The sequence below is a fragment of the Mercenaria mercenaria genome, chromosome 19, assembly GCF_021730395.1.
Source record: "Mercenaria mercenaria strain notata chromosome 19, MADL_Memer_1, whole genome shotgun sequence".
Taxonomy (NCBI): domain Eukaryota; kingdom Metazoa; phylum Mollusca; class Bivalvia; order Venerida; family Veneridae; genus Mercenaria; species Mercenaria mercenaria.
Window position 1 is genome coordinate 13,729,870 of NC_069379.1, and position 61,714 is coordinate 13,791,583.

The 61,714-nt window shown below is 36.0% G+C and overlaps 2 protein-coding genes across 3 annotated transcripts in view; one reads left to right on the forward strand and one right to left on the reverse strand.

The window, feature by feature from the left end:
- The window catches only part of LOC123541852 (uncharacterized), a 5,685-nt gene extending 2,570 nt beyond the window's left edge, over positions 1-3,115 (reverse strand). The window contains exons 1-3 of the mRNA XM_053531180.1: positions 3,100-3,115; positions 1,683-1,953; positions 442-560 (exon numbers count right to left, since the gene is read on the reverse strand). Coding sequence (XP_053387155.1) covers positions 442-560; positions 1,683-1,953; positions 3,100-3,115 — 406 coding nt within the window. The remainder of the gene's footprint in view (positions 1-441; positions 561-1,682; positions 1,954-3,099) is intronic.
- A 9,919-nt stretch (positions 3,116-13,034) lies between these two features.
- On the forward strand, positions 13,035-55,312 carry LOC123541853 (uncharacterized). Of its 2 annotated transcripts, XM_053531885.1 has the most exons (33): positions 13,035-13,081; positions 14,610-15,065; positions 15,751-15,931; positions 16,380-16,514; positions 17,793-17,893; positions 18,925-19,107; positions 22,399-22,472; positions 23,235-23,338; positions 23,838-23,953; positions 24,403-24,506; positions 24,822-24,941; positions 26,099-26,240; positions 28,821-28,949; positions 29,951-30,076; positions 30,687-30,778; positions 31,228-31,306; positions 31,807-31,961; positions 32,446-32,586; positions 33,305-33,427; positions 33,901-34,090; positions 34,551-34,763; positions 36,232-36,484; positions 36,902-37,033; positions 37,704-37,827; positions 38,389-38,514; positions 39,835-39,955; positions 40,233-40,511; positions 41,151-41,260; positions 41,974-42,111; positions 44,424-44,508; positions 45,441-45,560; positions 52,100-52,204; positions 52,767-55,312. In XM_053531885.1, the coding sequence occupies exons 2-33, from the start codon at positions 14,835-14,837 to the stop codon at positions 52,857-52,859; spliced, it is 4,425 nt and encodes a 1,474-aa protein (XP_053387860.1). In that variant the 5' UTR covers positions 13,035-13,081; positions 14,610-14,834; the 3' UTR covers positions 52,860-55,312. The 2 variants fall into 2 exon arrangements, with proteins under 2 accessions (XP_053387860.1, XP_053387861.1); XM_053531886.1 differs by lacking the exon at positions 13,035-13,081 and having other exon boundaries at positions 14,604-15,065.
- The last annotated feature ends 6,402 nt before the right edge of the window (positions 55,313-61,714 follow it).

Genomic DNA, 61,714 nt, shown 5'->3' on the forward strand with positions numbered 1-61,714 from the left:
ATATGTTGCTCAAGTGATTGACCGTCTTTAAACAACAGCGGTTACCTAGATAGAAAATAATGACCTTCAATCTGAGCTTAACAGCTATTTTAGTTTAGACATATTTTCTCCGTTAGAAACAATTGTTAGTAAACAGTACAAATCTTGAATTAAAACTTTTTACCAAACAGGGTTAGGAATATCTTAACATTTTGAAAGTGATCAAAATTATCCTGTTTTCATCATTATAGTTTTGTACGGTTTGTTTTTACACGTGTTTTCATATTTTATGTTTATCTTTTATATTCAATGTTAATTCCGTCTATTTGGTTTCATATCTTTGTATAAACCATGTAAATATAAATCGTGTAAATGGAAAGGAATGAACAAATTCAGTAATCATGATAATGTCAAATGGAGCTGCCATAATGATTGCACCTTTTAAGGAACATTATTTCTCACCTTCCTGTACAATCCACCACTTATTCATATCAGCATTGTCAATTACTGTATCAACTCTTTCACTGTTTCTTCCACGAACTTGATTTCCTATTTGTAGACATAAGTTTACGGATAATTTTCTATCGAAAATAAAAGTATATACATTGTACATTCGTCTTTTCAAGGCAAAATTTTAATATACATCTCAAGTTTAAAAAAAAACTTTTGTCGCACAACTTGATTACACATCTCAAGTTAAAAACCCTTTTGTCATATAAGAAGACCTTTTAGACGCTCAGAAAGCAAGTAAGCAAACTATAGACTGGGTTTGACTGAGACTATACATATAAGAGGTAATGACATGTGCAATGCCGTTCGCACCCTCTTAAGCGGTATGCTATATTATAGCAATTCAGTTTCAATGGAATCCATGCATAATTATCCAAAAAGACTAGGAAAAATTACAACTTGACACTAAGTACAGGGAGACGTTTTACGCCTTCGCATTGTATTTAAAGACTGCTGTTGTGATATTTGATAAATTATGAAAGACGGTCTTTCAGATTCATAGATTCCTTGAGTCTGTGAAATTGGTAAACACTTCTAGCACTGGTTTTCTGTTATAAAAAATGAGTGGACACCTTTATCCAAACAGGCCAGAAAAAATAACAACACTGAATCTAAGTCCTTGGAAACATGACACTTAGATGCTGCAGTTGTGATAGTTACTAAATCCTTTAAGAAGATCCTTTAGAGCATACCAAGCAAACTAATAGCAGAAGAAGTAATAAAATGTGCATCATCGCACCTGACATGCCACGACTATGCTTCAGCGGAATTCTTTTATAGCACAAATGAATGGATACCACGATTCCAAAAGAATAACAACACTGAATTCAAGTTTAAGAATTTGTACAACCACCCAAAAACTTCTGGACATTTGAATGTATTCTTGCGAATTTTCTAGACTAGGCTGAAGTAATGATATGAGTAAATTTATACGGCGTCATTTTTGATGTGTCATACCGTAGTCTTATTATCTAAAAAGATACTGATTAAAATGTATGAGCATTACATTTCAAGAAAGTACTTTTAGTAATTTTAATGATATTGGCAAAATAACAAACGGCAGATTAGCGGTTTTCGCCAATAAATTGTGCATATAAATATACGGATAACCAAATTTCTGGCATACAATTGTAATGAATAAAAATGAAGAAGCCAGCAATAATAGAAATAGAATCATTATATCAGCAAAAAACAAGTCTACATTTCTCTGGGTACAAATATCAAATATTTTCTCACCTAAATAATTAGCATCATCACCACCATCATCATCATCATCATTATCATCCTCATCCCTATCATCACCATCATCATCATCATGTCCTGATGCATCTCTCTCTCCTTTAACAATAAGTAAGGATTTGGCTTCCAAGTGATCTAGATATTCTTCGTCCACTTCTATTTCTTCATCTTCACCAGACGCAAACAGTAACGTTTCATTATTACCCAGGTCAAACTTTGCTCTACCTTAAATTAATTATAGTTAAACAGGGGTATTTTCTTATACATACAAAATGTATAACGACCATAAAAGAACGGCTGCCATTGAAAAAAAAAAACAATTACTCAAGTAATGGTGACATTGTTCTACGTTCTCAATAAAACAAATTTGATGTATGCAATTAATTGGAATTATTCAGCCATGCAAGTGTTACGTAATATAACGTTCATGTATCAAAGCAGAAATTTGTTGTGCATTAGAATGACGATCTTATTTATTTTGAACATACATTTATTTAGTACTTACATTTTTCTGTAAATGATTCGAAGGAAATGTATGGCAGAAGTACTGTCCGAGTCCTTTTCTTGTCTCTGACTTTAAAGAATTTGGTAGGTTTTGCGTTTTGCTGATATAATCGTAAAAAGTACAGTCATAAACCAGGCCACAGGCAAGCAGGAGCTTGAAGATGAATTCTACAATGTAAGGATTTACAAGATGGCAAAACTCAATAATTTTATATAAATATAGCCGGTGTATTTATGGAAAATCATGTCTGATATTGTAAGTGTGCACGTTTTATTTAAATTACATGAACTAAGAAATATATATCATGCCAATGCAATTCTTATTCTTAGTGGTGGTGGGGAGGCGAACGGAGATTTGCACATTCTATTACCTCTCAAGATCAGACTCAATTAGAGCGAGTCTGCTATGACTCCGCTTAGTCGCACTCTATGCGTATACATTTCTTAAATGTACTTAAACGAGTATTGTGTATTAGTAAATTCAGTAAATGCACATGATCAGATCGAAGGCAGGAGTCATGCAAGAACGATATTACATAAAGCGTTACATTGTCGTTACATTAATATGTTATAGAAATAATTGTCATAATTAAATTGATAAATGTTATTTTTCTGCATGTATCCAATGTAAATCAATGCCATTTGTTTCTTGAATCGATCCAGCTGCTACGAATAAAGGTTTGTCGTTAACATCCTTGTTTATTATACCACTTGCGCTAATGCCGCCGTGGTTCAATTCCTGCTAATATAAACTCTGAACCACATAAATCAGAAAATAAAGTAAATGTATTTGTTTTTTGACAAATATATTAATGAATTTAGTGCGTCCTTGACGCTACAACGATATAACAAAACATATTACTTTACCTAACAACATATACATCCTTGAAATCTCGGCTGGGTGTCAGTCGCTGTGACTATGGCGTTTTAATGGACATCAGCTACGCATAAAAATTTTCAGTTTCTATGATGACAATCAAAAATTGGTAAATACTGTCTGATAATACAAAAAAAAAAACAGCCATGTTGCTTCTTAAAACGAAGATTAATTATTTATGACGTTTGCTTTCTGCACTTTCTTGTTTTGTAATCAATAAATGTTTAATTTTTGTTAATTTCCTTTTAGCAGTTCCAAAGTTATTCCACATGGAATATCAGAAAACTAATGAAATATATCGATAAACGTATATAACAAATACGGATTAGAAAGGAAAACGTACCAGTCTGAAGACTGCTATTCCTGAATTTAAATAACGCATATTTATGAAAAGTCATTGTAAACCTTGCAGTACTACAGCTAATCGTTTTCATTGGACTTGTATAACTACAGAGTAATGCTAATGATTGACACGCTTTGATATGAGGCGGAACTTATTTGCAATGAACCCCTCCTATCACATGTAAAAAAGAAAAAGAATATGTCTGTCATTCACTACTGATTATAAGAGCTTAACAAATGTTAAACACAGCCAGGTAGGTAAACTACAAACACAAATAAGACATTCTTCAAAATAGGATACATGTGAATATACAATAAATTAACGTCGTTATGTGTAAATGATTGTTATGACCCGATCCAAAAATACATATTAACATATTTTATTAATCGAGCGAATAATATATTGCATTGCATGATATGTTTATCGCAAGACTTCTCAGAAACGTGCAGGTTACCAAATTGTTACTGAAGATAGCTTGGCACAGAAACTAATAATATTAAAAAGAACAACTCAAGGCAGTTGTATGAATACATTACTTTTACTATTAACAATTTTACTATAGCAAGCAATTAATATTTAATTTCGTTTTAATTAATGATTGGCAGAAATTGGTAACAGCTTCACATAAATGTCAGTATACAAAAATACGTATGATATAAAGTGCATGTTTACAATGCAGATGTGAAGGTTCTGGGAACAGAAGCCTAATACAGTATACTTGAAACAAACAAACGTCTTATTACACAACGTTAAGATATACTGGTGGAGGCTGACCTAACCGCCGAACATGGGATCAGAATTCAACGGAGATCAGGTATACAAAAAATAGACATACAGAATCAGTGACTACGTTAACCGATTATGTATGTCACATACATATTTCACAGTTCTGGAAAACAAACACTGTCATGTCCATATATCAAAATGTGAAAATTGCCAATATTCCATGTGAAAAACTGTAACGACTGAGGGCAAGGAAGGTGTAGGCTGAACTTGAACACATAAGATGTACATGAAAATATAAAGAAAAAGGAGAACACAAGCAAAATAAGGGGAGTGGAGGGTGGGATATTAAACATCAGTAAGTATAAACAATCGAGGATTCCTTCGATTAGAAGCAAAATCAACCCTGGCATCTATTCGCAAACGACCTTCTTCTTCCATGTGCAGAACTGAAAGGACCCAAAAGGAGATTTAATCGCAACAGCTAAAACGGGTCCTTACAACAGGATAAGAGCTCCTTCAGTAACCGGTTTTGAATGGTAATCATTAAAAACACATTATTATATTGATATTTGTTCTGGAATTGAAATTGGAAGTCACTCGTTTATAAATTTATTACAGTTATTTGAAATTTTAAAATGTTTTTAGCGACAAAGATTTTGAAAATTTTTGACCAATTGAAACGTTCAATGCGATTTTCAAGATATTTATAGGTTATTAGCTTTGTATCGGGAAATATGCACGAGTTCTTCAGCGGAAATATTGCGCAATTTTAGGAGCGCAATATTCTTCCGCTGAAGAACGAGTGCATATTTCCCGATGCAAAGATAATAATCTTTTTATTACATACACATCCACACGTATAGATATATAATGTATATATCATAAATTTGTTCAATAGCCTGAATAGGATCGACAATACTGAAATTCAGACGTCAGTGTATGGAAAAATATTGACGTTTCCGGTACCAGTGTAACTTAACGGGGAATAGAAACGTGTATGTAATAATAATGAAATATCAAGCACCGTGTCAGAAATAGAGGTAAAGATTTATATTGCAGCAGCATAGCAAAAGTTAATAATACCAGCCTGGTTATTTCTTTCCCAAGGTCGTATCATTATTATTAAAAAGTACACTAACGTTTCTTTACATATGATCAGAATGATCGATCCATTTAGATTATTCTTGTTCATCTTGGTATTCCGGTCTTAATAAGAAATTGAAATCAAAACTACAAACTTCACAAAACAGAATAACTAGATTTGTTTTAAACTTACCTACTAGAACCAGTATTAATTATGATGTTTTAGAAAATATCAATATCCTCAAAGTATGTGACAGAGCAAAGCAACTACGTCTGAATCATGCCTTCAATATTTTTCACGATAAATGTCCAAACTATTTGAAACAAAACTTTATTAAAGTATCTGAGATACATACAAAGACAAGATTTAGTAAAAACAATTTTGTAGTTCCGAAGATCTCATCCTTTGAGTCAAGGACATTCTTTTGTCAGGCAATTTCAGATTGGAATGCTCTGCCAAGCAGCATAAAAGATATAAAAAATAAGTCACGTTTTAAATCTGCTTTAAAAGCACATCTGTTTAAAGAAGGGAAATTACTTGAGGAAAGCCAAGTTATAAGATATTAATATTTAGTTTTTAAATCCAATTGTTATTTAAACTTTAGTTGTTATTACTGAGGTACTCACTAAAATAATTCTCTTTAGTACTTCCTTTTTATTTTATTCTTCTTTCGCGTATTAGTTTTTCACTGATGATTTTTTTTCTTTTTACTTAACATATAACTAAATCGGTGCCGTAATGAGTCGAGGACCCCATTGGAAATAAGTGCTCTTCAAGCTACTTTCATGGGTTATCCTTGTATAAGATCAGCGGAGAATAATTTAGGAAGCACGACTAAACTTGAATTAACTTTTTTATGATTTTTATTAGTATTAAATCATTGTCTTTTTATAACTTTTATCAAACTATCTATTTGTATTCTTTATCTATGTTTAAGCATGTGAATGTAAGTCACATGTTAGTTTTAGAATTTGTTCGCTTAGTTTTAAATATCTTACAAAACTTGTCTTACTTAATGCGATATTTGTAATTTTAGATTGTATATATGATCTTATACCTGAATAAATCTATCTATCTATCGATCCCAACTATGAAGGCCATATTATTTTGCATATCAAACAGTTATTTGTAATAAAATAGTGTGTTATTTATTGTAAGGCTATGCTTCTAATCTGGATATTAATCTTCACTGCTATTTATTACGAGTTTTAGCAATTTTGTGTGTGTTTTCTTTTTATTTGGCCAAAAGCCATATCTTATGAATATTAACATAAATAGTAGTGATGATACGACAATAATTTTAAGTATTTCGCACAAATGCGACGTCAGGGGATGTCGAGCCAAGTCTACTACATTGTTCGCAACCAGCGATGTTCGCAACCAATAAGGCTATCTGACATATACTTAAAGGGTGCTTGAATATCAATTATTTGACATAACATCGTCAAAGTTTTTCTTAGTTGAACTGTTCAGTTTGTCTGTCGTTTACACTGTTTCTCCCATTCTTCAATAATATACATTACTGGTTAATTATTTTCAGGTTCTTTGAACAGGTACAAAATATGAAAAAGAAATGCAGTGGTGGGAGAAAACTTGAATACACAGACAACAAGAGCACCGCCTTGCGGGTGCTGACGCTCATCTGATTTTTTTGTATAATAGAAATATTGTCCTATCCATGATTTTCTAAGTCTAGAAAGGGCCATCATTCTTGCAAAAAGCAGGATAGAGTTATGTTTCTTGATGTACAGAGTCCGCTTATGATGGTGAAAAACTGTTGCAAGTTGCAATAGCTTTGATAGTTTATGAGAAAAGTTGACTTAAACATAATAAAATGATTTTCTAAGTCCAAAAGGGGCAATAATTATTGCAAAAAGCAGGATGGAGTTATGTTGCTTGCTGTACAGGGTCAACTTATGATGGTGAACAAGTGTTGCAAGTTTCAAAGCTATAGCTTTGATAGTTTAAGAGAAAAAGTTGACCTAAACATAAAACTTAACCAAGAAATCTGATATTTTCTAAGTCCAAAAGGGGCAATAATTCTTGCAAAAAGCAGGATGGAGTTATGTTTCTTAATGTACAGGGTCAGCTTATGATGGTGAACAAGTGTTGCAAGTTTTAAAGCAATAGCTTTGATAGTTTAGGAGAAAAGCTGACCTAAACATAAAACTTAACCAAGAAAACTGATATTTTCTAAGTACAAAAGGGGCCATAAATCTTGCAAAAAGCAGGGTGAAGTTATGTTTCTTGCTATACAGGGTCAGCTTATGATGGTGAACAAGTATTCCAAGTTTCAAAGCAATAGCTTTGATAGTTTAGGAGAAAAGCTGACCTAAACATAAAACTTAACCAGGCAACGCCGACGCCGACGCCGACGCCGACACCGCTCAAGTGATGACAATAACTCATCATTTTTTTTTTTCAAAAAATCAGATGAGCTAAAAATGATTTACCAATAAATTCAGCATTTTAACATATATCACTGCCTTCTTTTTCTTCAGACTAATCTTAATTATTATATTACAATACCAGATTTATATAGCGCCCCTTTCTTGATAAACACGTCAAATGTGCTTTACACAGCGCAAAGGCAGCAACTCAGGGCATCAGATTCATCCTAAGCTAGTACATGTACATGGTGATCTCACCAGTTGGACAGAGGGAGACAAAGCCCCCGGAACATAGAGATAAATCGTATTAGATACAGACCTGTCCGGCTACTTAAGCCTAGCTCTTAACGTGTCCGGTATATAAAGCTAATAAAGCCGTATTTCCCGGATTCGAACGCCAGACCTCTGGACTGACATTCAAGCGTGTTGCCACCATTATCATAATAATAATGAATAATGGTGAATTATTTGATCAATGTCCTTGTAATTTCTTTAAACTTGTGAAAGACAGACCCGAGATAATACTGATTAAGTGAACTCTCGGTAAAATAATCAGATAAAATACTTGCAAACACTGGATTCCAAAATATATGTATATATGATTGGCGCCAACAATTCAAAAAGTTTGTACATGCAACAATTTCTCATTTTCAAGTTTTACAATTAGCTTTCTTCCATGGTTATCATCATCCTTCGCCCACATAAAGCAGATTATTATTAATATCAATCATAAAATGGCAAAGCTTGAAGTAATTATGGTAACAGTATGATATAGTATGATTGTGACAATGCTAAATCAGGATGACCGGCATCAAGGTCTTCATTCATTCAAGAGAAAGTCAGGATTTCTTTTAAACCACTTTCTTTGTTATTTCAAAGTATTTTGATCATAAACGTTACAATAATTAATTAGATTCTAAGCCATGTACTTAGATTACATTTAAAAGCATATAAAACACATTAATAAACATATCTTAACTTATAACTCATATATTCTTCACGCATTCAGTGTTCTAAGAAATTGCACAGCAATCAATTTCCACAGTCATGAATGTAACTTAAATCAAATACACAAATACTGGGATTTCTTTTACTTAAATAGAGAAAGTTCTAGTCTACAACTGATTCAGTTTTAAGTAAAATTCACATAAATCCCTACATATTCTATGAGAAATAAAATCTAACATCAAAAGTTATAGATCATTTCTTACACAACGTTCCTTAAATTAAAGTTTCTAAATAATTTCCAGTCCAAAAGATCGTGTTAGATGCAACGTGAAAAGTAACAGAAATATTGTTGATTTTGTTATACATTTGCACTCAAATTGTTGAGTGGTCTGCCCCACCCTGAGACCATCATAACTGGCATGGTCCCTAATTTACAATATACAATATGTCTGTAATACTTTGTGTTTGACAGCATGGAGAGATCTGGAACTGTCATGAGCTCAAAACAGCTTTGCAAATGGACTTATATTTCGTTTCAAAATGTTGGTTATTTAACGGTTGTCAATTAGTCAATGTGCTATATGGTGATAAAGATCCTGCCTTGTTTAAGTCTTGTGTGCCGTGCTAGTATGATGTTTATACTATGAAAGTGAATTTTTGACGTTTAGTTTAAAGATGTCTAAATTATATGTCATCTTTTGCATATCGATTGCTTATATTTATTATGTTGTACTGGTAACATCCCAACAATTTTCAGATATCATATAAAAGCAACAATATACAGCATTAGCAAAATACATACATATTTGTTAAAAAGACATGCCCTCTTACATATATTGATCGGAGCAGTCTGTTTTAATGTATATAATGGCTCCGGTCGAGTTGAATTTTCTTTTTTTTTCTTTGTTTGCCTTTCAGTACTCAAACACATAGTAAGCAAATATAAAATTTAACTCAAAGATAGTTTTAGTTTGTCTGTGCTTCTTACTTGGTTTACTGGCAATACATTTTAGTGTCCTCCTTACACTCAGTTCCAAAAGAAAGTGTGCACTTAGTTTTCTGTTATTTTTTCTCGGTTATTTTCATGAAAACTTATAATGTTTGGTACCAAAATTTAAATCAGTTCGTAAACAAATTGGTGTGCATTTTAGATTTTGAGTTATACCTGAGAGTTAGTGTATGAAAAAAATGAAACAAAATCGTCGGGGAATTTTTTGAAATATTTAAACTTAAAAAGTGCACACTTTCTTTTGGAACTGAGTATATGTATCATAGTCACCTTATATTGAGATTAACATGTACCTCTGTTTCACTCCTGTGGAAAATCGCATGACGAAGCAACTGAATAAGAGAGCCCGATACATCTACTCAATAAATTCACCATCTTCTCACAAACAATACAATACATCAACGACAAGCTTATCTGGTTCTCGTCAGTGTTACACTCGTATCATTTAAACCGTAGCGACAGGAACGAGATCGAGTACTTATGACAGAACATTTAGGTCTTGTCCACAAGAGAAACAGTTCAGTGGCAAGAGTTCTGCCGGAGCTTGTTGCAAATAATAAGATAAATAAATAATAGAAAATTTGGTTCTTGTTACATAGAGAATGGAAAACAATTCCTTGTCCTGCACCGGATTCAATTAGATCGCGGCTCTCGTGCTCAATCTGCGACGTCGCTATTTTTAGTTAAAACTGAATTGCACTGAAAAATATTAACATGATTTTTTCAATTCAGTACGGATGTTTATATTTTGCATTTTCTAGTACGTAGATATTAGGATCTGTTGATCCTTATGATTTTCGATGGAACAACGAAAAACGAAAAATATGTCATACACCAATGGGTGCAAAAGCTTGGAAATAGCCCCACTTTTGTCTCTACTTTCATTGTTTCCTTAGCATTCGGAAGAGAAGCCTTCACTTCCCAAATATTTAGCTACTCTCTGCTGTCAAAAGTGAGCATTATATACGTCGTATATTTTGTTTGTTTGTTTTGGGGCTAACGCCGTTTTTCAACAGTATTTCAGTTATGTAACAGCGGGTAGTTAACCTAACCAGTGTTCCTGGATTCTGTACCAGTACAAACCTATTCTTCGCAAGTAACTGCCAACTTCCCCAAATGAATCAGAGGTGAAGGACTAATGATTTCAGACAAAATGTCGTTTATCAAATAGTCACGGAGAACATACGCCCCGCCCGAGGATCGAACTAACGACCCCGCGATCCGTAGACCAACGCTCTTACCTGCTGAGCTAAGCTGGCGGGTATACGTCGTATATAGTAACACGATATCAAAGGCTTCGAGATAAAAGAAATTCGACTTAAAATGTTATTTTGCGCAAGTGTTTTCGGGGCGGAACTTGAAAATATGTTCGTAATAACCGAAATTTCGAGATATGGAATTCCAGATGCATTTTTTTTAAAAGCCTCGTTAAGATAACTAGTTAACTGAAATAGTTTCACGTCCTTATTTTGAATTGAAAAGTTGTATAAACTTTATTACTGGTGGATAACTATTATAATATAGCATTAAATATTTCTTTTATATTTGTGTAACATCTACAGAATGCTAATAAAACAAAATATTTAAGGTGGTACTGAGACATCTTCAATGTCCAAACTATCACATCGCATGCAGCATGTTTCCTGAAGGGCAAACATATCTCGCAACATGTCACAGTTTTCTTATTGAAAAGACCGTTCATATCTAAAACGTCTTGAATTAGCAGTATATCCAAATAACGTTTGTATTATATAGAAGTCGTCCCTACTTTATACGACGTATACCCGCCCGCTTAGCTCAGCAGGTAAGAGCGTTGACATTGTGTCTGAAATCATTAGTCCTCCACCTCTGATTCATGTGGGTGAAGTTGGCAGTTACTTGCGGAGAACAGGTTTGTACTGGTACAGAATCCAGGAACACTGGTTAGGCTAACTGCCCGCCGTTACATGTATAAGTGACATACTGTTGAAAAACGGCGTTAACCCCAAAACAAACAAACAAACAAACAAAATAAACGAAGTATATAATGCTCACTTTTGACAGCAGGGTGGTTAAATATTTGGGAAGAAGCTGGGCTTCTCCTCCGAATGTTAAGGAAATAATGAATGTAGAGATAAAAGTGGGGCTATTTCCAAGCTTTTGCACCCTTTGGTGTATGCTATATTTTTCGTTGTTCCATCGAAATTCATAAGGATATTAGATCCTAATATCTACGTACCTAATTACGTTACTGGATAATTGTTAGATTAGTTTTCAAAAGAAATTATTGAATCTGATGTGTTAAATGGAATATTTTCATACTTTTATTCTCAACCGAACGGTAACTTTTTAGAAGATAATGCAAAATATAAACATACGTACTGAAATGAAAACAAAATCATGTAAATATAATTCAGTGCAATTCAGTTTTAGTAATTACTAAAATATAGCGACGCCACAGATTGAACCGCGATCTAATTGAATCCGAAGAAATTCGGTGCAGGACAAGGTGAAGACACTGATAGACATGACGATGGATATATAGGCAGAAGAACGGACAGACAGACATAGATTGACAGGCAGTCAAAACAGACCACAAGACTGACGGGTAACAAAAAGCCAATACCTTGTCCATGTAATCAAGTCTTACTTAATTAAATGATTGGGATCACGGGCGTCCGATTTTTTGGGTGTCGCGCCCGCATGCACCGCTTCGAACCATGTCATGCACTGTAACTCAGCGTACTTATATAAAAGCTGAAAAGTCCAGACATACAAATGTATCTCGTTTGAAAAATACCAAAGTTTCTTCTTTCACTTAACAAATATATATATTCGTTTCTTGGTAGTTTGAGGTACGAAATCTATATCGTACCTCAAAATACCAATATGCTGGCGCGAACTCTGTGGTAACCCAGCCCCTTCTGGGAAAATAAACTAGGCCTACATTATTCCATATTCATACTGGCTGATTTTCCTACGGTTATCATGTGGGCCAGGCAAGGGACAGTGAATTTGAAAATTCCACAAATGTGTGAACTGATACCAGCCCGAAAAAAACCCCCATAAAAATCCAGGGCAGTGCAGAGCGGATGTATTGCATACACTTGGCACTTGATCATGTGACATTTTCGGTTTGCCGATTTCATTGTAACTATGTTAAAAAACGAGTAAAACTCCGGTTTCAGGATAGTATACCATGATGTCAATTTTTTGTATTCGGTTTTATTTTAGTCGTTGTTTACATTGGATATTTTATTAATGCGCGCTAAGAAATAAAATGAAATTTTGTCACCAACTAGGATCATAATAAAAATATGTTTTAATGTAAAATTTTAAATGTTACCCGAAAACGATGTCTAAAATTTCGTTGTTATGATGTTTGTTCCTTTTATACAGGTTCAGTTTTGCACTATTTTTTATGAACGCATGTAGCATAGTTTGTTGTTCAGAGGCATAATTGTGTAAAAACCTGAGCGATATTTTATAAACGGTAATTTTTATTGTATTTATATTAAAACAATATTATTTCATTATTAAACTTTATATTTGCAGTCATGCTTTTGTCTTTATTCACAGTTTTCTATTGTTAGAACCACATTTTATGTGGTAGATTGACTATTTCCTTTAACATCCGAAATTGATATAGCCGAAAAATGGGATTTTGGACAAAATTTAACCTTAGATAACTGAAAATCAGGGCCAAATGTATGAAATTCATAATAATTCAAAGAAAAACTACCTTGTCAGTGTTGTTATATGAAATAATAAACACATATATTAATATAGTAACACCTGTCCAGGGCCAGACACTAACCATTTTGGGCCACTGGTCCGAAGAGCAGTTTCCCCTACATTTTTAAATGAAACAGTTACTGGTCCTCCCAATATTTCACTGGTCCTTGTTGCTTTTCACTGGCCTCGGACCAGCGGACCAGTGTTAGTGTCGAGCCCTGCTGTCTACTGTACTGTAGTTGTTGTAGAGGCTGACACTTGCACACTTAATTTTTGTATATCATCTTTAGGGGAATATGTAGCATAAGAAACTTCAGCGCACACGGTTTATTAGCTGGAGCCGCATCTATGAAAAAAAAATATGAAAAAGCGGCATTTAGAGTTTTGGAAGCCACGGAAGCCATGACTTAGGGAAATTATTTTGTTTGTAGGCCAAAACCCATAACTCTTACCAATAACTCTGTTGTGCATTTTGTCAAAATTTTTGCCTGTTTTGTACTGAGAAAATTTAAGTTTCTCCGTTAAAATTTTTGTTCTTATGCAGAAGTTATGCTCTCAGTTGTGGTGAATGTGAGTAGTAGTAAAAAAAATAGGAAGTTTCGGGACAGCAAGCACACTGTGGTAACTTTTGACTGTCACTGTCTCCGTCACATCCAAACTTAATCTGCATATTTCTGTTAGGAAATCCCCAATTAAAATCTATTGTTAACATTTTCTGGTACATGTATATAGTATTTGTAATGATTACATCTCTGATAATGAATTTATGTTGGCATTAAAGCTTAAACTTGCCTCGCTGACATTTTATGAATGTATATTTTGTGTATAATTTCTGTAGTTTAGTCATAGTGTCATATCTGATGTCTGCTGTTACTGAAACCAGTGTCAGTAGATATCTCCTCGCACCAGGTGTTACATCATATTTTCAAAGATTTAAGTCTCTTATTTAAAATTATGAAACCCATATGAAGTTTCTTCATAAATACTAAGTAAATGTTTGATTTATTAAAACAAGTAAGTCTGACCAGTATATTATGACTTTTTGGATTTTTTTAAAGTCTTCGTTTTCCTAACAGCAAAATGCAGATACGTGGTAATTAAGCTAGGCTTAGAGGGATGTCAACTATAAAATATCAGATCATAAAATAAGTCATCCCGATAAGCCAAATGAGTATGGCTGCTGTGAGTAGCGGTGAGTCGGTGACCCTTCATGCTGTTTCAATTTCTTAATTTAAGAGCTAGCAGCTATGTTCAAAAACTGTTGTTAATGCATTTATATTTTACAGGACTGCAAATCAACAAATAGGATATTGAGAAGGCAACATGGAGAATAAAACTTTGTTTGTCTGTCTGTCTCATACAATTAACTAGTAACCAGAATGTGTTGACTGTCAGCTTGCAGTTACATACTTAAAATACTAATAGTAAGTAAAGATGAGTTCACAAGATTCCTTGACTATCAGATAGACTGACTAGTACCATAATTATGAATTATGGGCTGACAATTCAAAATGAGTGAGAAGCATTCTGGCAACCAGTTGTTGTCTTCTACCACCACTGATTTAAAGACAGAAGTCATTGGGAAGCCAGATGGAAAACCAAGTCCTGTGAATCATCCAAACTTCATTCCAGATGCCAGCACAAAATTTACAGATCAGAAGTCGAAACCGAAAGCTTTCCTAACTGAAAGCAAGCCTCCTTCTGGACCGGCAGATTCAAATGGAAATAAATCTAAACCTCAGGTACTAGTAACTGTATATGTAGTAGGAAAAGAATATATTTGGGTCAGCTATTTACAGCCTTTTATAGCAATGTAGTAGAGGAGTGTCTGCTTTAGGCATGAGATTAGTCCCAAGACAGTCATGATGTGTGCTGGAATATTTTCATTCTGTTGAATTGGTGCTCAGTGTAATATCCCAGTTTGTTAGTAAGACTTTGCACAGTATCTAGAGTTTAAGTGCCCGAAAAACACTAATATGATATTTTTTTATCAAAATGTTAAAACTTGACACAAATGTTCACCACATTGAGACGATGCACAGAGCTTTTGTTTTTGATGGCTCGCTTCAAGGTCACACTTGGGGGTGAAAGGTCATATCACTTTGTTTTGTATCCACTCCGTAATTCTTGAACTGCTTGAAGGATTTAAAAAAAACTTGGAACAAGTATTCACCACATCAAGACGACATGCAGGGTGCATGTTTCAGATGGCTTTCTTCAAGTTCAAAGTCACACTTAGTGGTCAAAGGTCATACCTTTGGGCTTATATTGCTCTGCATTGCATTGCTCTTGTTTTTGGTTTGAATTGCCGGAAATCTGACATGGGTATTTCGAGCATTTTGCATATCTCCTTGTGACATTATGTCACATTAAGCTTAGATTCGTGACAGTTTCATTGTATGATACTTTGATTCATATTTTCAACAGGTTCACAGAAGTGTTTCACATGAACATGGTCATCATCGGAGCGAATCACATGACTACAACAAGAATCGGGGATCGGTCGTGTCATTTGGGTCAAATGACAGCAAGACGTTCGACGAACAGGAAGTGGTTATATCGTATCAGGATGAGGCAGTAGATATTGAAGAGACTGGAGCGGGCTCCGGTAACAAAGTCATTTTTGTGATTTGTCATGTAATTTACAACAGTTCGCTGTATTTAAATATTGAGCATCTGAGCTCTGAACCTTTGTAAATCAGGCGATAAATCACTGGTAATCATTGATTGTTTGACATCACTCTGTATCACTGACAGTGCTGAGAGTGTAGTAAATTTTGTACAATGTAATCTGACCTCTCCCATCTTGAGGCCAGCATGGAAGACTGGGAAATTGAATGGGTAAGCCTCGTTGAATAAAGACGTTACTTGCTAATTTACTTCTTGAACTTTATAAATACATTATTATCTACATGATCCATGTTAATGCATGCCATTAATAATCTCCCTTTCAAGAAAAATCACTACATTTTATCTACCTTTCAGGAAATGGAAAGTAAAACGATATTTATCTCCCTTACATGGAAAGTAAAATCAGAATTTGTCTCCCCTTTCAGGTAAAGAGGTTTCTGGTAGACTAGTGCTGATTTCTAGCAAGATGAGAAACACAGCGGCAATATTACGTGCATTACAGACGAATGTTGTTCTCGTGCAATATAAATACTATAACTCAACATTGGAAAGCATTTTAGGTATGAGATATTTTATTTTTAGCTTGACTATTTGAAGAATAGGGGAGCTATCCTACTAGCATCGGCGTGAGCATGAGCGTCACACAAATGTTAAAGTTTGCATACCACCCCAAATATTTTCAAAGTCCATTGAGATATTGCTTTCATATTTTGCATACTTGTTTACCAGCATAACCCCAGTCTGTAAAAAGGAGGAGGCAACTCTGTCGAGAATTTTGGCTGAATTATGGCCCCTTTTCGACTTAGAATATGCTTATTGTAATGTTAGTACTCATTGCTTATATTATACTACATTTGTATCAAGCACTGAGAATAGTTGAGCGTGCTGTCCACTGACAGCTCTTGTTATATACCAGTGCAAGTGTATCCTCTTTTACTAACAAATGACAAAATATCTTTTAGAAGGTCTTTTCAAGGCATTGACTGCAATTAAGCAAAAAGTAGTAGCAGACTAGGTGTCATTGAGTCTGTTTAAGGGAGGTAATGAAAATGTGCAACACACTGCATGCCCCTCTTGTAGCTTATACCAGCTAAAGCAGAATTTAGTATCAATAATGAATGAATTCCATGATCTCAAAGGCCAGAAATACAACGCTACATGTTCAAGTAATTCGTTCTCAGTTAGGACAAAAACATATTTTCTTTTGTTACATTTATGATGTAGATTCAGAAACCAACAGAAGCTCGCCTGCTTAGCTCAGTAAGCAGAGCGTTAGTCTATGGTTTGCGGGATTGCAAGTTCGATCCCCAGGCGGGGGCGTATGTTCTCCATGACGATTGATAAAAGACATTGTGTCTGAAATCATTCGTCCTCCACCTCTGATAATTCATGTTGGGAAGTTAGCAGTTACTTTTGGAGAACAAGTTTGTGTGGCACGGAATCCAGGAACACTGGTTGGGTTAACTGCCCGCAGTTACATGATTGAAATACTGTTGAAAAACGGCGTTAAACCCAAAACAAACAAACTTGTTAAAACATGGTTCTTTGTGATACTGGTAATCTTTTTGAGATAGTTTAGTTTTTAATTCATATCAATTTATTTGGGATGGATTGTGATGAAAGGTTCAAGATTATTTGAACCACTCTCAAGTCGGCTTCCTGGAAAAACCAGTGCTGGTGTCATATGAGAAGGCACGGTTGTGACCCTAGTGGGGCTCAAACCCACGACCTTCTAGTTGAGCAGCTGACTCCTTAGCCACTAGATCACTGCTCCTCTTGTAGTTAGCTATACAGAATTTGTTCAGAATACAATATTATATTTAGTTGTTTTATTACAGAACTGGTGTCAAGAAGTTTAGGAGGTAGAAAATGTTCAAGTATTGCTTTGATTCTGAGTTGTTCCGGTTTGTCTATACAGTTGTGCGGGAAAGAGGATAAGGTATGTATGTCAGCTAAATTATGCTTGTTTTACGAAATAATGTCATGTATAATATAATAATCAGAAACAGTGTTTGCCAACTGATAAAGCCATTATTATGTCTGCCATAACACAGTGGTGTGGGAGACATATTGATGTACTCCAGTCTGTATATGTGTGTGTGTCTGTCTGTCACAAAGCTTGTCAGCACTCTTTAAGTCGAACATTTCTCATCCGATCTTCATGAAACTTCAACAAAATGTGTCTGCCAATAAGTGATCGGCCAAGTTCGAGAACTAGCCAAATCGGCCTAGGCACTTTGGAATAATGGCCCTTGAATTACCAAAAACACTCAGATTTCTTGCGCAGCTTTGCTCCCAAACCGGCGCCTATACTACTACAAGTAGTATAGGCGTCCTTTTGATGTCAAGAAATTGCATGCACGTGTGGATTAAGTAAACAGTATATAAAGACCGACTTACTTTTTAGATGATTAGGCAGTTGTGGGAGACCTGCACTTTTCTCAAAAGCATCTCTAGTTTTGGTTTCAGTTGAGTAGAAATTGTATCAGAAGGGCAGAGTCGGAGTTATATATAATACTCTAATATGACCCACTTTGATTGCCTTTAACCTTTAGCCTACTGGCATATTTATTTTCAGCATGCCATTATGATATTTGACCCTAGAATTGACATACAAAAAGTGATTTTATGGCATGATGACATCACACGCTATTGAATATTTAAAGAATATGGAGAGCTGTACTACTCACTCAGCGTCAGCATTGGTTAAAGTTTCTATGAAATAAAATAAAATAATAATATCTTGTATACCATCAAAGATATTTACTTCCAACTTGGAACGCTTGTTTATTATAACAGTCTCTACTTGTAGGCAAGAGTGTATAACTCTGTCAAGTATTTTGGCTGAATTAGGGCCTTTTTTTGGATTTGGAAATTGGTTCAGATTTTGTACAGACCCATGTTTTATAAAAACAGTTTGACATGTTTTATGATTATAAAGATATAAAATCTATGTATTTCATGTTTCAGACACAATTTATAACTCGTCACACAATAACTGAGAACGAGGCTGTACGGGACTTTTTCACGACTCTCGTCAATAAATATGTGGACAAGTCAAACCCTAATGCGAGGCTGGATTTCCTTTCATGTAATTTGCTGTTACACACTGATGGGGTGTCCATTGATAAAGAGATAGAAAATTGTGTAGGCGTAAGTATTTTGTAGCCCTTAAACTGGCTTGATTTACATCTTCATTGAAGAGAAGAGGTGATGTGAAATTTAAAACATTTCATTAAGTAAAAACTTCATATAATGCAGAGGATAAGATTTTTGCCTGTACAGAACAGCTTAATTGACCTGTTCTCAGAAACTGAGAAGAGATTTAATGCCAGCAGTCATTTTAAGCTCATCTGATTTTTTGAAAAAAAATGATGAGTTATTGTCATCACTTGAGCGGTTGTCGGCGTCTGCATCGGCGTTGCCTGGTTAAGTTTTATGTTTAGGTCAGCTTTTCTCCTAAACTATCAAAGCTATTGCTTTGAAACTTGGAATACTTGTTCACCATCATAAGCTGACCCTGTATAGTAAGAAACATAACTCCATCTTGCTTTTTGCAAGATTTATGGCCCCTTTTGTACTTAGAAAATATCAGAATTCTTGGTTAAGTTTTATGTTTAGGTCAACTTTTCTCCTAAACTATCAAAGCTTTTGCTTTGAAACTTGGAATACTTGTTCACCATCATAAGCAGACCCTGTACATCAAGAAACATAACTCCATCTTGCTTTTTGCAAGAATTATTGCCCCTTTTGGACTTAGAAAATCAGTTTTCTTGGTTAAGTTTTATGTTTAGGTCAGCTTTTATCCTAAACTATCAAAGCTATTCCTTTAAAACTTGCAACACTTGTTCACCATCATAAGCTGACCCTGTACAGCAAGAAACATAACTCCATCCTGCTTTTTGCGAGATTTATGGCCCCTTTTGGACTTAGAAAATATCAGATTTCTTGGTTAAGTTTTATGTTTAGGTCAACTTTTTCTCTTAAACTATCAAAGCTATTGCTTTAAAACTTGCAACTCTTGTTCACCATCATAAGCTGACCCTGTACAGCAAGCAACATAACTCCATTCTGCTTTTTGCAATAATTATTGCCCCTTTTGGACTTAGAAAGATCATTTTCTTGGTTGAATATTATGTTTAAGTCAACTTTTCTCATAAACTATCAAAGCTATTGCTTTAAAACTTGCAACAGTTTTTCACCATGTGGCATACATGTGATAAGTTCAGAATCCCAAAACTGGAGGTTTGTCATTTTTCAGCTGGAGTTGGGGTCTCAAAACTGGAGGTTTTTTATCGACATAAATTAAGCGCGCGGACACAAAACTTAAAGACAAAATCCAACATTTTAGGCCACACAATAACGCGTAAGTGTACACCAGAAGAAACAATCCTCATAACTCTTGATTTGAATTTTGACAGAGTTATGCCACTTTTTAACTTTTTTTATTGTTAAAGTTTTATATAATGTCCAATATCCCTGTTACATTCAAAGCTATTGAGTATTATGCCCTTTTTAGTGGCAAAGCTTTAATTCAGAGTCAATCACTGAGAAAAGTCGAGCATGCTGTCTTACAGAAGCTCCCTCTTGTTCTAACTTATTACTTAAAACTTCCTTAACAGATTAAATTTGTAGAAACAAAGTCTCAATTTAGGTCTGAAATGGTGGTGAACATTGCATTCACATTTTCAGTCTACTTGAGGACTGAAAAAAAGCGAAGCTCTAAATTGGTCTGAACACAACTCATAAATTATGTCAATTCCTTACCCCACCCTCTTTCGTATAAAAACACTGATCATTAATGATATTGACATGAAAAACAGAAAACAAAAATGCATCAACATGTATTTACCCTTACCAAAATAATGTATATTGATGTTATCAAATAAATGAGTGTGTGTTTTCATCCAAATTTCAATGAAATATAAGTCCAATTTTATTAGCAAATTAATTTGGTAAACACTGGAAGAAAATGGCGTAACTGCATAAGGGAAGTAACATTCATGTTCTAAAAATAGTAATGGGTTGGTTTTTCCAACAATTATTTATGTGATTTTATTACTTTGAATAATCAAAAATTCATTTCAGCTGGGAATTATTTCTTATGACTGGGAGTTTTTTGCTTCAAATTGGCAAAAAATGGAGCCTAATTAGCATTGAGAATGGACCGATATTCGGCCTCTTGAGACAGGTGGAAAAGGCCCTGCTTGTCTAATCCCTTATCAAAACAAACAATTATGTTATCAAAATTCACCTGTGAAAATTAACTCTTTCCTCCAGCTACATGTGTGTAAACATTCAAACATGTATAATACACAACAATTAGTGACACTTTGATTTACTGTGTAAACATGTGTGGCACTCCTCGGTAATTATCAACCAAGTCATAATCTGATTTTTTTTTTTTTTGAAAAGCGGGAGAATTATGGTTTTGGTCAGGAGACGGGAGGCAAGGTGAAAATATCGGGATTTTGACCCTCCCGCACGGGAGATCACATGTATGCCATGTGGACACTGTACATCAAGAAACATAACTCTATCCTGCTTTTTGCAAGAGTGATGGCCCGTTTTAGACTTAGAAAATCATGGGTAGGACAATATTTCTATTATACAAAAAAAATCAGATGAGCGTCAGCACCCGCAAGGCGGTGCTCTTATTACACATAGTTTGATTCCCCTCTACTTGGAAGAGTAGAGGTTACATTAAATGTTCTGTCACAGACTATATGTCAGCATTAAATGAAATGTTGTATTTTATTATACATATAACTTCTTTAACCAATCAGGAGTGTAACTGTTTTAAGTTATGTAACCTATTTCAGTTACTTTTTCAAGCATTTTATAATCTGTATTAGTTATAAAAATATAGTTAACTCAGGTAAGTTATTCAAAAAAAGTCTTTTTGCTGTTCTGACAAAGTGACCTTTAAAGTGTAATTAGTAGCAAACTGTGGTTAATCAAATTCTCTTTTAGTCTGATCCATGACCTGATAAGCATAATGGGATGTTAAGAGTTTTATAGCTTTAAAACTTGTGCGTAAAACCTTATCAGCCTTGAGTAAAAATGTTTACTGCATAGCTGGAAAGATAAAAGTTCAAGGATTCAGGAAATAATTGCATTAGTCTCATTCAAAATGAAGAATTGGCACAGGAGGGCTTTGTAATATTTTATGATAACTGAAACAAGTTATGAAAGTATAGGCGGTAACTCAAATGGGTTATAAACTGCGATAACTTCAAACAGTTACACACCTGACTGTTAACACACATTGTTATGGGACATAATCCAAACAAATACTATAGAACGACGTTACTATGAAATAAACATGTGCGTATTGCCAGGATATACATGCTATTTTGAGTATTTATTCTTCTCATACATTATGATTGTCTTGGCATATATCGTAAACATGGTAAAAGAAGAACCTGATAAAATGAATTACAGATTCCCGTAAGGTTGTATAAAGACCTTGGAGGCACAGAAGTCATTATCACAAATGGAGAAGAGCAGTCTAAAAGGTGAGTATATTTTGATGCAAAGATTTTTGTAGTTATCAAAAGGATGAATCCCAGATGGCCAATTACAAAAAGGTATGATACTAGCAAGGTGCTTTTTTTTAAAGCTGATTTGGTCATGCTCAATGGAAGGTAATGTCTGAGTTGCCATTCCTCAGAGAGTAGAAGCAGTGGTACATGATTACACTGTCTTGCTACATACTAGAGATTAAAAATCAGGCCCTCTGCTTTTCCAGCTAAGAGTTCTGTGTGAAGGTGCCTTGTACTTGGCACGCTAAATAGCAAAGGAGTCTTCTTGAATTAGAGCATCTCCTGTACTATGAACTATCCTCTCACAAAAATTACTAAAAATGAATATTCTTCTAGAGGAATCTTTCAGTTACAAGTGTGGACCTCCATGGCTGAGTGGTAAAGGTCAATGGTCTCAGAACACCTGTCACTGACCAAATGTGGGTTCAAGCCTCAGTTGGGGGCGTAAAATTTTTCGTGTGACAAAGTCATCCATCTGGCTTACGGAATGTCTTGGTTCTTTGCAGGTACCTGTCCTTGATGAAATAATGCTTTGAGGCTCATCTGGGGTCTTCTTACACCATCAGAATCTTGAATATTGCCGTATGACCTGTAATTGTGTCATTGTGATAAAACAAAACTCCCCCATTGGCTGCCAGTGGTCACTTTTAATCAGTCTAAATGTAAACTGTACCCATTCCTGAACCACTTTACTTATGTCTAAGCATACTTTTGAAATAAATAATTGGATTTCAGCTCTGTTGGTGAGCAGTACTTCAAGCTGGAGAAGTTACGAGGGTGGAGTGGTCAACAGCAACAGACTCTGGCTGGCTTTGAGAAAATACAAACTGTAGGAAAAGGTATTGTAAATAGACAGTTTGTTTGATTTGGCTTAACACCAACTTTAAACCCTATTTCAGATATGTAACTGTAGTTTATTTACGTAACCACTGTTCGTGGATTCTGCACCTTCACTGACTTGTTCTCCACAAGTAAGTTACAACTTCTCCATATGAGGCATAGATGGAGGCCATATTATTTCAGAAATACTGTCTTACTGTCTTCTGTTCAAAAATGGCATGGAAAATCTACAATGAACAAGTAGTTTTACCATTCATTTAATGTTCATAAGTTTTAAATCCACAAATTTACACCATCAGGGAAAAGCAGTTTGGGTCCTAAATATGAAATTTCCTGCCCATGAAATTAAAGGATTCTACAGGATTATCGTGTTCATGTTTTTTTAAAGAACCAGTGGCCTTTGCCTTTCAATGTACATTACATTACATCTTTCTTACTTTAGTATCAGTAACCATGACCTTTCCTGTTTAAGAAACAAATGGCCTTGACCTTTTCCAGGTGCATATGGTGCTGCTGTACTGTATAAGAAAAAGGATGATGATTCTTTGGTCATTTTGAAAGAGATCAACATGCATGATCTTAAAGCAGCTGAACGACAGATGGCACTAAATGAGGTAAATATTTCTAAAATTTCTTTTTGTCAGTTTGCTCATTTCATCCATGTAAGTAAGTATTGCCACACAATAGAACTCTTCAATATTGCAAGTATTAAAGTATAATGTTTTTGACTCCTAATTCATTCAAAAGGCCGGAAGTGAAATCTTAACTTTCATTATTTATTCTTATATCCGAAGTAATTCTTGGTATATTAGAACATTACAACCGTATCTCTTGTTCCTCCTAGTTGAACATTCTAGCCATGTTAGAACATCCTAACAATATCACTTGACTGTTTCCTTTCAGATGAACATTCCAACAGTATTAGAATTACAATAAAAATGTGTTTCATTTTAATAGGTGAATATTCTTGCCATACAAGAACCTCATCAGTATAAGTTATTCACTTCTGGTGAACAGTTTGCCTTGTTAGAATGTCCAAACAGTATTTCATGTTTCATTTCAGGTGAACATTCTTGCCATGTTAGAACATCCTAACATTATCAGTTATTTTGACTCATTTGAAGAGGATGGAGTAATTATGATAGAAATGGAATATGCTGATGGAGGGTAAGACAGTACCGTAATTACCTGACCATAGGCAGTACTAGTTATTAAGCTGTACCAATAAATAAACAACTGTAAAAAAATACATTAATTCTATTATCCTACTGGCGGCACTAGAATCCTAAATTAGGAAGTTTCTCTGCCACAGGCATGTCTTCCAACTGGGAAGTGATCGAATATTGGCCCCTGTTAATAGGGATGATATCTGAATTTTGAAAACAGATAGCTACAGAATATCATTATTATTTCATTTGATATTTTACTAGGCTGTCAAGTAAATTCCTACAATGAACACATACATGTATTCCTATATTTCAGAACACTAGCTAAGTACCTCTCAAGTCTACAGAACCCTCTGGAGGAGAGAGATCTCATACTTATGTTCCAGCAGATGGTGGCAGCAATTAGACATATACATGAACACAAAATCTTGCACAGGTAAATTTTATGTACATGAACACAAAATCCTGCACAGGTAAATTTTATGTACATGAAACACAAAATCCTGCACAGGTAAATTTTATGTACATGAAACACAAAATCCTGCACAGGTAAATTTTATGTACATGGAACACAAAATCCTGCACAGGTGAGTAATGGCACCGTGTTTTTGCAAGTCAGGCTTAACATGTACATGAACACAAAATTACACTGTGACTGTGTTCTTGCAAGTCAAACATATAAATGGACACAAAGTTCTGCACAAAAGAGTAATGACACTATCATATTGCATATGATATGAACACAAAATCTTACACAGGTGAGTAATGGCAATGTGTTATTGCAAATGAGGCATATATATAAACTCATAATCTTAAACAGGCTAGTAATGACTCGCAAGTTTTGTGCAAGTCACAAAATCCTGCACAGGTGAGTAATGGCCCCATGTGTTTGCAAGTCAGGCATATACATGTACATTAACATCAGAGGTACAAAGTCCTGCAAAGGTGGGTGATAACACATTGTATACCAAACTTGTAAGGTTTTCACCGTTTTCAATTGGAACTTTGTATATTATCAACACAAAGTATACATGTGAATAAATTGTTGCTTGGTTTGTATCTGACTTTAGTAGCTCACCTGAGCCAAAGGCTCATGGTGAGCTTTTGTGACCGCTCGATGTCCGTCGTGCGTCGTGCGTCCGTTAACATTTTCTAAAAAAATCTTCTTCTTGAAAACCTAGGTCAGTTACCAACCTCACTGGGTCAAGTTCCATAACTCTGACATGTATTTTGAGCAGATTATGCCCCCTTTTGGACTTAGAAAATCCTGGTTAAAGTTTTATATGTAAGTTACTATCTCCAAAAGTAATGCAGATATTAAGTTGAAACTTCACATGTGCCTTTGGGGTTATAAAACTAGTTTGTAGCATCAAGTCCCATAATTGTGACATGCATTTTGGTCAAATTATGCCCCCGTTTGAACTTAAAACTCTTTAGATATTTTAACATTTTGGGTTATGTTTTCAGCTTCTGGGACAGTATTCAAATAGTCAAGAATTAGCTGTCTTACGGACAGCCATTGTTATTTTTGCAGTAGCTTGGGTCACAATTTCTTCCTTGAATGTAGCACATTGTTCTTATTCTTATTTGCAGAGATCTGAAAACTGCCAATATATTTCTTACCAAAGAAGGTGTGGTGAAAGTGGGAGATTTTGGAATTTCTAAGATGATGTCCACTGCCAATAAAGGTGCTAACACAGTCCTGGGAACACCATACTACATTAGCCCGGAAATGGTATGTTTGATCTGAAGTTTACTTTTGTAAATTCTTTTCTGTTTCATATATATCAGTCCCACTCATTGGACAACTATGGTTTCTGTTATTGTAGTGATTTTTATATGACTTGTTATACGCCCATTTGAAAAACGGGACGTATTATGGGAACGCCCCTGGCGGGCGGGCAACGTCCACATACTTTGTCCGGAGCATATCTTCTACATGCATGAAGGGATTTTTATGAAACTTGGCGCAGTTGTTCACCATCATGAGACAGAGTGTCGTGCGCAAAAACCAGGTCCCTAGGTCTAAGGTCAAGGTCACACTTAGAGGTCAAAGGTCAAATTCAAGAATGACTTTGTCGGAGCATATCTTCTTCATGCATGGAGGGATTTTGATGAAAGTTGGCAGAATTGTACATCATCATGAGACGGAGTGTCATGCGCAAGAACCAGGTCCCTAGGTCTAAGGTCAAGGTCACACTTAGAGGTCAAAGGATACAAGAAAGAAAACTTTGTCCGGAGCATATCTTCTTCATGCATGGAGGGACTTTGATATAACTTGGCACAAATGTTCACCACCACAAGGCGGAGTGTCATGCGCAAGAACCAGGTCCCTAGGTCTAAGGTCAAGGTCACACTTAGAGGTCAAAGGATACAAGAATGAAAACCTTGTCCGGAGCATTTCTTCTTCATGCATAGAGGGATTTTGATATAACTTTGCACAAATGTTCACCTTCACGAGGCGGAGTGTCATGCGCAAGAACCAGGTCCCTAGGTCAAAGGTCAAGGTCACACTTAGAGGCCAAAGGTCAGATACAAGAATGACTTTGTCCGAAGCATTTCTTCTTCATGCATGGAGGGATTTTGATGTAACTTGGCACAATTATACACCATCATGAGACGAAGTGTCTTGCGCAGTTCCCTTCTTTAGAATTACTACCCTTTGTTGTTACTATAAATAGCTTATATTGTAACTTTTTCATTACTAGTCGTAGGAAAAAATCGAGACCACTTTTCTGTAGTACAACATGCATGTTACATCCAATTACGAGGTGTATTTTGACCAATCTCTACCTGGTAAAGATTTTTGTGTGGACTTACAATTTTTTTTTTGATTTTTTTTTTTTTTTTTTCAAGATTATCTTACCTTAGTTGTTACTATAAATAACTTATATTGTAACTTTTTTATAATTGACCGTAGGGAAAAAACAAGACCACTTTTCTGTGGTACAACATAGATGTTACTTTCAAATTTTAGGTGTATTTTAAGGTATCTCTACCTGGTAAGAAGTTTTTTTGTGGACTTAGAAAAACAAATGACTTACAATGATTACTAAACAACCACAAAATTAAAATTCCATTTGCAAATACAGGTGCTAGAGTAAAGAAATTTGCTGTGACGGGCGTATATTGTGACATTCTGGCACTCTTGTTATATAAATTGATGGCGCTATTGACTGGTGTTCAACACCAAAATTTGTCAGTCAATAATCAAAACTGTTGCCTTTTGACTTTGGGTAGTAGCTTTGACTATTGTCTTGGAATCTCTTCAGTTAGCATGTAATAAGAAATATGTCAAATTTATTTTTAACTGCTAAAGATGAAATCATTCAGATTGAGAGCTTGGATGAAAGTGTTTATGAATTAAGTCGTAAAGAATGGTGGAAATTTTATGCCCCCAAAGGTGGGCATATTAAAATCGGACTGTCAGTGTGTCTGTTTTGTACGGTTAATTCTTGTCCGGGCTGTAGCTCTTTCATCCATCAAGGGATTTTGAAATAACTTGGCATAAATGTTCACCATAATGAGATGACATGTCGTGCGCAAGACCCAGACCAATAGCTCAAAGGTCAAGGTCACACTTAGAGGTCAAAGGTTATCATGGTCTGTTTCATGTCCGGTCCATAACTCTGCCATCCATAAAGGGATTTTCAAATAACTTTGCATAAATGTTAACCATAATGAAATGCCATGTCATGTGCAAGATCCAGACCCTACCTCCAAGGTCAAGGTCACACTTAGAAGTCAAAGGTTAACAGGGTCTGTTTTGTGTCCGGTCCATAACTCTGCCATTCTTTAAGGGATTTTGAAATTACTTGGCATATATGTTCTTCACAATGAGAGGACATGTCATGCACAAAATCTAGATCCATAGTTCTAAGGTCAAGGTCACACTTAGAGGAGGTTAAAGGTTTACAGGGGTCTGTTGCTCTGCCATCGTTGAAGGGATTTTGAAATTACTTAGCATAAATGTTCCCTATAATGAGATGAGGTGTCATGCACAAGACCCAGACCCCTAGCTGCAAGGTCAAGGTCACCGTGAGAAGTCAAAGGTTTTTCTTTCCTGGTTCTTAACTCTGCCATTTATCAGGGATTTGAAAATAATTTGACACAAATGTTAACCATATTAAGACTGTCTGTCACGGGTATGACTCGGGTTTCTTAGGTCAAGGTCATGAAATGATGTGTGATTTTTTACACATACAGCTGTACCATTCTGTGGCATGCTTTGGGGGCATTTGTCACAAATAGTGACAGCTCTTTTTTTCCATATTCTATAAATATTAACTTTATAAAATCTTTATTAAATTTTCAGTGTGAAGGTAAACCATACAATGACAAATCAGATATCTGGGCTCTGGGTTGTATTCTGTATGAGATGGCATGTCTACAGAAAACATTCGAAGGGACCAACTTACCTGCTCTTGTCAACAAAATCATGAAGGTAATTAACAGTTACTAGAGGTTTGAAGTATTTTTCAGCTTGTTACTTTGTTGAAATACAACATCTTCGAAGAAGAAGGGGTTTATTGTTTTGCTCATTGTCGGTCCATTTGTCCGTAGACCATTTGATTTGATAAATGACAAGAGAATGATTGGACCTACATTAGTCAAACACAGGATTATTGTCAATGGTCAGTAGATGACACCTGTGGCCGAGTGGTTAAGGTCGCTGACTTCAAATCACTTGCCCCTCATCGATGTAGGTTCGAGCCTCACTCGGGGCGTTGAATTCTTCATGTGAGGAAGCCATCCAGCTGGCTTAAGGAAGGTCGGTGGTTCTACCCTGGTGGTTCTACCCTGGTGCTCGCCTGTGATGGAATAATGCACAGAGGGGCACCTGGGGTCTTCCTCCACCATCAAAGCTGGAAAGTCGCCATACGACCTAAAATGAGTCGGTGCGACGTTAAACCCAACTAAAAAAAAAACAAGGAAAAAACACAAACATTATAGGATGATTTCATGTGATAAGTAGATGAGCCCTAGTATTGTATGTGTAAGTAGGTCAAAGGTCAAGGTCACATCGAACTTGAGACTAATACAAGTTTTAGCTTCATAATAGAAAATTGCTTGTGCCTGCTGCCTTTTAACATCGTAGAATTATTGCCTGTTGTCAACAGATATGTCCTTATGTTTTCGGGATCAAGAGGTCAGTGCTCAAGGTCACACTGACCTTAAAACTGAAAACAGTTTTGATCCAATATCTGGAAAAGGTTTGGGCTTACAATGTCAAATTTCATAGGGGATTTTGTTTTAATTAGCTAAGCAGTATTTTAATATTGTTTCACAATTCATAATGGAGGTATTTTTGTTTAAAGAAAATTATTGATTTTTAGGGCAAATACGACATTTCCTCTAAGATAGGCAGGCACTAATTTGGTATTAGCATTTCAGTTTGGTTAAAGTTGTTAGTTTATGTCAATCACTTTATCTTCATATTTTCAGGGTCAGTTTGCACCTGTAAAGGGAAACTACTCTCAAGAGTTTAAAGATTTGATCATGCTGATGTTATCACAAGATCCAGAAATCAGGCCTTCTGCTCATGACCTGCTGTATACTCATATACCAAAGGTAAATCTACAAGAAAACTAGTCCAGTTCTCATTTATATACCGTATATTTTTGCTTATAAGACACATTATTGGGATCAAAGAGTAGGGAGCATCTTATAAGCATGTACTACAAGGAAATTAAAAGAAAAGAAACCACAGATTGCATGTCCAATGTTGGGGTGCATCTTATATGTGAGTGCATCTTATAAGCGAAAAATACGGCATCTGATATATGCTAATCTGATATATGCTAATATACCCAAGATAGATAGTCTGAAGATAACTTTGGTACCTATTTCATATCACACAAACTATAACAAGAATATAGAACTTCTCATGCCCAATGTCATAGCCCCTAGTGACGCTAGTGGCATGTGAAGTGTTCATATACCCAGGATTTAATGGCCTCAAAGTGTTCATATTCCCATATAGTAAATTTTTTGGTTTTGGAAAAAATGGCTATTTAATGGTAACACGAATTTATAGATTATAAATGTTAAAGAAAAAAATAAATTGAATTTATAGTTTTGTTTGGATAATATATAGAGAATTGACGCATTGATGAAATTCACAAAAAAAAAACTAGTCTTGTATTATTTCACAACTGTTAATGTTTTCCTGTATTTTCAGTTGTTAGCAAACTATGAAGATGAAAACTCTACCGATAATGAGGAGGAACAAACTGCACAAGATAAAAAAGAAAGATCTAAGAAGAAAACAAGGTTAGTTAAGTGAATGTCTACGCAGGGGTAGTCACAAGTAGTCCAAATATAAATAGTCCTAAACTTTCGTCCTTTCCTAAGTGCCCTTTCTCAATTGTATCTTGTTTTCTTGTTGTTTACTGGGTTTTAGTTTGTATTTGTAGCATTCTGTTAAAAATCTACATGCTGCTATCTCCAGCTACCTAAAAATGATAGTGTAGAAATTTTAGGTTTGGTAAAGTGTATTTTTAGTTTATGTAGTGAGGTAGGTGTTTGGCCATAAAAAGTGAAGTAAAGAAGTGGTTTTTAACCAAGAAATGTAGGTGCGATCATACACCATGCTTTTGTAATGTTTAGTTTCAATCTTACAATGTGTACATACATGTACATGCATATCTGCAATGCACTCATTTAATACCTTATGCAGTATTGACCTGTGCATAATATAATATTCTCTTTATATATTTCAGGGCAATATTGTATTACTTTGACAGTGCAACAGCAGGGATAACTCCTGTGGAGTTGAATCCTAAAGTAAAAATCAGGGCGGTAAGTTCTCTTTTGCTTATCTTTGTATAAAATAAACACTTGTGTATTATTCAACTATGCAATATTGGACACATATTGCATATCATATATAAAAGATTTAGCCAATATTGGACTCAACTGAGCCAGTATGAGAAAATTAAGGTTAATATGAAAAAATCAGTGCCAGTGTAAAAAAAACAGGGTCAGTACAAGAAAACAGGACCAGTGGGATTTAAACATTTTGTTTGGTTAAATTGAAGGGGACAATAGGGAGTTGAATAATAAAATGATTGCTACCAATTTAAAAGATGATTCATGTTGGCCTATTTGCCTGTTCTTGAAATAATGCCCAGAGGGGCACTTTGGTTGTTTTCTACCTTTTGGAAAGTCACCATATGATCTGTATTTGTGTTGTTCTGGCATTAAACCAAGCAAAACTTTGGTACAGACTGATTGTGCATAAAATTCATAACAAACGTGCTATCTGTAGTATGTATAATCCTTCAATTTATTTTCTTCAGACGGCAGTTGGGGCTGATCATGTGATTGTTGTGACAACAGAAAGTCAAGTGTTCACATGGGGAGAGGGGTCAAAAGGTCAGTTAGGACATGGAGATACAGTGTCACTTACTAAACCAAAAGCTGTTGAGGCCCTGACAGGAAAATCCATTACAAGGTATGTCAAGACAAGTTAGGGATTATGTTTATCATAAAGGTAAAGCTGTATGAAGTCAGAAATTAATTTTTGCTGATTATGTTGAAATGCTGCAGCCATATTAAGTGAATTTTACAGACCAAAATGGCATATAGTCAAATGTGTGTTAAGCAGCCATATACATGACTTGAAAAGTCCTTCAATTTTATTCTTTTGAAAACCAGCTGCTTGAATTTCACACAAAAGATCATTGAAAACCATATGGTAAGCATTTTGCTGTGGAAAGAATAAAGGCCAGAAGTCCAGAAAGCACTCCACAATTATGTTACCAGGCTATAAAATGAGCCATTTTTTCACAGTATTTGAAATAATTTTACTGTGAAAAATTTGTGATAGAATTTGGCTGATTTTATAGCCCAGTTACACATTTTATTAGTTAATATTTGCTTTAGAAATTAATTCATATGCATTTGTATTTTAGTCATTGGAGTCATTTATGTTTCAGGGCTTGCTGTGGTGATGGATTTAGCATTTTTGCAAGTGATAGAGGTATAGTGCTGACATGTGGGGATGGAAGTAAGGGATGTCTTGGACATTCTGACTGGAGTGCTGTATACAGACCAAGGCTTATTGAGTCCTTGCTCAGGTAATTGATTGATTTCTTTCAAGCTCATGGTAGGGTCCTCCGTGGACAAGTTCTTAAGGTACTGTAAAATCATTTTAATTTCATGGGCATGAAATTTTGTGGTTTTGGTCAAAAAAGCAATTTCGTGGGGATATGAATTCGTGGATTTCAACTTTTGAACATAAAATGAATAGGAATTTTACTTGTTCGTTGGGATTAAATTAGTCCCCCACAAATATTAATCAGTATTTTCACAGTAATTGCTGACATTGAATCACTTGTCTTTTGCTGCTGTGGGTTCGAAACATTGACTTGGTTGCAGGATTCTTCATGTTTGAGTAAGACATCCAGCTGCCTTATGGAATGTCTGCGGTTCTGCACAATACACAGATGCCTACCCATGCCTGAAATAATGTTTAGAGAGACACTTGGGGTCTTCCTCCATTATAAAAATCTTTAAAAACAGCCATATGACCTAAATACCCTCTCATACCCTAGTAGCGATGGATCCCATCAGGAATGAGGTATCGAGAGTGATTAATATAAGTTGTAGAACTTTCTTCACAATTGACCTAGAATAAATTATGTATAATATGACCTAATTTGAGTCGATGACTCTGAACTGAACCACAAAAACAAAATTTTAACTGTAGGCAAAGCTGTAACATCATGTACGTTCCACGTGGGGAAGCTCATAAAACTCAAGGATCATTTTCTCACAGTGCATACTATTTTACAGTGTGGATGTGATATCCGTTGCTTGTGGTCCCTCCCATGTTGTTGTGGTAGGAAGTGAAGGAGAAATATTTGCCTGGGGACAAGGTGCTGATGGAAGACTGGGTCTCGGAAATGAAGAAAACCAGTAAGCTTTGTTTCTCTCTTTAGAATGTTTGAAGGTCAAGTTTGAAGCTTTAATCACAATTGCTTTAATTAATTAGTCTCGACTAAACTACTGCTGACCACGTTTGTTGAGTAACTACTAGATGAATAGCGGTATTTTCATATCCCCAATTCCATATACTTTAGAGTGAAATCATTTCATTTTGTCTACATAATATACAGTTGTGTGGGTTTTGAAAAAGTGGGTGAATTAGTATATTTCAGATTTCTTGAAATTCTGACAGTTAGCAGTTGTTCTTCAGTATTTACAGTCATTTATTCTCCAGTGTATAGGCACCACCAGTAAGAGCTTAATTTTACAAATTGTTCTTGGACTAGCTCTATAAGACAGGTAAGACTATTAATCAAGCAGTGAGCCACGTGATTACTTGATAATTCCAGTCTTCACAGCAAATACTTCCCTACACAGGTTTTGCTATATTAAACAATTTTCAGCTGCCAACCTATGAAAGTTACCATTTCTGATCAAGAACTGATTCGAGAGGTGTTCTGTGGGTATGATGGTACAATGTTCCTGACAGACGAGAGAATGAGGGTGTTTGCGTGTGGCAGTAACACAGAAAATAAGCTAGGATTAAACCAGAGGCAGGGAATTCTAGGGGCCATGAAAAATATCTTTATAAGGGTATGTTAAATTTTGTTTTAGTATATTTATTTGACTAATTTGACTCCTAAGTTATACCTCTTTACTTTTAGTTCCAGTTCTGAGATCTAAAGGAAATTCCTGCTGTAGACTGTGCTTAAGTTTCAGCAGTTTTTATCATGTTTTCACATATTACATAAGTGCATAGCAAACCAGTCTCAAAACTCTAGCATCTGATTGGTTGTTTCAGAGCACAAAATTTGAAATTGACCAATGGCAAGGCTGCATTCTTTGACTGGTCTCCTCTATAACTTTAGAGCTAGGACATTTACTTCATATATATTAAAATTGCATAGAACTACATATAAGTAATAACTTTTGCATGCATGTCATTTATTTTGATGGGAGATGAAAGAAAAAGGAATATGCCATAGATACATATAATGGATAAAATGAGAATTATTGTTAGATAATAGTTCAAAGGAAATCCCATTTTTTATAGACGGAAGTTGAAGGACAAAAAGTGCCTACGTCTGTTCGGTTACGTCAGCGTGTGATAGATATCTCCATGGGACGTCACCACACAGCCGTCATAGTTGAACCAGGCCATGTGTATACATTTGGTAGGAACACTGAGGGTCAGTTAGGAATTGAGGGAACAAAACCAAACAATGCACCAGTTCTTGTCAAATCTATGGAGGAGAAGTGTATTGTGGTAGGTTAATTTTTTGTCAAGCCCACTTGTGAAAGTGAACACACAGTTGTCCAAATGTTGGTTTTGGTGTATGTACATACAACTTTGTGTCAATCTGGATTTGTTTGTCCAAACTTTAACTGGCATGGAGCAATCTTGTTTATATTTGGCATTAATGTTAACCTAAGTGAGACAGAGTGTCATGTGCAAATCCCAGGTTCCTATCTCAAAGGTAAAGGTCACAGTTGGAGGTCAGAGGTAATTTCAGATCCTGTCAGGCGCATAATTTTGACATGCATTGGGGAATCTTGTTTATATCTGGCATGAATGTTTAACTCAAAAAGACAGACTATTTCAAAGGTCAAGGTCACTGTTAGGGGTCAAAGGACGGGCTCGACATTTTACCCGTGGGCATCTAGTTTGTTGTTATTATATTTAACATCACGCCAACACTATTATAGGACATATTGCAACTTTCCAGCCTTTCACTGTGGACGAAGATTTCAGATGCATCACATAGCATTTATTTAAGGCATGGGAACACCTGGGTAGAACCAGAACCTTCTGCAAGTCAGCTTGATGGCCTCCTCATGTGAAAGAATTCTGCACGGGAAGCCAGGTTTCAAGCCCACAGTATTGGGGGAATCGGCTCACAAAATCAGCAGCCTTTATCACTGGGTTGCAGGGCCTGTTTATATTAAGTTATATGAAAGTATCTAAAGCCTTGGATCTTGGCAGTTAGTCAGTTAAAGTTTTAATGTGATTAAAAGTAATTTGATTTAGTCCCACAGTAGCATTTTTTGTGCCTACTTTACAAGAAAGCAATGAGTGAGTGAGTTGGGTTTTACGCGAATCGACACAAAATGGCCTTACATGTATATCACCGGAAGAAAGCAATGAAGCATTAAAACCTGAGAGTTTTCAGTGTTTGCACCAGTGCTGGTTAAATTTTTCTTACACTGCATCGTTCACAATGACTCTTATTTATCAAAACTTAATTTCATTTTGCTGCTTTTAGAAAATAGGACTTATTATAAATGAGACTTTTATTTGAAATTTTTAATTATTTGGAGAATACTTTAGTGCCATATTGCCATGGAATCAATTTCCTCAGAGTGGGAAATTTCATTCCGTGTTCTGTAATCAAGGAAAAATTTGTATAACACTCTAGTGGACATATTATTATTATTTTTTGGATTTAACGTTGCACCGACACATGATTGGTCATATGGCGACTTTCCAGCTTTAATGGTGGAGGAAGACCCCAGGTGCCCCTACGTGCATTATTTCATCACGAGCGGGCACCTGGGTAGAACCACCGACCTCCGTAAGCCAGCTGGATGGCTTCCTCACATGAAGAATTCAACGCCCCGAGTGAGGCTCGTTTGAGGCAAGTGATTTGAAGTCAGCGACCTTAACCACTCGGCCACAAGTGGACATATTAAACTTTCATGCAAGTATGGTAATATTTGATCATAATATGTTACAGAGAGTACAATGTGGGGATCACTATACTGTAGCAAGCACTGACCAGAACGAGATCTACTACTGGGGTCTAAGGTTCAAAGACCCTTCAACCCAGTCTACAACTGATGAACACGATAGTCGCTCAAGCCTGACCGGCAGCCATAAAGACGACATGCGTGTGGAATCTGTGACACCTAGAAATGCGTCACATTCCCGTCAGATGAGTAACACAAGTGGTATTAGCTTGTCGAGTTTAAAGGATGCTAATAGTGATGGTACATAGTGTTTTATGAAATTATTTTACTTTATTTTATACATTATTATAAGTAGTAACAGAAAAGCCATAAAACTTCAAATCAGTCGCTACAGCTGCCATTGACAGATCCATAATGGTGCAGTGTGCGACATGTGCAGTAATCATAATGGCCAAGGTTAACCAGAAATTCAGCTTATTGAAGTCATGTAGCAACATTATTTTAAATTGAAAATTGTTTGTCTCAGGGTACCAGAGGTAAACTTCTTTATATATAAATCTTTATAGCAGAGTTCTGAAAGTGCTGAAAGTGAGCTATTACATAACCCTTGTGTCATTCAGCAGTCATCAATAATTTTATTGCTAACCCTTGCATCAGATATTTCCATTTTGCTGTTGTAAACAGGGAAATTCATTTTTTTTTTGTCAAAAATTTCAGATGTAAGTAACACAGACAAGGACTCTGAAGGTCAGAAGAGTCCACAAAGACAAACAAGCCTAGATAGCGGCTACACAGGAGACTTGAGTGGTGGTTCTGAAATGGCAATGAGAACCGGATTTCGGCCACTAAGTAAGCATAATAAATTGTAGATATCAATTATAATTAATAGGAATTTTATATGTTCATCAGGATTGTTGTCAATTTAAGTGTGTAAATATAAGTCTTATCTAAATATTTTATATTATGTCAACCATGCAAATCATACTCAATTTGAAAATATGTGTTGTATATATCTCAAATTGCATGGGCCAAATGTCCTTTTACCCATTCATTTTCCCCCATTACTTTGGGTTTGAAGACTCCCTTTGGCTGAAAAATTCCCTTGTGTGAGGAAACTACCCAACTTTCTTATGGAAGGTCGATAGTTCTTCCTACATGTATGTCTGAAACAATGTCTGAATGATGGACACCTGTGAGTATGTGTGGGGGTGGGGGGAGTGTATTTCTCCACCATAAAAAACTGGACTAAACTAAATTGTGTAAGTGCTACTCAAAACCCATTAAGAAATATTTGAGCTGCGCCATGAGAAAACTAATATAGTGCATTTGTGACCGGCATGGATCCAGACCAGCCTGCGCATCCGCTTTCAAAGGCTTTTTCAACTGGAGAAACATTTAGAGAACAGCATGGATCCTGACCAGACTGCGTGGATGCGCAGGCTGGTCTGGATTGATACTGGTCACAAATGAACTCTGTTGGTTTTCTTATGGTGCGGCTCAATTATTTTATTTATAACAGGTAGTGTGCCAAGAAGATCAACAAGTGCTAGTAGTAGAGAGAATGCTAAAGAGAAAGAGAAGGAGACAGACAATCTTCTGAAAGATGACTCTGAGATTATATTTCCTCCAGATCATTTGATGAGGTATATTTGTGCAGCAAATTTATCATTTGTTTCTAGTATGAAGCAATGTTATCAGAGGTGCCTAATTATGCAGCAAAGTTTAACTTAGTTATTATCTGCTTTTATTTGTTTTTCTGCTTCTTTTAATTTTCTGCTTGCTGTAATTTGAGATTATTTAATGAAGAAATTATTTATTCATCTTGTTGAAAAGTGTTTGGAAAACCATGGCCTATTTCTTGCCATTCCATTTTAATAAATAACACTCTTACATACATAGCAGTTTAACAATTTTTTGAATTGTGTACACAAGGCTTTGCTGTGACAAACTTTGTATGTTGCTACATAATGCATTTATTTTAACTTTAAAACATCAGTGTCAGCCTCCTGCAGACTTTTCCCATTTGAAAAGGAAATATTGTGGCCAAACATTTCAAAACTTTAGTTTGGATACCAATGTGGAATCTCCTTCATCTGACAGGTTGTTTCTGATCCCTGGCTTTAAATTCACCAATAGGAGGGCAGCATTTTTAGACTAGTTCCAAATTTCTTTTTTATATTATTTGACTTTGGTTTAATTTCCAGGATAATACCAGGAGAGGAGATGTTAACACTAAACTCATTCTTCAGTCATGGGGAAAACATATTTATACAGCTAGAAACTACAGCTCCTCCTCCCAGGCGAAAATCCCGGAAGAAAAGGGGAATAAGGTAGCTTGAACATTTTGAATTAAGTTTGAAATATAAAATATATTGATGTACATGTATGCTGGCCTTTATAAAATTTAATATCTTACTGGCAGGGACCTTTTGGCCAATAAAAGAAACCAGTGTGTAGGGTTACCGTAAAAGTAAGCATGACACTAATGTTATTTTATTATCTTTTTTATTGCTGTTGGAAGAGAAATTTAGTTTTGTTTTTTTTTTAAACATTTGTTAAAATCCATTCTTAAGAAGTTTCCTATTTTCACTTTTTAAATGACAGTTTCTCCCTGAAATAAAAAAAAATATTATAAAAAAAGTTACAAAAAAAAGGAGTGCCTACTTTCCTACTTAGTTTTCAATTCAAGTAACCCTAAACATCAATATTTTTCGTTCTTACCTTATTGTCATGCAACATCAGAAATTTTCAAATGGAGAGCTGATAATGGTACTTGTCTCAGCCTCTCAGAGTAACAGTTTTACTTCTTCATATTAAGGATAACATGGTGTAATAGCCATAGTTCATTTCTTGTAACTGGATGGTAATATTTAAATGAAATTTGGTCACTTTAAAGACATTCAAAATTAAAAACTTTTCACCGAGAGATTTTTCAAATTTTGTCATTTTTTGGGGAGATAATCAGTATTGAAGTTAACATTGATGCCTATGGGAAATATATAATTTCTCTGATTATGAGAATCTGAACTTGAGTTTCGAGAAAATTTTGAGCTAGAAAGCTGCATTTTATGATTCTGATACAAATATTAAAAAGAAAACTAAAATTCCCCGTAGGGAAAAGGAGAAAATCATTTTTTTCTAGTTTTCAGGGAAGATAACTCACGAAAAACCAAAATTATCAGGGGAGGTAATCTAAAGGAAATTTTTGAGAACTTCTGTCACTGTATAACTTGTCAATATGCACCTTATTTCTATCGTTTGACATTTTTAAGGCTTAAATTATCAAGTTGTATGTACGCTTTTGGTGAAATTTTAACCTATTACACCATGCATGTTATCCTTAAGATATATGTATTGCCTTTTCCAAAGATGTAGACTTATCAATGACTTAGTAATACATTTTTCATTTGCAAAACTATCAATTCTGTATATTAAGGTTCTGTAAATGTCTAATTTTTTGCGAAATTTAGCGAATTTATCTTCTCGGGAATTTATCTGTCTCGCTAAATTTTCAATTTTAATATTATTAAGTATTATATGTAAATAAATACAGGAAATTTTCAGTTTCGAATTTAAGCAATCAGAAAACTGCAAAAAAAATTTCAATTTGCGCATTATACAACTTTTATAGTACTTGCTGTTATTTATAGAAAGAGATATAGTGGTTCTACTCTGCCAGTACCAAATACCGGCACGGGGAGGTCAGCATCAAGTCGGGAAGGTGGTGATGAATATTCATCAGAAACCTCAGAGATGGACACACAGGGAACTGTAAGTATATACAGTCTTAACTTTATATGCATCGAAGATGGACTCTCTGAGTCAGTGAACCATAAGTCCATACATTGTGTACAGGTATATATATATTTAAAAATTTTCTCGGGGAAAGCTGTCATAGTTTTTGTTTGAAATCCAAATGTTGTCTTCAAAATTTTTCTTTACCGGTCGGGTTTAATTTTGGAATGCGAACTGTGTCTATGATTTTATAAAATGACTCTATTCTTGAATCATTTTGTATTTGTTTTGTTTTCTTTGCTTTCAAACACAGGTGCCAACTTGGATAAAAGAAGAACTTGCCAATTCTAAGCCTGAAGAATCTCAGGGTCTTAGCCCTGGGATAGGGCTGACCCCTCCTGTGATTGGGGATGATACAGACGGTAACCTTGCCGATGACACTAGCGAACAGTCAGATGAAGACAGAAAGCGAGCGACGATAGATACCTCCATGTCTAGTATTCAAATCAACCGAGATCTCACACCATGTAAACTGCCGCCCGACAAAAACCTTACCCCCAGAAATAGTGATCTAGCACCCCCAGTAAATAAGGTGTGTGTAAAGCGAGATATATTTTATATGTTAAATACCAGTCACCAGAATTGCCTGGGGATGAGGAAAATGATGGGAGTTTACCAGAATTTTGAGCAATTCAAACATAAGCAATGGAAGAAAATGGCCAGGAACAGCATTAAACACTCCAGTGAGCCATTGTGGTTGAGCAGTTAAATCTTGAATGAGCTGTGTTTCACTGCCTTGTAGTCATATCAGGGTCACTAACACTTTTTGGTCAAATTCTAGGATTTAGGTAATTAAAGACCTCACAGCTTGCAAACTACCGCCAAATAAAGAAAATAATATCCAGAAATTGTGATTTAGACCCTAGTAAATAAGATGGGTGTAAACTAAGATATGCTTTATATATACTTATAGTCGCTTTAGCGGGACAAACACTGTTCAGTCTTGATAAAATTCTGAAATTTAGATTTATTTAGGAAATTCTATGGGGAGTTGGGGAAAACCTAAGATCTAATTCCACCGTCAAAATATAGCAAAAATGGCCAAATTGTTTTGGTACATGTGACTTTACTACCAATAAAGATGAAAAAAATCCTATTTGATTGATTTAACTACAGTTATATTCTCAAAATAAAATGCGTGGACTTCAGTACACATTGTGTTATTTTTCAGAACTCTCCACGGGAAGTGAGGGTTAGGTCTTTTTCTAATAACAGCACAGAAAGTGAGGTAGACTTATCTAACCAGTCAGATGGCAGCAACAAGGATCTGAAACTCACAAGGTAAATTTTTGTGTTTGTATATTGCTCATTTATAATAGCCGTTGGTAACTCATATGGCAGGTTAATTCAGAAGATCATTAGCAATTTTAGTTGGTACAATAGATGCTTTAGTTCCAGAAGTTTCATAGTCAGTCATTACTTCTGAAAAATCATTTAATTTTCTGGGCATGAAATTTCGTGGTCAAAACGGCAATTTCGTGGGAATATGAATTCATGGATTTCAACTTTTGAACATAAAATGAATGGGAAATTTATTTGTTTCTTTTGATTAAAATTCGTGGATTGATCCAACTGCGAAATCCATGAAAATTAGTCCCCAACGAATATTACTGATTTCACAGTACTTCTGGACTGCTGTATTTGCTTTTTAAGGTAAAGAAAATTCTAGATAGCAGGAGAGATCATATTTTGGATAACTAAACAAATTTTAAAGTCTTTAATGCAATGGAACACAACAAAATGACTTTTAGCCTTTAGCCTGCTAAATTTTATAAATGGACTGGTCTGGCATTCAATTTGGGCAATACCATTTATTATTCAAAGGGGTGGTGCTATGAAATTATGTCAGTATGAGTTTCAGTAAATAAGAAAGGAAGCTATTAAACAACTTACTTTAGCAAAATGACTGGAAAAAATAAATGAAGTCCTGTTTTGTGTAATCATGATAACAGTTACTGCATTTCATACAAGATTTGATATAACTTTTATTGTAGTCGATCTAAAACTGTGATGCCAATCAGTTCCAGACAGACAAGGCGGTATCCTACTAGTCAGATGTCTCGTGCAAAAAGTGCATCAGCCAGTTCCCAGTGGGCACATAATAGATTCAGACAAAATAGAGGCTATGCGGGGTAAGATAGAAGGTTTTGTTTTGACAAATTTATCAAAGAGTTTAGTTTAGTGAAGCTTGGAGCTGTAATATTACTGTCTAATCTACTGTCTGCAAAAGGCTGTTTTGGTACAAAAAATACAGGCTTATTGCTGGTCAGTGAGATAACATTGACACATTGATAAAATGGGCATTATAATTAAATCGATTACATTTTGTATATAATTTCATTCTAAAACTCAAGTTTACCATCAGCTGGAAACATTCAAACTTCACATACAACTCAAGAAAATATTTGGATATCTAATGATGCCAACCGGTATATATACAGCAATATATCAGAAATCAGCTTTTTAATCTGAAAAAAGTACATCTTCAGATTATATGCATGCAAATTTCAAACACAAAACAAACAATTTCAAACAAAATTGGTAGTAAATGTAGCTCTTGTAAGTTGTGGTTTAGATGACAACTGGAAAATGCCAAAATCATGTACTAAAAAATCATAATCAAATGGAAATTACTAATTGTCATTATTACATTGTGCCCTCTGCCTTCACGGTATTTCTGGTTTGAAATCCTGTAAATTGATAGGTTAAAGTTCTTTCCAGGAATTGAGAATTCATTTTAGTCTTTGAAAATTACTGTTATAGCATAATAATGCAGCTATTTCATTGATTGATGCATGATTTTTACAGAACACAGAAAGTGAAATGTGTAAGGTAAAATTATAGTCAGAGATATGAAATGTTGTAAGCATATTAAGTAAATATCACCAGCTTTAAATGTATGTAAATCACTGAATGTGCTTGACCAGTTTGCTACGTATATGTAGAGCACAAGACTAGGGACTTCTGTGGCCAAATATGTCAGATTTGGCTTCACTTGCCTTGCAACAATGTTGGCTCGAAACCTTAAGCCTTTGAAGACATCCACTTGGCTTTTAGATGGTTGTTGGTTTTACCTAGCGGCTTGCTCATGCCTGAAACAACGTTCATTTGCAGTCCTCACCAATCCACAATCAAAAGCTGGAAAAGTGGACATACAACTATTTTGTCATTGTGGTGCGATAAATTACTTTAGACAAAACTTTTATGTGTGTTGTTGTTGAAATACCTGCTGCATAATTTAAACAAATAAACTTCACTTGTATGTAAAATATTGTAAGCTTTTCTTGCAGAATATATCATTTGCTACAATTGTTGCATACAACGCTGTTTGATTTATTGGTTTTTCACATGCATACAGTCAAACTGTTTGCTCAAGCTATACAGGGCAGGCAAAATTTTTTGAGTTATCGGTAGTTTTAGCTGTCATGAATTATTCATTACGTAGGGATATTGCCGGGATCTGAATATGAGTTCCTGCGAAGGATGGTGTTTGAATTATCTGAGTATTAGTGAACGTAGTTCGACTGTATTTGTATTATCTTATATTACACAGAGTATGCAAATTTCTATTGCAATATGTGCAGTTAACTGCATAAAAAATCAATCCATGTATTACTTGATAATCCACTATAAAAATTTATGTATCAGTGGCTGTCGTAGGATGTACATGTAATTAAGGTAATAGTGTTTAATAAATCCTTCAAGTAGCTGACATTTTAGGATGTATATCAAAGACAATCTGTTCAATCAACCTTTTCCTTTAACAAGAGGTTGTTTTATATCATATCAGATTATTTCATGTTAAATGCCCTCAAAAGCGTTTTAGGTAGTTCAAAGGCAGCCACACAAGGTGCGAGATTCATCCTCTACTAGTACCGACACAAGGAGTGCATTCGATTTGGTCAAGCGAGAGTACACTAGTGTTACATTTGCGCATGCGCAGGTTACTGTCAAATTGAACAGGCTCGAGTCAGGTCAAGTTGAGCGTAAATATGATCAATCAAAAGGACTTTAATCAAAAGGACGCATCTACATTTAATTCGATAAATTTACATTAGTTCTCAATATCAGCTTTGATGCAAATGTCAGACTTTATTTACAATCGATACAACTTGTGCTCAGTGCTAACCTTTTGCTTTCCATTGCTATGCTGCCATTTTGTATCAAGTCAATATGCACATTTGCTCGACTTCACTCCCCATTGTGGGAGGAACACGTTCTTGATCTGTGACCTCGACACTAGCATTGCACTACTCGCGTTCGATTGGCGGTGGTGTGAAAAACCCGCTCGACTCTACCCGAATTGAACACACCCAGAGAAATCTGACCAAAGGGACAGAGCGAGTTAAAACTACCATAATACTGTACTGGTAAGAAAGTACTGTATCATTTTATTATATTGCCTTATTAATTGGAAAATACAGTAGGCTTCACTTTATTTCAGGCAAGATATGGGTTTAAAGGAGCAGTTGAGTGCAAGAGGGTTTGTTTCTGATGTCACTGTAAAAAGGAGAGAAGAAGCATTATTGGTAAGGAATAGTTTGATGTGACTTGATTTAAACCCTGATTTTATTGTGCCCCAGGCATGTACTGATGCTGGAGGCATATAGTGATTGTCCTTTCCATTCGTCTCCGTTCGTCCGTCTATACGAGGTTAACCAAATGGGACCGTTTCATCTAGCATCAATACTCCTAACTAGAATGACATGATACTAATGCAGATGTAACCTGTGACCATTCCTCATCTTCAGACATCACCTGACCTCAGTTTGACCTTGACCTTGAACTTGACCTCGTTTTGGACTTAGGTTGCTTTGTATTGACAAGGATGTCACTAGGGGCATCAAGCGTTTATTGAACGCAGCTACTTGTTTATTAATTTATTTGTTGTTTCCTTCTATACTGTAGGATAGTTGTATTCCTCAAGTTTTTTTTGTTTAACAAATAATCAGGGCCTTAAGAGTGGTGTGTTATATGTCACGGTTCAGAGTTCATACAGAAGGAATTGAACTACGAAGGCATTAGCACGAGTGATTTAATATCTAAGAGTTTGAACGATGAAGAGTGGTAAATAAGACGACAAATCACACGAAGGCCTTGATTGTTTTCATTCTTACATGTTCATTGAAATATTTTGGTAACAAATATGCTGGGCTTCATTTATTTGAGAAGTAATGGAGGTAACGTCATCTGGCATTTTGACGTCATAAAGCTCTCTTACCAGTCCATGCGTCAACCGTTGTTTATTGCAGAATATACAGAGCTTGAATTTCTTCTTTGTTAACTGGTAATAAAATCTATCCATGTTAGAAATGTATGTAACTTTAAGGATCAAATTTTCTTACAACGTAAAATTAGTGTGAAGCCTATTTTGTTCCGTTTATAAGATAGAACCCATGCATTTTCAGATTCAGACATTTCAAGGTACCTGTTGATGTTAACTAATAATTTCCATTTTCAGGGAGAACTTCATATGACTAGAGAAGAGAAAAAGACGGCAGAGAAACGTATACAGGAGTTAGAAATGGAACATTTACAGCGACAAGAGCAGTTTAGAAATGAAGCCGAGCAACGAGCTTTGGTGAGTAACGATAGAAAATGTTGCAATGGGGGACATGGATGAGTTTCAAATTGTCTCCCTTATTGGATTAAATTCAAGATAATAAAAATGTAAGTTGGTCACATCATTTGGAATCTTCTGTCTATAAATTACAAAAATGTATTACTATTTTGTCTATAAGATATCTCAATTTCAAGGTGTGAGATAATCTTGTATATTTGTTAGGTTAGATGTCTGGAATGTCAAAACTAAGAGACTTTTGTGTTTCTTGAATATGTAGCTGAAGACATTATTTAATTTATTTAATAAACTAATATCTTAGGGTCATTAGCTCGACTATTCAAAGAATAGTCTAGCTATTCTACTCACGCTGGCTATCTCCAAAACTAATGTAGATATTGAGAAACTTCACATGTCTTCGGGGTTATAAAACTAGTTGATAGCACCAAGTCCCATAACTTTTACCTTCATTTTGGCCAAATTATGCACCCTTTTGGACTTAGAAAATCCTGGTTAAAAATTTGCGTGCAAGTACATACAGCTATTACTAAAAGGCCTATAGGTTTGAAACTTATTTTTTCTTATTCTAGATCAATTACCAACCTCACTTGGTCAAGTCCCATAACTCTGACATGTATTTTGGGCAAATTATGTCCCCTTTTGGAGTTCGAAAATTCTGGTTAAAGTTTTACAAGCAAGTTACTATCTCCAAAAGTAATGCAGATATTGAATTGAAACACATGTGCCTTCGGGGTTATAAAACAAGTTTAAAGCGGCAAGTCCCATAACTCTGATATGCATTTTGGTCTAATTATGTCCCCTTTTGAACTTAAAACTCTTTTGATATTTAACCTGTTTGGGTAATATTTTCCTGCTTCTGGGACAATATTTCGAATAGTCGAGCTTGGCTATCTTACGGACAGCTCTTGTTTACATCATATTGTTACAAATAACATAGCGATAGCAACAAGGTAATCCAAATGAAAGGGCCTTCTTACTTTAAAAGAGTGAAGAAGGGTTCTAACTGACCAAAGTCTGCAATTTCATATTCATGTGGGTAAGCCTATAAGTAGGATAACTTTATTTCAGTAAGCATCTCAGATGCTACAATTAAAGATATTACAATTTCTTTATTCCTGGCTAAATACATGTAGTGAGAAAGTATCAGTTACGGGTAATAGTGCTTAAAACTTATAATCAGAATTATAAAAGATAATCTTTATTATGATAAATCTTGAGTGGTGTTGCAAAATACTTAATTAGACGGCAATCAGACCAGAGTTTTAGTTCATAACCGTATAGATTACATACGTGTTTAATACCCCGAGATACAAAGTACATGTATTATGGAGGTTCATGTCTCAGTTGTTCAGTCCTTCAATCCATTATGTCAGCTCCATAACTTCTTAACCAGTTGGAAAATTTTTAATAAAGCTATGCTCAGATCTGTATGTCTTAGGTCAAGGTGACTGGTCACACTTAGGTGTAAATGTCAAAGGTTGCATCATGTCTGCTCCATAAACCACTAGGAAGATTTTCAGAGCACATGATCAAGGCTACTGAGTCAAAGGTCAAGGTCACAGAGGTCAAAGATTAATATCTTAAATACTTGCTTAATACTCAATGTCTTCTAGAAATGATACCACAAAATCAGCATTGTTAAACGCATCCAGATGACATGTAGCATACAACCTGGGTCACTTAAGCCAAGGTCACATGTCAAGGTCAGAGATCAAATAGGTCAAAATTGTGTCCACACTATTTTTAGCTCACCTGTCACAAAGTGACAAGGTGAGCTTTTGTGATCGCGCAGTGTCCGTCGTCCGTCCGTCCGTAAACTTTTGCTTGTGACCACTCTAGAGGTCACATTTTTCATGGGATCTTTATGAAAATTGGTCAGAATGTTCATTTTGATGATATCTAGGTCAAGTTCGAAACTGGGTCACGTGCCGTCAAAAACTAGGTCAGTAGGTCTAAAAATAGAAAAACCTTGTGACCTCTCTAGAGGCCATATATTTCACAAGATCTTCATGAAAATTGCTCAGAATGTTCACCTTGATGATATCTAGGTCAAGTTCGAAAGTGGGTCACGGGCCTTCAAAAACTAGGTCAGTAGGTCAAATAATAGAAAAACCTTGTGACCTCTCTAGAGGCCATATTTTTGATGGGATCTGTATGAAAGTTGGTCTGAATGTTCGTCTTGATGATATCTAGGTCAAGTTCAAAAGTTGGTCACGTGCCATCAAAAACTAGGTCAGTAGGTCAGATAATGGAAAACTTTGTGACCTCTCTAAAGGCCATATTTTTCATGGGATCTGTATGAAAATTGTCTGAGTGTTCATCTTGATGATATCTAGGTCAAGTTCGAAACAGGGTCATGTGCGGTCAAAAACTAGTCAGTAGGTCTAAAAATAGTAAAAACCTTATGACCCCTCTAGAGGCCATACTTTGAATGGATCTCCATAAAAATTGGTCAGAAGTTCACCTTGATGATATCTAGATCAAGTTTGAAACTGGGTCACGTGCCTTAAAAAACTAGGTCAGTAGGTCAAATAATAAAGAAACCTTGTGACCTCTCTAGAGCCATACTTTTCATGGGATCTGTATGAAAGTTGGTCTGAATGTTCATCTTGATGATATCTAGGTCAAGTTTGAAACTGGGTCAACTGCGGTCAAAAACTAGGTCAGTAGGTCCTAAAATTATTAAAACTTTGACCTCTCTAGAGGCCATATTTTTCAATGGATCTTCATGAAAATTGATCTGAATGTTCACCTTGATGATATCTAGGTCAGTTTCGAAACTGGGTCATGTGCGGTCAAAAACTAGGCCAGTAGGTATAAAGATAGAAAAACATTGTGACCTCTCTAGAGGCCATGTTTTTCATGAGATCTTAGAAATAGTGAGAATGTTCATCTTGATGATATCTAGATAAAGGTCAAAACAGGGTCACGTACCTTCGAAAACTAGGTCAATAGGTCAAATAATAGAAAAACCTTGTGACCTCTCTAGAGACCATATTTTTCAATGGATCTTCATGAAAATTGGTCAGAATTTTTATCTTGATAATATCTAGGTCAAGTTCAAAACTGGGTCACATGAGCTGAAAAACTAGGTCACTATGTCAAATAATAGAAAAAACGACGTCATACTCAAAACTGGGTCATGTGGGAAGAGGTGAGCGATTCAGGACCATCATGGTCCTCTTGTTTCTTAACCTATAAAACTAACTAGCGAGACTACATGCAGACTGCACAAACCAGGTCACTACTTTCAAGGTCAGGGTCGCATTTTAAAAAGGTCAGAATTCATATTTGTAACATTTTTAGCTCACCTGTCACAAAGTGACAAGGTGAGCTTTTGTGATCGCGCGGTGTCCGTCGTCCGTCGTCCGTCCGTGCGTCCGTGCGTCCGTAAACTTTTGCTTGTGACCACTCTAGAGGTCACATTTTTCATGGGATCTTTATGAAAGTTGGTCAGAATGTTCATCTTGATGATATCTAGGTCAAGTTCGAAACTGGGTCACGTGCCGTCAAAAACTAGGTCAGTAGGTCTAAAAATAGAAAAACCTTGTGACCTCTCTAGAGGCCATATATTTCACAAGATCTTCATGAAAATTGGTCAGAATGTTTATCTTGATGATATCTAGGTCAAGTTCGAAACTGGGTCACGTGCCATCAAAAACTAGGTCAGTAGGTCTAAAAATAGAAAAACCTTGTGACCTCTCTAGAGGCCATATATTTCACAAGATCTTCATGAAATTGGTCAGAACGTTCACCTTGATGATATCTAGGTCAAGTTCGAAACTGGGTCACGTGCCCTTTAAAAACTAGGTCAGTAGGTCAAATAATAGAAAAACCTTGTGACCTCTCTAAAGGCCATATTTTTCATGGGATCTGTATGAAAGTTGGTTTGATTGTTCATCTTGATGATATCTAGGTCAGGTTCGAAAGTGGGTCACGTGCCGTCAAAAACTAGGTCAATAGGTCTAAAAATAGAAAAACCTTGTGACCTCTCTAGAGGCCATATATTTCATGAGATCTTCATGAAAATTGGTCAGAATGTTCATCTTGATGATATCTAGGTCAAGTTCGAAAGTGGGTCACGTGCCGTCAAAAACTAGGTCAGTAGGTCAAATAATAGAAAAACCTTGTGACCTCTCTAGAGGCCATATTTTTCATGGGATCTGTATGAAAGTTAGTCTGAATGTTCATCTTGATGATATCTAGGTCGAGTTCGAAAATGGGTCACGTACCTTTAAAAACTAGGTCAGTAGGTCAAATAATAGAAAAACCTTGTGACCTCTCTAAATGCCATATTTTTCATGGGATCTGTATGAAAATTGGTCTGAATGTTCATCTTGATGATATCTAGGTCAAGTTCGAAACTGGGTCAACTGCGGTCAAAAACTAGGTCAGTAGGTCTAAAAATAGAAAAACCTTGTGACCTCTCTAGAGGCCATACTTGTGAATGGATCTTCATGAAAATTGGTCAGAATATTCACCTTGATGATATCTAGATCAGTTTTGAAACTGGGTCACGTGCCTTAAAAAACTAGGTCAGTAGGTCAAATAATAAAAAAACCTTGTGACCTCTCTAGAGGCCATACTTTTCATTGGATCTGTATGAAAGTTGGTCTGAATGTTCATCTTAATGATATCTAGATCAAATTTGAAACTGGGTCAACTGCGGTCAAAAACTAGGTCAGTAGGTCTAAAATTATTAAAATCTTTTTACCTCTCTAGAGGCCATATTTTTCAATGGATCTTCATGAAAATTGATCTGATGTTCACCTTGATGATATCTAGGTCAGTTTCGAAACTGGGTCACGTGCGGTCAAAAACTAGGTCAGTAGGTCTAAAAATAGAAAAACCTTGTGACCTCTCTAGAGGCCATATATTTCATGAGATCTTCATGAAAATTGGTCAGAATGTTCATCTTGATGATTTCTAGGTCAAGTTCGAAAGTGGGTCACGTGCCATCAAAAACTAGGTCAGTAGGTCAAATAATAGAAAAACCTTGTGACCTCTCTAGAGGCCATATATTTCATGGGATCTGTATGAAAGTAAGTCTGAATGTTCATCTTGATGATATCTAGGTCGAGTTCGAAAGTGGGTCACGTACCTTAAAAAACTAGGTCAGTAGGTCAAATAATAGAAAAACCTTGTGACCTCTCTAAAGGCCATATTTTTCATGGGATATGTATGAAAATTGGTCTGAATGTTCATCTTGATGATATCTAGGTCAAGTTCGAAACTGGGTCAACTGCGATCAAAAACTAGGACAGTAGGTCTAAAAATAGAAAAACCTTGTGACCTCTCTAGAGGCCATACTTGTGAATGGATCTTCATGAAAATTGGTCAGAATGTTCACCTTGATGATATCTAGATCAGTTTTGAAACTGGGTCACGTGCCTTAAAAAACTAGGTCAGTAGGTCAAATAATAAAAAAACCTTGTGACCTCTCTAGAGGCCATACTTTTCATGGGATCTGTATGAAAGTTGGTCTGAATGTTCATCTTGATGATATCTAGGTCAAGTTTGAAACTGGGTCAACTGCGGTCAAAAACTAGGTCAGTAGGTCTAAAATTATTAAAATCTTTTGACCTCTCTAGAGGCCATATTTTTCAATGGATCTTCATGAAAATTGATCTGATGTTCACCTTGATGATATCTAGGTCAGTTTCGAAACTGGGTCACGTGCGGTCAAAAACTAGGCCAGTAGGTATAAAAATAGAAAAACCTTATGACCTCTCTAGAGGCCATATTTTTCATGAGATCTTCATGAAAATTAGTGAGAATGTTCACCTTGATGATATCTAGGTAAAGTTCAAAACAGAGTCACGTACCTTCGAAAACTGGGTCAATAGGTCAAATAATAGAAAAACCTTGTGACCTCTCTAGAGACCATATTTTTCAATGGATCTTCATGAAAATTGGTCAGAATTTTTATCTTGATAATACCTAGGTCATGTTCAAAACTAGGTCACTATGTCAAATAATAGAAAAAACGACGTCATACTCAAAACTGGGTCATGTGGGAAGAGGTGAGCGATTCAGGACCATCATGGTCCTCTTGTTCTTTCTTGATAGCTGTTGTTATGTCTCCCACCACAAAGTGGTGTGGGAGACATAATGATTTACTTCACATATTGATTTACTCTTGTCTGTCTGTGTGTGTGTCTGACTGTCTGTCTGACTGTCACAAATCTTGCCTACACTCTAAGTCAAACAAATCTCGTACGATCTTCATCAAACTTGAACAAAATGTGTTTGCCAATAAGTCCTCGGCCAGGTTGGAGAACTAGCCATATTGGCCCAGGCATTTCAGAATTAAAGCCTTGAAACTTGTTTTTGATAATCAAAGCACTAAAAGTCTGAAAAGGCTGTTATGGTCTTTGTGCATGGTTGACTCATATTCTATTATTCGGATGATTAGGCAGTTGTGGGAGACATGTGCTTTTCTCAAAAGCAGCTCCAGTTTTTACCAATTTTAGTTGATTCTTGTAATTACTCTTAAAAGGTAAGAATCAGATTACCTTTGATATTGTGTAAATTTTCAGGAGAGAGAGAAAGCCCTCCAGACTCAGATTGAGATGTTGAGACAGGAGCTGAAAACTCAGACCTCACAGTTAAAGGACAATCAGAAAGTTGTTATGACATTGCAGGTATGGTTAATTCTGTAGATAAGTCCGTATTTTGAGAAACTAAAATTTCATGAAATTCTGATAAAGTTGTTACCTTCCAGGGAAGTCTACATGTGATTCATAAATATGATATTGTGAAATCATTTCATATCTTGGGTAAGGAATACTATGGATTTTGCAAGATTGGCTATTTTGTGGGGATGTACATTCATGCATTTTAACCTTTGAACATAAAGTTTTGTTCACTTTGATTTATATTAATGGATTAACTCAGCCACAGAATCCAACTCCAATAATATTGATAATTTCACAATAAATCAGTTGTTTGATTGAACAGCGAAACTCAGTCCCTCATAGGAATATTAATGATTCCACAGTAAATTAAAAGGTTTACAGACAAGGAAAATTGAAAATTTTGTGGATTAATCAGCAAAAAGTAAACCCTCATGAATATTTATGATTTCACAGGATTAACGTTATTCATATTTAAAAATAAGTTTGAACTACTGTAACAAAAGATTGTGTAGGATTTCTAATCATTCTTGAAATTTATAAGTTAACATTGATGTTTTCTTTCATTTAGGAGGAGTTATCAAAGGTACAAAAGAAGAAAAATAAATTAGGATCAAGAAGTTTTGGAGGAACTTCAGACAGTAAAGTGTGTTCTTTGCAGTGAAGAAGTAAAATGATTGAAATGATTTTATATTGTACATTGATAAATCTCTGAATAATTTAACACTTTGGTCAGTAAAGTTCTGAACATGTTTGATTTGTAAAGTGATGAACACTGATTTGTAAAGTGATGAACACTTTAATTTGTAAAGTAATGAACACTTTGATTTGAAAAGTGATGAACACTTTGATTTGTAAAGTGATGAACACTTTGATTTGTAAAGTGCTGTGCACTTACTCTTGTGAAATTTCATACATTAATTTGTAAAGTGCTATACACTTTGATTTATAAAGTGCTATGCACTTTGATTTGTGGAGTACTATACACTTTGATCTGTAATATGATGAACACTTTGAATAGTGAAGTGGTCACTTTGATTACACCAGTTTGTAAAGTGTTGTACATTTTGATTTGTTAAGTGCTTTACGTTTGAATCTTTGAATTGCTTAACACTTAGATCTCTAAAGGGTTCTACACTTTTATCTGTAAAGTGATTAACACTTCAATCAGAATAGTGATGAACTTTTTAATCTGTAAAGTGATTAACACTTCAGTCAGAATAGTGATGAACTTTTTGATCTGTAAAGTGATTAACACTTCAGTCAGAATAGTGATGAACTTTTTCATCTGTAAAGTGATTAAAACATTGACTTCAGTCAGAATAATGATGAACTTTTTGATCTGTAAACTGATTACTTTTTGGTCTGTGTAAATTGATTAACACTTAGATTTATAATGTGAAAAACTTTTTTATCTATGAAATGATGAACACTTTGATCTTAACTGTCATACACTAATTTATTGGGATATACACATTGACTTGTAAAGTGCTATACTTATACAAAATATTCTGTCCAGCAGATACATTTTATTTAAAGAATTATTTTATATTTTTTATTTGTATATATTTCTTACCTTGTATTAGATAAATGTGCAATTCCTTATTTTACCCTTGTATGATCACTTTTTGCTGTGATAATGTTATGTTTGTATGTTTTTTTTTTCACTGTGAACTTACGAAAATATCTTTATTCATTATATCATCATCCGTCCATATAAAAATGCTCAAGTTAATGGAACATTCCATTTTAAAAAAAAATCAAGGTAATAGGGTAATCAGACAGTTCATGTAAACAGGATTAGAGTGATTGAACAGTCCATATAAAAAATTGAGTAAAGCAACAGTCCATGTAAAAAGATTAAGGAGGTAGAACAGTCCAGGTTTAAAAGATTAAGGTAACGGAACAGTCCATGTAAATAAGCTAAGGTAATGGAACAGTCCGTGTAAAATAATTAGTAGTGGAATCGTAATGATAAACTGCTAGTTATATATCCTCAGTATGTGATTATATGGAAAGTCACAGGTACTTTCAGGCAGATCTACATGTATGTCTCAAGAATGCTGATTAAATTTAGTATTGATTATTTTATTTATAGAATGTGCCTGGTTATTTTTTCTAGATTTTAGCAGCTTTATTAAAATGTATAATTATTTATTTATTGTCACTGTTGATGTACAGAAGGTGATTTGATTAAAAACTGTGAGAGGAATGTCTTCCAATATCGGCATGGATTCAGTTCCTTCCGATTGGCAATTTTGGGATTTACAGACTATTCTCCGTCCACTTGCAGATTTTATTTTAATGTGAAAGCGTTATATTGTTACTGATATCATGTTTATTTTAAAAAGTACACAGGAAAAATAATATATATATGTGAAAGTTCAAACCAGTATTGTGCGATTTTTAACCTTTAGCCTACCGGTGGTAAATGATTCTGCCTTTATGACCAGTGCAGACCAAGATCAGCCTGCACATCCGTGCAGTCTGATCATGGTCTGCACTGTTCGCTACTCCGTAAATGTTCAGTGAACATTCCTTGAAATGATAAATGTTACTGCCTTAATTGAGGACCAAGCCGTTTTCGAAATTTAGCAGGGTAATGGTTAATTGTTAAGTATGTATAGTCAAACTGGTTTGAAAAGTCACCTCTATTAAGGAGCCACTCGTTTTTAACAACCACAATTCCCATTTCTATGTATCCCGCACAAAAACATGCATTAAGTAACAACCTGTCTTTAAAGGACACTTTTGCACATTGATTGGTTGCTTAAGACAGGTTTGACTGTATTACTGGACAAGAAAATTAGTTTGATTTATATTTATGGGAGACAAGAGGAAAATAGTCATATTTAAAATGCGAGAATTCAAGTAGTACCTTGTAATGTAGTAATACAGTAAATTTTATTACCAGGCTTACAAATGACTTCGATTATCGTGAATCAGTTGGAACATTAAACAGTCTGACTGTTACTGTATTTTAGAAGCCTGCTTCCTTTACGATTTATAACATAAAAACTGGCAATTGTTATTTTTTTATGATGCTCAGTCTTCAACTAATATTTTGTTAGTAGTATTAAAATACTCATCCATGACAAATAAAAAATATTAAAACCTGATTGTGTTTCGTTTTTTTTACGCTAAAGGGACATATTATGGGATGCACTGTCATCAGCCCATCCATCTGTCTGTTAGCAATTTTCTTTTTGCTCAATAATTTAAGGTTACGGAATAGGCCTTGAGAAACAAAAATCAAACAACACAAAATCATAGAAAGAAGGATTAGTTTGATATGAGAATTAAACAGCATGTAAAAGATGTATATTACTTTACGAAACAAGTGTCAGTATACTGATATAAACATTGAATTCCAGAAAATGACTGCCTATAGGGGCCCCACTTTCGGACAGTCAGACGCCTTTAAAAACACCATTTTCAAAGAACTGTTACACATGTTCGTTTTGATGCATTTGCAATAGCGTGCGAGTGGTGAAATTTCACATAACAAGGTGGAACACAGTTTTCAGCAATTGTTTATCTTTATTTCTACAAATGGCATTCATTTTCAAAGGGATACAACTTTTTCTCGACGATTACTTAAAATAATCGGAAAAAGTTGTCTCCCTTTGAAAATTAATGCCATTTGTACTTTAAGTATTCCGAAAAACTTTTCTCTCTTTAAAAATGAATTCCATTTGTAAAGAAATAAAGATAAACAACTGCTGAAAACCGTGTTCCACCTTGTTATGCGAAATTTCACCAATCGCACGCTATTGCAAATGCATCAAAACGAACATGTGTACCTATTCTTTAGAAATGGTGAGTTTTTAAAGGCGTTTAACTGTCCGGAAGTGGAGCCCCTTTAGGCAGTCCTTTTCCGGAATTCAATGTTTTTATCAGTATACTGACACTAGTTTCGTAAAGTAATATACATGTTTTACATGCTGTTCAATTTTCATATCAAACAACTCTTTCTTTCTATGATTTGGTGTTGTTTGAGTTTTGTTTCTCAAGGCCTAATTCTCATCCTTAATAAAGCTTTATGTATGATCCTTACTATGCAGGTTGTTAAGGGGCAGCGGTTGACAACTATTGAATTTGAAGTCAAAGATAAAAGCCGCATTGGCTCTGATAACAAGAACAGTTTCTGGTTATTATCTCTAGAATGCCTTAACATATTTTTTTTTTTTTTGTTGGATTTAATGTCGCACCGACACATGATAGGTCATATGGCGACTTTCCAGCTTTAATGGTGGAGGAAGACCCCAGGTGCCTCTCCGTGCATCATTTCATCACGAGCGGGCACCTGGGTAGAACCACCGACCTTCCGTAAGCCAGCTGGATGGCTTCCTCACATGAAGAATTCAACGCCCCGAGTGAGGCTCGAACCCACATCGATGAGGGGCAAGTGATTTGAAGTCAGCGACCTTAACCACTCGGCCACGGAGGCCCCGGCCTTAACATATAGTCCTCAAACTTGGCATACATAGTTCTCACGGGTAGTGGATAATATCTATTTATTTTGAGGTCCGTGGACAAAAGTAAAGTTCGCAATGAGTGTTAGTACATAACTGATTCTGCTCGAAGTCTTGAGATCCCCTCGTTTTATGATCCTCAAACTTCTCGTGACGGCGAAAGGTATCTTGCTTTTAGGCCACTGAGGGTTAGGTAGTACAAACACCTCTATAGTTATGGCCGAAAGGGAAAACTTAATTTGACGTTGGACTTAAATAACACTTACAGGTAAAATGCCTAAATAGCGACAATTGTTATTGATCAGTCTGCACAGTGAATGCGATAACATAGACCAAGAATAACTGTTGTTAAAAATTTTACAGGAAAACCATAAAAAAACTGAATTACCCAAACCTTTGAAATTCTGTGAAATTACTATTCGTAGCACTAATAGTGATGGAGAAAAAAATAAATATAATCTGAAATAGAATACTTATTATTACTTGATTGTTTTTTTAAAAGAAACTGCCTGCTTTGGATAGCTCAAGCTGCAAGGGTGCTAATTTGTACTCTGTGTTGGCTGAGCAATACTATCTAAAATATAACTTGCTGTTTAGAATAATTTTGAATACAGCTGAAACAAGTTACATCTCTGAGTGTTCAAAGAATACATATAACATATGCATCGGAACTTATAATATAAATCAAATTTACAACCATTTAAATCAGTAATTGGGTTTTCTATCTGAGCCATGCCATGAGAAACCAACATAGTGGGATTGCGACCAGCATGGATCCAGACCAACCTGCGCATCAGCGCAGTCTGGTCAGGATCCATGCTGTTCGCTTACAGTTTTTTTTTCCAATTCCAATACGCTTTAAAAGCGAACAACATGGATCCTGACCAGACTGTGCGGATGCGCAGGCTGGTCTGGATCCATGCTGGTCGCAGTTTTCATCTCTTGAAAATGTTCTGTAAAATTTGTTTGTTTAAAAAATGTGTTTGTTTGTTTGTTTGACGCCGTTTTCAACAGTATTTCAGTTATATAACGGCAGGCAATTAGCCTGGCCAGTGTTCCTGGATTCTGTACCAGTACAAGCCAAGTAACTGCTTACTTTCCCACATGAATCAGAGGTGGAGGACGAATGATTTCAAACACACTGTCTTATCTCAAACCGTCACGGAGGACATACGCCTCACCAAAGACTCGAACTCACGACCCCGCGATTCGTAGCTGCACTCTCCCTATTGTGGTTTAAAAATACTGGTTTCCAGATTCAAGATGAGTTTTGTTTTGTTAAACGTCAATCGCGTGAAACAATCATACACCCAGAGGGAAGTTTCGAGTTAGTGACAATAACCCTCAGCCACGGAGACAATCCAAAACCATTAAAGAGTCCACATGAACATTTAAACTTCAAAACATTAAGAACAGGTAGCAAAATTTGACCATGTAGCATGCAGACATACTTTAATGTTATTTCCAGTGTTATTTTATTGGTGTAATAAAATAGAAACTCTCTAAACTTTAGTCTTCCTGTTTGGCATCACAGCTATTGGTATGTGTCTCCTGCAGTAACGACCTCGGTGGCACAAGTTTGCTGTGATGATGCTTCTAGTGTAAGCTGATCAACAGGTGTTCAGCTATTAGTATTTCCGGACAGGGCATAGCAGGCATGACTAGCCTAGCACTTAGGAGTAATACATTAGTGGCTTTGTGCAATGTAAATGTAACTCTTAACGCGAATCATGGTAACACTGTCACTGGCACAACTATGGATTCAGGAAAAGAGATTTGTATCGTTCTCCTGTCTTCATTTTGTTTCAGACAGACATTTCGAACCGGACAAGGCCTGGTTATTTAAGAATAAAAGTTTGTAACATTTTATTTTCTTGGATATATTTTTCAAACATTTTTATTGCCCGAACCATCTATATACACCACATTCTGATGGTCTTCAATAAACAAAGCCTGTCTTGTCCCATTTTCGGGATGTGGGTCAATATGATTCTGAATACTTGGTCTCAGAATGTTAACTGCTTTATAGCGTTACATGTCTCTCATGTGACAATTTCTGAGAGTATTGTCACCAGTAAATTTACATTTTTATGATTGATCCGGTTAGTATTTCCTAGGCAGACTGAAGTGGAACTAACCAGAGAGAAAGATTACATGGCAGGAGCTATGGAGATACGAGCCACTTCAACTGAGATTTCTTCTTCGACAAATCTGAAGCTGTGGAAGTTATCAGAAGATTCTAGCTGCCAACCCACTGTGCGGAAACATAAGATCATTACGCCATATGGCGGTATTTATGGCGCCACGACCAAGTTCTTTGCGAGATGGCAGGCATCCTGGAGGAAAAGAGGAATAAAGAGAGACCCCTAAACCGAACAGGACCACAGTTTATCAACTTTGTCAAAGAAGGAAAGAAGAAGTCTTCAGAATCAACAAGAACTGCCATTCTACATGAATCTATTCTAAGAACTTGGAAATGTTGGTAGACCTTTGGAGGAAGTTGAAGTTCCCTGAAGAAGTGACCAACACATCCCTTCGGTCAGATTTAGTTAAGTTGTCTAGGTTTCCGAAATTTATGGTATTGGTGGAACTAACTGTCCCTTGGGAGGAGGAAGCAGACGAGGCGTACGAGTTCAAGAAAGGGGAAGACTTAGCTGACACTTGTAGAGATAAAGTTTGGAAGATATAGAGTCAGTGTGGAGAATGCTGGAAGCAATGGGTATTAAAGATAGACTACAGTCCACGCTATTGGGAAAGTTGCAGAGCTAGCGTCCATTTGGCTTTGGCTTTGACGCAATGAACCAATTTGGCAGCCAACGTAGACGTGATAGTGCCTGATCAACACTATCTGCAGAGGCCTCCGTGGCCGAGTGGTTAAGGTCGCTGACTGCAAATCACTTGCCCCTCATCGATGTGGGTTCGAGCCTCACTCGGGGCGTTGAATTCTTCATGTGAGGAAGCCATCCAGCTGGCTTACGCAAGGTCGGTGGTTCTACCCAGGTGCCCGCTCGTGATAAAATAATGCACGGAGGGGCACCTGGGGTCTTCCTCCACCATTAAAGCTGGAAAGTCGCCATATGACCTATCATGTGTCGGTGCGACGTTAAATCCAACAAAAAAAAAACACACTATCTGCCCCGCCATCTAGAGGGCGTTACGAGATAAAGGGCAAAACATCCAGTGACAGATGGTTACTCGGTCGACGACGTCTTACGTTCAGCAGTTACTGTATTTACACTCATGCTAGTTTACAGTGACTTTCAGGAAAGGCTGGATGACAATCAAGGAAGAATAATAACGCTGGAGAGACAGATGGCATGAAGGGAAGACTAGAAACCGCTATGTAAGGGGACCGCGTTATACATTCTCTGTGAGGAACGCTACAGCAGAACAAAAGAGTAAATACCCCAGAGGCCATCCGAGAGGGGAATGAAGGATCCAATAAGACGAATACATTGGCAACGAACAGACACGTACAGTGGACTTTGGAAAAACGACGTCAGTTGTGTGTCAATGTGGAAAGATTTGCAAGAATCATCGAGGACTGAAGATCCATTAGACGAAGAGTGGTTGTCGGCCGCGTGGAAAAAATAAGCAACGCACAGGTTTACCTGGTAAGATTGGGGAGATATCTAGTCAGGTTCACAACCACAGTATTAGAAGTCTCTCAGTTCCTGTGTTTTCAATGGCCGGAAGCTGGTTTTACGACGGAGGTAGCTCAGTCGGTAGATGACCTCGCAGGGCAGTATACATGTTATTGTCCCTGAGGAGCATGATAATAATGTAACAGAGACAGGAGAGGACTCGCCAATATTCAGGCTGACCAATACCAGAGAAGACTCTCCCATATTTGGGTTAAGTACCACCCAGACTAGCAAGAGAGTTCCAGCTGCAGAAGCAAGCACCGAAGGTCCATTTACCTTCCCAGAGTCATGGTGCACCTCAGTACTTGTAGGATATAATGAGGCGACACACGACTCAGTCGAGGAAAGGAAACAGCCAACTTTTAGTGAGAGGAAATAGAAGATTGTTTGGCCCAAAATAAATGACCCAGGCTTGGCACTGTTTGATTAAGACTTAGACTTAGTCGTGCAGTCACCACTCATTGTGGCAGTCAAGAGGAAATTGCATTTATAACTACACTTGCCTGCGCCCTTGGAAAGAAAAGATTTGGCCTAGGAAAGAAACCCAACCTCCCGAAACCGCCGCCATTTCCCAACAAGAGACTCTTCGAAAGCACAACTGCGGACCCTTAGGAAGCGGTACAAGCAATCAAGTAATGTGGAGAGAATAGGTACTTTGCAACTCAGAGAACAGATATGATCTGGACTAAAGGTGCTGACCAACGCTGAGAGACTGAGCCGTAAAAGGAGGGAAAATCAAAGAAGAGAACAGCCTTCATGTCAAGCCAATACATGTTAACAAAAGAGCTATGGAGCAAGGAGAAATATGGGAAGCTCAAGAGTAGCCAGTTTGAGGTGAAACCGTGCTTTAGGATAACCCATTCCAACCCATACTGAAGCAAAGCTATGGGAGAATGTGAAAGAATTCAACCAATGGGGGACCAGTCATCCCACTAAACATGAAGGAACCCACTTTGAAAGTGATTAATGATGTTGTTAAGAAGGCACGCTCTAGCTCTGCACCAGGCCCTAGTGGCATCCTGTACAAGATATTTAAGAAATGCACCAGGCTTTAACGTACACTCTGGTCACTCTTGCGGATGTAATGGAGGGAAGGAACTGTTCCGGAATGCTAGCAGATGGCGGAGGGATGTCTGGTCCCAAAAGAGAATAACTCAAAGATAGTCAGACAGTTCCATCATAGCTAAGCAAATGACGACCTACATGATAGGGAATTATTATAGCGACACCTCTGTACTAAAAGTTGGAAGTTCTCGATTCTCCGGTTGGGTCGAGCACACCAGAGCACTGACACAACTGCTACATGAGGCGAGAATAAATCAAAAGGACATTACAGAAGTATAACTTGACCTAGCTAATGCCTATGGCTCCATACCCCGACAACTGATTAAGGTGGCACT

Coding starts and splice junctions, on each gene's coding strand:
- LOC123541853 (XM_053531885.1), top strand. CDS start 14,835: ATGAGTGAGAAGCATTCTGGCAACCAGTTGTTGTCTTCTACCACCACT. Junction 37,828..38,388: donor CCTCCAGATCATTTGATGAG/GTATATTTGTGC, acceptor TTTAATTTCCAG/GATAATACCAGGAGAGGAGA. Junction 42,112..44,423: donor CAAAATAGAGGCTATGCGGG/GTAAGATAGAAG, acceptor ACTTTATTTCAG/GCAAGATATGGGTTTAAAGG.